This window comes from Rhinopithecus roxellana, chromosome 4, assembly GCF_007565055.1.
Source record: "Rhinopithecus roxellana isolate Shanxi Qingling chromosome 4, ASM756505v1, whole genome shotgun sequence".
NCBI classification, from domain to species: Eukaryota; Metazoa; Chordata; class Mammalia; order Primates; family Cercopithecidae; genus Rhinopithecus; species Rhinopithecus roxellana.
Genome location: NC_044552.1, coordinates 174,758,100 through 174,830,188, shown reverse-complemented (window position 1 = coordinate 174,830,188; position 72,089 = coordinate 174,758,100).

Sequence of the window (72,089 nt, the reverse complement as noted above, 5' to 3'; positions counted from 1 at the left end):
AAATATTTGATGTAAGCTCTTATTATTAAACCATTTAATTAAAGCTCTTTTATACTACACACACAACATATATAAATACATAGATAAAATAAGATAAAGGATTCATTCCCTAAGCCAGGAATTGAACCCTGATCCTGGGCTGCCACTGCCACTGTGAAAAGAGAAAGCATCACCACACGGTTACAAGGTCAGGCTCCCCAAGACATACAAGACAAGAGGGATATCTCATGCAATTTTGTGTTTAGGGACCTGCAGCAAACTTTACCCCTGACTAGTTTGCTGGGCCATTTTGAACAGTGGGCTTACAAGGTGTCCTGAGCCCATGTTCCATCCTATGATACCCCTCTTTATGGGAGAACAATACAGAAAGACATGCAAAGCACACCAGATTCACTATAGCTTAGAACTGGCCTCACAAATCCTTTTTTCCATTAATCTAAATTTTACAGAGGAGATAAACAATGGTTTTTACCATTCATTCAACCAGTTTGCACACACACACAAAGAGAGAGAGAGAGAGAGAGGGAGAGAGACAGAGAGAGATGGAGAGAGGGGAAGCATTGCTTGAGGCAGGGTGGGGAAGGCAGGGTGCTCAGGGAGGCCAGAGAAAGACCCACCTATGGCAGTGACACTGAAAAGTTCAGGTGGCTGCTTGTCAGTTGGAAAGGGATATTTTCCAGCAGTCTCATCAGCTCTTGAGTTTCCCCTTTCAGGGAGGAAAAAGCTCCCCATGTCCCACGATCCTATATGTGCCTGATCCTGTCACCCATAGCCCTCAGGAAAGAATTCAAGGCAGATTAATTCACAGAGAATAGCAGTTAACATTTCATAATACCAAACCCATTATTAGCCAAAAGGTACTTTACTGAAAGGGGCTTCTAACCCCCTTAAAAGGGACTCGAATCCTTCTAAGTTGGGCCTTTAACCAAAGGTGGGTCAAGTGTCCTTGACTTTCATCAAGAGCTGCCTCTAATCCACTCTGTCTTAGGATAGACTCTAACTCCCCTAAATTGGGCCTTTAACCCAATTCCATCCTTTACCTGGGTACCCCACTGCTTACCCAAAGTTGGCCAATCAGTGCTGCAGTCTGTTTCCTTTGGGTTGGGGGTTTCTTCAGTATTGTCCCTTCAGAATTCACCAGAAAGATGTTACTGGCCCCCACCACTTACCGAAAGCCTTTGGGTTGGGGTTTTCTGCACTATAGCCCCTTCAGTGGTCACCAGAAAGATGCTAGAGGAAAGGAGTCCCAATTCCAACCCCAAGAGAGGGTTCTTGGATCTCATGCAAGAAGTAATTCAGGCTGAGTCTGTGGAGTAAAGTGAAAGCAAATTTATTAGGAAAGTAAAGGAATAAAAAATGCCTACTTCATAGACAGAGCAGTCCCGAGGGCTGCTGGTTGCCCATTTTTATGGTTATTTATTGATAATATTTTAACAAGGGGTAGATTATTCTTGTCTCCCCTTTTTACACCATATAGGGTAACTTCTGATGTTGCCATGGCATTTGTAAACTGTCATGGTGCTAATGGGAGTGTAGCAGTGAGGACAACCAGAGATCACTTTCATCACCATCTTGGTTTTCGTGGATCTTAGCCAGCTTCTTTACTGCAACCTGTTTTATCAACAACGTCTTTAAGACCTGTATCTCGTGCCACCCTCCTCTTTCACCCTGTGACTGAGAATGCCTTAACTTTCTGGGAATGAAGCCCAGTAGGTCTTAGGCTCATTTTACCAAGCCCTTATTCAAGATGGAGTTGCTCAGGTTCAAACACCTCTGACAGTAGTTTTTAACTCTTAGTAACCCTTGTTTCTAGTTGAAACTCTAGAAAGTAATTTTGAACTGCTTTATATCAGTTATTTATAGCTAAAACCATTTTATAATTTTTTAGCTAGTTCTTCAAATTGTTCTTTATTATCAGATCTAAATATATTTACTTTTCTATACTATATAGAAATAATATGTCAAGGTATATAGACTTAAATGCATATTTAATAATGAAGATTTCAGTATCTTAACTTGAACATGACTCATTTTGTGATTTTTTTATTACTTAATTTAATATAACATGACTCTTGGATTTTAAATTACTGAAAAGAATTTTGAAGCTATAACACAGGCAGCCTCCCTAATGTCTCCTCCCAGTCATTCTAGGTCCCAAGTAGCTATGTGCCACCCATGAGGACTACGAAAGTCAGGGCATGTTTGAGTCCATCAGGACAGAAGCCAGAGCTGTGAAGACTATTCTTGGAGGATTCAACTACTACCACAATAGCCAGGAGGCAAAATAGGGAAAGCAGAGGAAGAAGGGGACATTATTGGGCTTATAGTAGCTGGTGGTCTAGGCACTAAGAACGTGTCTCCAGATGTCGTCTTGACCACTTATCCAGACCCCTGAATCCAGAGACTCTAAACCAAAGACTTAAGCTCACAGTCAAATCAAGCAAGTATCTAATTATATTTAACTGATAATTTTCAAGCCATTTCTATTTTAGCAACAAATTAAAAACTAGCTTTATTGACCAAAGATCACGTACACATAACACATACAGACATACAAACAAACAGAAGCAGATCTTACTGCTTTTTCAAGGTTTTAAATAGTTTTTCTTCTCTCTATTTGGTGTATCAGTCTTTCAATTACCTGTTTTATTCCCCTAAGCAATTGTTAACTAGGCAACAAATTTGCATTTCTAAAGGGACAACTCTTAGGTGAAACAAAAAACATGTATATTTCATAAGCACAGAGCTAAGATTCTCAGCCTAAGTATTGATTCATCATTTGCTCAAACCAAGGGGAAAAAAAAACTGCTCAAGTAAAAGTTCACTTAAGAGAGCCAGAAAAGTTCGTTAAACAAAGGCATCACTTATTATTTAAATTTAAAAGAATGGTTAGAGTTTCTATTGTACATAGGCAGACATCCTTAAAAATTGAGATTTCTTTTATAGATGTAAATTTCTTTAACGAAAGACTTTCAAAGTAGTCAATTAAATTCCGGAAAGGTGCATTTTATTTCAACAGGGTGTTCTTTTTAACATAGCCACTGTTTTCTTAGTTAAAATTACTGAGTTCAGGGTGGAACCCATTAGGGGATAGAGCCAAGAAAGCGTCCTTTATGCCTGGCCTCCTGCATGGATAGGTCTGAACAAGAAGCAAGCCTATTTTACCTGAGGGCCTAACTTTTATAAATACCTTATCTATTTATCTTATAGCTTTCTTTCCACCTTTAGGGTGGAATAGTGACTAAGCAAAGGTTAGCAGATTTAATTTTTCTTATCTATTAGTTTCTTAAGCTTTTTATTTGCCTTTTGTAAAATCTTTAAATACAAATATTGAAATCTTTTTAGAAGCTTCTTCATATCAATAGGCATCCATAGATGAGTCTAATTCGGGAGCCCTCACTTTCAAATGCATTTCTTCAGTGCAGTGTTCTTTATTTGGAACCTTCCATAGTAACTTTTCTTTAGTAAGATTTCACCAGTTCTGTAAGACTTCGCGGCTTCTGAGGTCTAATACTTATGTACTGTGAAAGGAAAATAAATATTGCCTCCCACTCCCCACTCCGGCCAGTCACTAAGCTAAAGGGAAGAGTCAAGTTGGGAATTGCTTAGGGCAAATCTGCCTCCCATTCTATTCAAAGTCACTCGAAGCTCAATGAGATAAAGCATATCTGATTTCCTCCTTTGGAGAGGCTCATCAGAAACTCAAAAGAATGCAACCATTTGTTTCTTATCTACCTATGACCTGGAAGCCACCTCCTGACTTTGAGTTGTCCCGTCTTTCCAGAGCCAGTGCTCATCTTACATATGTTAATTGATGTCTCCTGTCTCCCTAAAATGTATAAAAACAAACTGTGTTCTGACCACCTTGGGCACACGTCGTCAGGACCTCCTGAGGCTGTCTCACGGGTGTGCATTCTCAACCTTGGCAACATTAACTTTTTCTAAATTAACTGAGACCTGTCTCAGATATTGTAGGTTCACAGCATGTATAAGCCAGAAGATACTCAGTTCTTCCAAAACTAAGGATTCCATCTTTATCTGATATGTTGGCTTTGGATATCAGCTTCCCTTAATCAACTTGGCTAATGATTTTTTTCCTATCTAAGCATGCAATAGAAAAATCCTCATGAATTTTCAAAAGTCATATTTTACACCCCCTGCAATATTACCATTTATGACTGATTTCTTTCTGACCGAGTCAGACATAAGAGGCCTATAACTGGATCCAAGCCAGTTAATTATCAGATTCAATCCAATCCTGGACCTAGTCAGTTTCTATTGTGACTTCCAAACCCAGTTTGGGTCAGAAATTTGCTTAAAGACATTGGAGACCCCAAAACACAAATCCGTGGAACTTCAGAATCTAAAAGAGAATTGCCATGATCCTCAGTTGCTATGAGAGGGAAATGGCCACAATGGAGTGGACAAAAAGAGTCAAACTCCAAAATATTATAAAAGGTTTATTCTGAGCCAAATGTGAGTGACCATGGCCCATGACATGGCCCTCAGGAGGTCCTGAGAACATATGCCCAAGGTGGTCAGGGTACAGCTTGGTTTTACATACTTTAGGGAGGCAAGAGACATCAATTAAATACATTTAAGAAATACATTGGTTTGGTTCAGAAAGGTGGGACAACTCAAAGCAGGGAGCTTCCAGGCTGTAGGTAAATTTAAACATTTTCTGGTTGACGGTTGAGTTTATCTGAAGACCCGGGATCAATAGAAAGGAAATGTTTAGGTTAAGTTAAAGGATTGTGTGGCCAGGTGTGGTGGCTCATGCCTGTAATCCCAGCACTTTGGGAGGCTGAGGTGGGTGGATCATCTGAGGTCAGGAGTTTGAGACCAGCCCGACCAACATGGTGAAACCCCATCTCTACTAAAAATACAAAATTAGCTGGGCCTGGTGGCACATGCCTGTAATCCCAGCTACTCAGGAGGCTGAGGAAGGAGAATTGCTTGAACCTGGGAGGCAGAGGTTGCAGTGAGCCAAGATCGCACCATTGCACTTTAGCCTGGACATCAAGAGCAAAACTCCATCTCAAAAAAAAAAAAAAAAAAAAAAAAGGTAAAGGATTGTGGAGACCAAGTTTTAATATGCAGTGGGAGTGGGAGCTCTAGGATAGCCGACTTCAGAGACAGCAGGTTGTAAAATGTTTCTTATCGGATCTAAAAGGATGCCTGGCTCTTAGTGGATTATCTCCTGGATCTGGAAAGGAAGGAAGGAAAAAAAGGCAAGGGGTGGGGAAGGGGATTCTCTGCAGAATGTGGATTTTTCCCACAAGGGATAGCTTTGCAGGGCCATTTCAAGATATGGCAGAGAAACATGTTTTGGAGTAAAATATTTTGATTTTCTTCCTTGTTATGCTAGAGTCAGACTAGAAAGTAAGTCAAGATATACAGAGTTGAATAAACCCCATCTGATGAGAATTTATGATTTGTAGGGCCTGACTCCCCAGATCCCTTAGAAAGGAATTTGAGCAACATAAAAATAATCAGAGGTTAGTCGTTGATGGTGGGTACCTCGTTTAGTCACTCAGCCCCCATGGGGGTCATTAGATGCTCTACTTTGGATTCCACTTCCGATGCCATCTATTAAATGAAAAAACTTCAGGTGAATTAAATTTAAGAGTTTTATTTAACAAGGAATGATTTGCGAATCAGGCAGACTTCTGAGCCAGTGTAGAAGATTTACGGACAGAAAAAGGAAAGTGATGTTCAGAAAACAGATGTGAGGTACAGAAACAACCAAATTGGTTGCAGCTTGGCAGGTGTTTGCCTTATTTGAACATGGTTTGAACAGTTAGCCCTTGATTGGTCAAAATTTGGTGGTTGGCACAAAAGTAGGCTTCAGTCTGTTTACATTTTCATTTAGGTTACCGTTCACTATGTACAGAGAAACCTTTAGGCTGAACATAAAATATGTAAAAGGGCAGCTTTAGGCTAAACTTGATTTAACAACATAAAGACTTGAGGCAAAGAGAGTCCCACAACTTGCTCAAGATCACAGAAATATGAGAAACTCAGAATAACCCTCAAGTACTCGGGCTCCAGACTAGATGCTGTTAACCTTCCCCAGACTCTCACGTCTATATTGCTTTTGGCCTATAACTTTTTTATGTGTGTGCATGAAATCGTGAACGTTTCAGTGATAGTCTTGTACTCTTATTTTATTACACTTTTTAGTTCCTTAGGAATAGCTGTTGAGTATGGCCATACCACCCTGAACGTGGCTGATCTTGTCTGATCTCAGAAGCTAAGCAGTGTCGGGCCTGGTTAGTACTTGGATGGGAGGAATAGATCTTGAATTTTATAAACAGGACTCAGGCATCTATTGAATTTTATAAACAGGACTCAGGCATCTATTGAATTTTATAAACAGGACTCAGGCATCTATTGAATTTTATAAACAGGACTCAGGCATCTATTGAATTTTATAAACAGGACTCAGACATCTATTTTTATGCTTATTTTTAAATGTCTTGATAAAATGTTTGACTACTATTACATTCTTGGGAAAAATCTCACTTGGTGTTTTTTTGTGTTACACTTTTAATAATCACTAGGTTTTGTTTGCTAAAATGTTATTTAGAATTTTGCATGTATTTTTCATTGGCCTGTGATTTTTCTTTTTATATAATATCTTTTTAAAGGGTCTTTATTAATATTACACTCAAGTTTTCATCTGTTTTCTATGCTCTGAATCCAAGCAGTTAAAATCCATGGGAAATATTTTTCCTTGACATTTTCTAAGAACTATGCATGTAATAGTATATTGACTGTTCACCCAGGCCCTTTCCCTAAAGCCTGGTAACACGATTAACTCATGATTCCCCGATAAATGCTATTTTCTCATTCCTCCATTTTTATCAATAGGTAAGGCTCTTGGCTTTGAATTTGGTTTCTATCTCTTTGTTTGGTTAAGTTCATCTTGGTAAAACAGTAACTCTCTCAGCATTTGTTCTCAGTTCTGTGAGGTAGAGTTGATATTCTCAGTAGGACAGATACATATTTTGCCCAATGTGTGTTCTCCATAAATGCAAATGAGGAAGGAGGGATAATTCAAGGAAACAGAACAAGGATCTCAACCATTTGAGCCCTTACACAATTCTATGATAAACTACAATTCATACGATATTTTCTGAGTCATGTAGATTTATCATAAAATCTATTACTTCTTAATTCACAAAAGTTACTTGTTTTGTTTAATAATAAAAGAGGAAGTTTAAAATACTCATCTTTTTATAGAGTCATGTGTATGTGGTGTATATGTCTTTATAAGAAGCATGAACAAAATATAACACAATAGTCTCGATATCTGGGGACTTGTAATATAAGCGACTTTTTAAATTATAGGAATGTAACAAATTTATAAACAAAGTTATTTCAAAACAAGCTTAAAAATCTAGTGATCCTATTAATTTACTGAAAGAAACTAGTACCATTCATCCGCAAGACTCACATAGATACATATGTTCATTTTGATGGTTACATACTTAAATATGGAATTGTGAGGCTTCATTAGAAATTATCAAATTATAGTCCAAAGTAGTTGTAGCATTTTTCACTTGCTTCAGCAACAGTTCCCCCTGCTTGGTATTCTTATGATACTGACAGGCTGGGGGAGATTCCTGAATGCCAATGGGACCTTGAACCCAGGGTCCTGGAGGCTCTTGACACCGTCATGAGAATGAATTCAAGGGCAAGTCAGGAAATAGTGAAAGTACAGGCGGGGAGCGGTGGCTCATGCCTGTAATCTCAGCACTGTGGGAGGCCGAGGTGGGTGGATCATGAGGTCAGGAGTTTGAGACCAGCCTGGTCAAGATGGTGAAAGCCCGTCTCTACTAAAAAATTCAAAAATTAGCCAAGCGCGGTGGCGGGCGCCTGTAATCCCAGCTACTCGGGAGACTGAGGCAGGAGAATCCCTTGAACCCAGGAGGCGGAGTCTTCAGTGAGTAGAGATTACGCCACTACACTCTAGCCTGGGCGACAGAGCAAGACTCCATCTCAAAAAAAAGAAAAAAAAAAGAAAGTATAGAGATTTATTGTAAAGGGAAAAGTAGACATTTAAGAAAAGAGAGTGCAGTTGTACTTGAGAGAGACATGCACAAGCGGGTTTTACCTTTCTGGGCTCCTTCAACCAAGGAATTGAATATTGATGAAAATTCCTGGCAAAGGTGGAGATTTCTCAGGTCTGTGGTGCCACCCATTCTTAACCAAATATGAGTGTCTCAGAACTGTCATGGCACTAGCGGGTGTGTAATGAGCATATAAGGTCCTAGGTGAAACCGAGGTCAAATCCAGCACCATGTTGGGTCAGTTGGTCTTAGACAGCTTGGTTCACACCCTGTTTTTGAGGGTCTTATTTGCCCTTAGACTCTGCAGATATTTGAAAGGTTTCCCTTTGCTAGTCATCTGAAACTGCTACTCGGAATTTTCGGCTCTCCTGTGACCACTCTGATTTATTCCTGTCTCAGTCTTTGTAATTTTTGCTATTCCAGTGGGTGGCAAAAAATACTTCATTTTTGCTTTCATTTGTGCTTCTTTGCTGATGAAAGATGTTGAATACCTTTTCATGTACTTATTGGGCATTTATATATGCTATCTTAAGAACTGTCTTTTAAAACTTTTTGCTATTCTTATTGAATTACTTGTGTTTCATATTTGTAGTTCTTTAAGTATTCTTGATACAAGTCCTTAGTAAGATTTAAGTATTGTGATTGTATTCTCCCAGTCTGTGGATTAACTTTTCATTTCCTAAATGGTAATTTTGCATAAGCAAAAAATTTAATTTTAATGAAATTCATTTTATTACTTTGTTTCTTTAAGATGGAAGTTTTGATGCATCAGTTTGACCTGCTAACAGTTTTTAATTTTTCAAACACTAATCTAAGTATCATTGTGACAGCAGTTTGCCAATGTGCAGATATAAGTAAGGGAGATTATTCTGGAAAATCTGGTGGGCCTTCTAATCAATGAGGAGGCCTTAAAAACTGGGCTCAGGTAGGAGAGAGGGAGTGAAAGTGAGAGAGAAAGTAGGGGAGATAGACAGAGAGAAAGAGCGCAGAAGAAATTCAGATTGTGAACAACAGCTTCCTATATGCATGGAGTTCATCCTCATCATCTTCCTTTCTTACTGAAAGCTTTATGGATTTTGGATTGTTTAGCCATCCATTACAATTGTGTAAGTTAATTCCTCATAATAAATCATCTATCTATCATCTATCTATCTATCTATCTATCTATCTATCTATCTATCTATCTATCTATCTATCTATCCATCCATCCATCCATATATCCTGCTAGTTCTGCTTCTCTGTTTGAACCCAGCTTGGTTCATTAATGTCTTCTCTAAGAAATTATTCTCTACCTCCGTATTATAAAGTCATTCTCCTATATTTTTTTCTAGAAACATTATGACCTCAGCTTATACATTTAAGCTTATGACCCATCTTGAATATTTTTCTGTGAACATTGTAGTGTAATTTTTTCCCTATTTAGGTATTCCGTTTTCCAGTACTGTTTATTGAAAAGTCTTTGTTATCAATACTTAATTGCCTTGTCATCACTATCAAAAATTAATTTATCAAACACATGTGAGTCTACCTCTGGAGACAGTAATTTGTTTTTTTTTAGTTTTTAAACTTTATTTCTATTTATATCATCATAATTACTGTAGCCTTATAGTGTATCTTCAAACCATGTTGTTGAAGTCCTCCAATCTTGTTGGTTGTTTTTTTAAGTTATTGACCATTCTAGGTGTTTTGCATTTGCATATAAACTGTAGAAACAGCATGTCGAATTGTACAAATGAACAATTGCATTTAAATTATTCCTATATAAATTTATAAAAGTAATATAATATTCTTATTAATAGTTTTATATCTTTATCCTAAAATATTTCATTACAAATCTTTGATTTTTACAATAAGCCCTATCAACTTTCAGTGACTTGATATATATTTTGCTAAGCTTCAAAAACTAATTTATAGGTTGCTGAATCACAAACTTCATACATATAAATGCCTTTGTAGCTTTTCTCCTATAAAAATTCAAGTAAATTAGCTAAGAGTGAATGGAGTGAATTGAGAGTTTCTTTTTTTAACGTTGGGAACCACCTTAGAACCAGCTTTCTCCATGTGCTTCTCCATTCAATTTTTTAAAACTAATTTTCCTACTGCAGTTTATAATTTAAATTAAATTGACTAAGTATGAATTTTCCTGCTGTGCCCCTCTAGTAATTTCTTTGATGTTAAAATTATGTTTGCCTTGCCACTTGGATGTCTTCAGGGGATTGCTCTGAAAAGAATTAATTGGTGGTAATGGCCGAGGTAGCATCTACGATTTTTGCTCCAGCTAATTTTATTCTACTGGGAAGACAATCGTCTTTACAACTGCGTACAAATTAGAAAGTAATAATTTCAAATGTCTATCATCACCTTTTTATCTTAAGCAAGTCAAGTAAATTGTAGGCACTAATGTAAGCTCCATATAAGATAGGATTTTTGAGTGTTTCATCTACTCCTATATAAGTAACATTTAGTTCAGTGCCTGGCACACTGGACAATACATATTTATAAAATAAATGAGTAAATTGCACCCTAATATATTTTAAATGTTCAATATTTAGGTAATTTCATATATTAATATTTCAACAAAATAAAAATTACTTAAAATTTCATGGAACAGAATGCAGAAACCAATTGGCAATAATTTTGTTTACCTTTCTTTCTGAAGCTCATACCTAGACTTCCATTCTCATCCTCTCTTAGATTAATAATTAGATATGCTAATATGACTCGTCTCTGTCCAATGAAATGCAAGAGAACTAATAAAATCACTCTGAGTTATAGAGAATGAAGCAAGGAAAGGAAGAAAAAAAACAACTTAGACTTGATCATTATTCCTAGGGAAAAAAGCAAAACACCTTTAAGTTTGATTTTGGCAAATGAAACTGATTTAAAATATACACATCAGAAGTATTAAGCAATTAACGAAATGAAACAATTTTTTGAAAAACTTTACCCATTCAATTCTAAGACAAATTTTGAATGGTGAAGTATGCACCAGTAGGAAGTAGGCCACGAAAGCTGTAAAACTCATAAGCAGGGAAAGTTGCCAAAACCAACTTCAGATGTGTCCACGGAGGAAAACGAATGCAAAGAATCTCACAGAAGGTGAATCCATGGGCCACAAGAGACGTGGAATCTTATTCCTTTCAGAGACCAGGAATACAGTCATCTAAATGAACTGTGCCTGTATCCAGGGTAGGGGACTTTCATAAGGCTTGCTGAAAGATTTCCAAATTATGATGTCCAGAGAATATTGTGTGTTTCTGATGCTTCCTCTTGATTATGAGTTTTTATTGCTCTCTTTGTTTTTGCTCCAACATTGTACCTTGAGTGTATGAAAGGATAGTAGTGGGTGGTTTTCTTGTTTTTGATTTCTAGATTGCCATCACTCGGGGGCATATTTGGGGCCAAAGGGAGGTCAGTTCTAGGCCTGTACACCTCAGAAGATGAAGCTTAAGGTTTGGGAAATAAGTTGGGCTGCATTTTATCAGAAGAGGAACAAAATAAGTATGTGGTTACCAGAAAAGAATGTCCAGGGCAGTGTCTGTTTAGTTGTTCAACTACCTCTTTCCTCCTGGGAACGCAGCTACAGTTCATTTCCCAGCCTCATTTGCAGTTTGGTATGTCCAGATGACTAAATTCTGACCAGTGTCACATCTGGACAATAAAAATGACTTGCATGATGTTCGGCTCTTTTGTTCATCTGCTTGTTGGATGTTGGTGCTGAGGACACCTTTGAAAGTTACACACTGAATATTGTTCAAACCTCCATCAATCTGGTTTCTTGAATTGTTAGTGTTAACGCCCACCCCCTCATGCTAGTTAGTCTTACATAAGTGAGAATTAAACTTTTGTTTAGTGACTGAGGTATGGAAGACTATCAATTACAGTAGTAAAAGCTATTTTAATAAACACAAATATCTTTTTGAAGTTGTCTTAGGTTGAGTTATCTGTGAAGTGGAACCCTGAAAAAGAACTTGAATGCAAACAGTTTATTTGGGAGGTTATTGCAGGGTGCAAGTGATAGGGTAGGGGGGTATGAGACTATGGGTGGAAAAAAGACAATTGAGTGTACATTAATGAAAGTATAGAGTGTAAATCTATACTTTTATACTTTATACTTTATTATGAATAGTTAAAAGCCATATACAGAAATAAACACATGCATATGTAATCATACTTAGAGAGACTTGACAACGCACATGTCCACCAGCAGGTTCCTTAAGAAAAATGCCACCTTGGCTAAATGTCAATGCATTTATATATCAGGTAATATTGTAAGCAACTCCCTGACTTTCTGAGAAATAGTGCACAACTTCTTAAAATACCTCATACATGCCTTCATATTCGTTTATTCAAAAATTGTCAAAGATAAATTGCAAAAGAATTGTATTTTTTGAAATAGATATGGGGAATTACTGCTTTACAAAATACAGTTTGGGAAATATTCATCCAATGTAAAGCCTGTTGGCTGGTAATAAAAATATTGTAGACCCTATTTGCTCTTTGTTTGTATTTTTTCATACATAAGAGAGTTATTTAACTTTGTTTCCTTAGCAGGAGTTGGGAATAATTGCATCAAATCTATTTACTTTATTCAGTTTTTTTTTAAATGGTAAAATAATAGCAAGGAAAGAAAATTGAATAAAATCTAAATAATCCCAACAGACTATTGTATTTAACGAAGAGAATTTTTATTGATTTTGTTGTATTTTTATTCCCCAAAATCTATCACTGGCTTAAAACAATTATTTAGTTATGCTGAAAAATATTTTTAAATTGATTATGTATAAATACAGATTTGATTATAGTTTCTGCTGTTATTTTTTGTGAACTTAGAAATAATAAAAATAAAAACCATGGGATTTCTGACCATCTTCATTAAGTTGTAATTTACATAAAATAAAACACACCGATTTAGAGTTTGATGATTGTGACACCTGTGTAAACCCCTCCCTCAATCAAGAATACTTTTTCCCCATGACTGTCATTACCCACTCACACCACAGCACACCCTCCTACCCAGGAAGCCACTGTTATCATTTTTATCATGTTGAAACACATGGGTATGTGTTTGTATCTGGTTTCTTTCACTCCATACAATGTCAATAAGATTCCTCCATATTGTTATATATATCTGCAACACACTCATTTTTCTTGTTAAGTAATGTTCCATTGTAATAATATAACCAAATTTTGCACCCATTCACTGTTGATGGACATATGGATTTCAGTTTTTGGCCATGATTTCCACTTTTTCATTTTTGTTGTCAATAATGCCATCATAAACATTTGCTACTGGAGTCCCCTGTGGATATTTATTTTATGTTATAAGAAACTGAAAAAACAATTGTTCAAAGAGGATGTACTATTCTACACTCTTACTCTCAATATATGAGGGTCTCAAGTGTTCTATATCCTTGTAAATACTGTTTTGTCAGTATTTTTAAGTTTGGCTATTCTGAAGGGTATAATTGGCACCTGATATGGTCTGGATGCTTGTCCCCTCCAAATCTCATGTGGAAATGTGATCCCCAGTGTTGGAGGTGGGGCCTGGTAGGAAGTGTTTGAATAATGAGAATGAATCCCTCATGAGTGATTTAGTGCCCTCTTTTCTGTAATGAATGGGCTCTTGCTCTGAATTTGAGAGTGGTTAACTCTGGTTATTTAAGAGTATGATTTTCCCCCCATCCCCAACTCTCTTGCTCCCTCTCCCTTGCTCCTTCCCTTGTCATGTGATGTCTGTCCTGCTCACACTTGGCCTTCTGCCATGAGTAAAAGCTCCCTGAGGCCTCACCAGAACTGAAACAGATGCTGGTGCTGTACTTTCAATATAGCCTGCAGAATTGTGAACAAATGAAGCCCCTTTTCTTTCTTTCTTTCTTTTTTTTTTTTTTTTTTTTTTTTTTTTTTTTTTTTTTGAGATGGAGTCTTGCTCTGTTGGCAGGCTGGGGTGCAGTGGCATGATCTCGGCTCACTGCAACCTCCGCCTCCCAGATTCAAGCAATTCTACTGTCTCAGCCTCCCGAGTAGCTGGGACTACAGGTGAGTGCCACCACTCTGTAATTTTTGTATTTTTAGTAGAGACGGGGTTTCACCATGTTGGTCAGGATGGTCTTGATCTCTTGACCTCGTGATCCGCCTGCCTCGGCCTCCTAAAATGCTGGGATTACAGGGGTGAGCCACCGCGCCTGGCCAGTCCCTTTTCTTTACAAATCACCCAGCCTCAGGTATTCCATTAAAGTAATTCAAAAGGGGCTAACAACAGCATCTCTCTATGGTTTTAGTTTGCCTAAGGATATTGTCATCCTTAGAAGATTTTGGCCCTGGGAGTGTTATTCTAAATGTGTGTCTGTGTATGTGTGTGTGCGCGTTTTCATGAACAACGTTTTACGTTTAAAAAAATAAAAAATAAGTTGGAATCAGGAACTGTGAAGTAGATATGTTAAAAAACAAAAAACAAAAAACAAAACAAAACAAAACAAAAAAAACAACAACCAGCAGCAAGGAACATTTAAATAATGATGAGATGTTTATTCATCCAAAGTAATGTGTTTATAATAAAACAAGAAAGTGAACAAAAGCTATAGGAAGAAAAAAGGGAAAATGAGTAAGAAGAAAAGTTATGAAACCAGAATAGGAAGAGTTTGGTAATATACAAGCTGACGATATAATTTATTGTCCTATTAAGGTACTCTAGAGAGTGAAAGCAGTCTTTAAAGAACAGTTAAAATTATATAATTTAAACAACATTTATTTTTTGATCAAAAAATTAGTTTTATTATATTGGTGGGCCTATAAAATATTTTTATGAAAACCAAATTTTAAAAATACTTTTTCAAAAAATTAACAAATCCATATACATTAAGCAACATTTTAGAAAACATGTAATATTAAGTATAATAATGATGTACAAATTTCAATATTGAAATTCATACTTGTGCAATATCTTAACTTGTGAGAATAATCATTTGATAGTGTTCTTATGTTTAATTAAATCAATTTATATCCTATATCAAAATTGAAGGGACATAAGAAATCTTTGAATTTTGTCACACCTACATTTGGCAAAATAATCAGAGTATAAATTATTGTTTGGTGAGCTGTCTGATACACATGTTTGCTAAAGACAGAGTCTGTGAAACAAGACCAAAAGACAGATACTCTGGAAAACTTTAAGCTGTAATATTTATATATTTACATGACAAGTTTATAACTGACATATTCTCTAATAGTAGCTGTTCTACACATTGCAATTCTAACATATATAGTGACAATATTTTTTTAAAGCATATTTGGGTCCATACAGATGAATTTATTAAAGTTGATAATTCCAACTTTGGTAACCACAAAACGTGACTTTGAAGAAAGGTATATATACTTTTGTGAGCAACTAAGAAATAATAAGAGCATGGTACAAAATAACTTCAGAAATAACCAGGGATATATTAAAAGCAGATAAGAATAACAAATATTGACATATGTGTGTACATTTCATCATAATCAGTTTCTTTACATAATATGTAATTCTCAAATTTTCAATATAAAATGGTTATTAAATATTTTGAACCAAGCTACTTATTATTATGTTTTAAAAAGGATTTCTTTTTCAAAATTGTTTTAGAATAGCATTTTAAAACATCCATATTTAGATTGTCAGGCAATAATAATTTTTTTTTTGAGATGAGTTCTTGCTATATTACCCAGGCTGGACTCGAACTCTTAGGTTCGAGCAGTTCTACCACCTCAGCCTCCTGAGTTGCTGGGAATACAGGATCAAGCCACTGTGTCTGGCTAAATAACACAATTTTGTGCAACTCTTCAATATATCCTTTGGTATGATTTGGACCTTCGTCCCCACCGAAATCTCATGTTGAATGGTAATTCCCAATGTTGGAGATGGTGTCTGGTGGGAGGTGACTGGATAATGGGGGCAGATTTCCCCATTGGTGCTGTTCTCATGACAGTGAGTGAGTTCTCAGGAGATCTGGTTGTTTAAAAGTGTGTAGCACTTCCCCCCTCTCTTCCATCTGCTCCAGCTATGTGAAGATGTGCCTGCTTCCCCTTTGCCTTGCACCATGATTGTAAGTTTCTTGAGGCCTCCCCAGTCATGCTTCCTGTACAGCATGTGGTAGCATAAACCAATTAAACCTCTTTTCTTTATAAATTACCCAGTCTCAGGTATTTCTTTATGATATTGTGAGAATGGACTAATACATCCTTGTTGGGCAATAGAATTATGGCTGTTAAATGATGTCAGTTTTTCCGAAATAAATATAATTCAATACAATTCTGATCAGAATTCCTATAGGAACTTTTGTGAAACTTAAACTGCTTTTAAAATTTATATATAATGCTAAAAATGCATTACTATATATTATTATAGCTCTAACATGATTTAACTCTAGGTGACATTGGTTCATGAATAGAAGAATAGATGAATGGAACACAGTCAAGAACTTAGCAACAGAAATATGAATCCATGGAAATATGGTCTATTATGTCCCTGGCATTGCACCCCAGTGGGAAAAATGGGTCAGACAATAAATATTTCTGAAACATGGGAAACAAATATTATCCTTATTTCACACCATACAAAAAAATTCCATGTGAGTCAGAGACTTGAATTTGCTGGGGTTAGTTCTATGATTTCAGAATAAGAAGATAATTCCTAAGCTATATATTTCTATTCACAGACCATAAAGGAAAAGATGAATGCATTTTTCCTGAAGGAAAATATTAATAAAAGTTTCCATGTATCAAAGAACAGCATAAAAGATTAAAAAGAGCAAAGAGTGGGAGAAAGTACTTACAGCACAGCTTCTGAATATTAAAAGTAGAGAATCATCCCACTCTTCAATTAGAAAACTTCATTGTTATGAATAGGTAATTTCCAGACCGGGGATATGCAGGGCATACTAAAAGCACATGACAAAAAAATCTGACAAATCTGAAAATGCTCAAAAAGCTGGGGAATGAACAATTGTCCTGCACTGATGAGGAAGTGTAAACTGATAGAGTGATTCTGAAGAGAAATCTGTCATTGCTTAGTGAGATTGATTGTATGTATACCAGATGATGCAGCTATCCTATTTTATGACATATAACTCAGAAAAACTATCACAAATCCCCAGAGGGACAGACATGGGTATATATTTATCAGATCATTAGTTAGTGGGCTTAGCAGACAGTCTAAGTGTCTACCTGTATCCATTTGCTAGGGCTGCAATAATAGGGGGTCGTAAACTACATGGGTTCAACTACAGTTTATTGTCTCCCCATTCTAGAGGCTAGAACTCTGAAATTGAAGTGTCAGTGGGGTTGATTCCTTCTGGGGTCTGTGAAGGAGAATCTGTTCCATGCCTCTTTTCCAGCTTTGCTGATTTTCCAGCAATCTTCTGCATTTGGCTTATAGATGTGTCACCCCGATCTCTGCCTTCATCTTCCTGTGGTGTTCTCCTCCGTCTTTGTGTTCAAATTTCCCCCTTTTATAAAAGATATCAAATATATTGGATTAGGGTCCACCTTAATGATCTTGCCTTAATTTAATTTAGTCTATAATAACCCTACTTCCAAATAAAGTCACATTCAAAGGTTCTGGAGGGTAAAATTTCAACACATATTTTTGGGAGGACACAAGTTGGCCCATGACAGTACCAGTGGAAATATAAGTGGTTAAGACATATAGGATTCTTCAAAGGGGTACTAATGTAGATTAAAAATATAATGTTGACTTTGCTAAAGATTATTAATAGCTCATTACCATTTAAAGTAAATTTGAAAAAATACACAAAAGTACATTGCCTATTTGATAAATATTCATGAATTTTATAACAATGTACATCACAGCTCTATATCCAAAACACTAGAGAAGTACATAAGGAGTAGAAAGGTATATGTACCTAGTGGAGGATGAAGGGACAAATAAAATGAAATAATTAAATTATATTAAAATGAAATCTAATAAAATATGAATATGAAATTTACAAATAAGAACTGGATCTTACAGAATGGATTAGAATTGTTCATCCTATACTGAGTAATATTACTAAATTGAGTTTGTGTTCCTGAATTCCCAAGTAAAACCAAATACATTAAAAAATTAGGAGATTCAAGAAAAACATTTTTTTTCCTATATTTTCTTAAAAAACTCAAAACCTAGGCCACTAGGTCTTTACTCCTTTATGGCAACAAAAACACTGTTTCTGAGTAGGAGCTGTATCCTTGAAAAGGGACTTATGATCTTGCAATAGCATCCAGTTTGGTTTCACTCATCTGTAATCAGCTTGGCACGTGTAAAAATGTGTTTGTTACTATTTCGAAGGGTCTAGCAGAACAGGTGAGGCGATATAGATCAATGAGAATTTTGATCCTGACTAGAATGTATCATGTTTAAAGTATGTTTGTACAGTCAAAGTCAGTAAATTATCTTGATTTACTGTCTAAGCCCTGTTGCCTACAATCTTATTTTCCCCCTTAATACTGTTTCCAATTCAGAGTCTATAAGAGAGTCTCCTTCTTGGCTTCCAATGTTATTTATTTTACTTGCATACACTTATTCCTACTATAGTGTTATGTATATAAAGAGTGTCTATTGTAACTGGAGCTATTGGAAATAATACTCTTTTTTTAGAATATAATAATTTTGCTCATTTGATATAATGCATTTTAGCCTGGTCAGTAAAATCCAACCTTCTCTAAACTGCATGCATTTTTAAATTTTTAAACTCTTTATTCAGGTAAAAAGCGATTCATACTAATATTCACTAAGCATTGCTATATTTTTCCCTGGAATGTTTGCACTCATTGAAATGTCTAGTAATAGTACAGGAAAGTGTCCAGTTTCCTTCATCTCCTCTTCTGACTTGTCCTTTCTGTACATTATTACTTTTTAAAAGATGTCAAACTGTCTATCAAACTCCAACAATTATCTATGCCAATGCAGTACACACACATCCACACGCACACACACCATCTGGAATTCCCAACATCCTGTCTTGTGATAGCACTTTTTATTTTGTAATGCCATTGAATTTCATTTACTGGCAACACTCATAAGACACCCAGGGATTGTTACACAAATGGCATTTCATTAGCAGGTCAGCTCTCTCTAGGCTTCCTGAAAGCCAGAAAAGAAGACTTCAAGCTTATTACTTTGGGAGTGATTTAACCAAAACTGCGTATCTTCTGCTAGAGATGAGTGGTGAGTCATAGAGGTGATACAATTCTAAATCTTACAGAAGTAAAACTGCGTACTTTTATATTTAGAGACAAATGTGGAGGAAAAGGAGAGATAATACACTGGGAAAAGAAAGAACAGAACTCAGATTTGCTTCTTTGTTCAGTGAGGACAAAATTCAAACTATCTCCTTCTAAAATAACTTTATGCATTGCATTTGATTTAGAAATAGGATTATTGAAATTATAAATATTAACGTGATAGAGTTGTTAAATGCATATATGAATACATGAATCTGCGTTTTTTGTTTTTGTTTTTTTAATGGCAGAGAACATAGGCATTCCCTTCTAGTTACAAATAAGACTCAATTTTGTTTTTTTAACTAGAGTTTCTATGAGAAATGGCAGCTCTCACTGACTTCACTGGATAGTGCTAATACATATATAAAATGTCCTTGAAAGAGCTCAGCTATGTGGGTAAAATGTTAAGAATTGGGGTGCAAGCAGGGACTCATATGCTTGCTTGTTTTGACCTGTCCTTTGTCTTTTCACTATTGCTATGAGAAGGACTGTTTGAGGAGGCTGCTGCCCTTCAGTCTGGGTCTCAGAATGAGACGTGGAGCACACCTGAGAAGGCTATGCCTGTGGAGTGAAGCAGAGCTACTCTGCTAAGCCCAGACAGATGAGTGAACCCAGCTGCGATCACAGAACTTTACTGGTGGATGTGTAGATCTGGAGAAAAAAAAATTCATATTGTCGTACGCCGCTGGTATTTGGGGACTGTATATTTTGAAGCGATAGCTATCAGTTACATCCTGCAACAGAAGACTTGAATATTTTTGTTTTCCACTTGTACAGTATAGTCCTTTATTATGTAAAGACCTGATTTAAAAAACCGTTTTATGTGAACATACCATTATGTAAATCTGCTGTTTTTTCTTCATCTCAGAAAAACACTCTTCTGTTATTTCTTTGATTATTGCTTCTAAAACATTGCTTTGGCTTTCCTGTTAAGGAAACTCAAATGTATTTACGTGGACTTTTTATTCTTTCTTTTTTGTTCTCTGTTATCTCAGCATTGGTCACATTTTAACCTGCATTCTGAGTGGAATTGCTATTTCCTCCACATCACTGATTCAATTTTCTATAGCCCAGGTTATTTTATTTTATTTTTATTTTTTTGCTCACAGCAGAGTTTTAAGCCCTCAAATGTAGCTTTCCTTTTTAATGATACATTTATGCTTTCCTTTTCTTAATATATTCTTTTAACTTTTGAATTTATTTCTCATTATTATGTTCCCATAATTTGGACTGAGAACACAAACGATTTTATTTCTAGAACATTCTTCTGTTTTTCAAAACAAATTCCTATTGGTGTGCCCTGCTGTTCTAATGAGTGCTCTGGAATTCCTTGTTTTCAGAGTTTAAGCTAAGAGTGAGTTTCTAGTCAGCTCTCTCCTAGTTAAATGTGTGATGTTTAGTCCTCCGTGTGTATCTGCTATCCTAAGGAGGAAACTCCTAGTTTGTATTCTGTTATTCTTTCTCGTGACTTTTGTGTCCCAAATATAGAAAAGACATTTAAAGGGGGGAGGGTTGGGGTTAAATTTCAGTACAAGAATTCTCAATAATAGCCTATTAATAAAGTATTTAATTAGTTTTTCCCTAAAATGCACTTGTCTGTTATAGATATTCTATATTCCTGAAATATAGTAGTTATTTAACAAATACTGCTTTTAAATAAACAAACAATAAATATATCAGTGTTTTCCATTTGAGTGATGGAATAAAAAGCCATTTTTATTTTTTAAAGTTTCTTTGACTTTTAGCAGTCAGTTTTCTAGAAAACCTGTGGTATTTACCCTGTACCCACTACTGCAAATTGTTTGAGAACAGTCTATCAATATCTCCACGTAGTACTGAAGTGACTTTCTTAGTCCTTATTATCTTTAAGCTGGAAAAAAATGCGTTTAACAGAATGGAGCAAATCATTCATGAAACTTTTCTATTAAAGCTCTGCTCCAGATGAAGCAAGACTTATTCTGTTTTAGTTGTGTGATATATTCCCATCTAAAATGAACTATAACAAAAAGGTATTAAACTGAAAGTCCTAGCCTGGAAAAAAATGTAAATGCCCTCAGTGTTCACCTCTATATCTGTTCTTAACCCTTCCTCATCCTGCCTACTGTTCTAGGAGACAGACCAGAAACAAGAAGGAAGGGAAGACTGGGGAAAATTGAGTCTGAGGGAGCTATAAGTGAATGGACCTTTAAGAATGGTTAGAGCCTGTAATCCCAGCACTTTGGGAGGCTGAGGCAGGCAAATCATGAGGTCAGGAGTTTGAGACCAGCCTGGCCAGCAAGGTGAAGCCCTGTCTCCACTAAAAATACAAAAAATTAGCTGGACATGGTGGTGGGCACCTGTAATCCCAGCTACCTGGGAGGCTGAGGCAGGAGAATTGCTTGAACCCGGGAGGTGGAGGTTGCAGGGAGCCGAGATGGTGCCACTACACTCCAGCCTGGGTGACAGAACGAGACTCCGTCTCAAAAAAAAGGGAGAGTATGAAGATATTTATGTTTTCTTAAACAATTGGCAATAAGAAAACCAGGGGAAGAACTTTAATTATCTTTCTCAAATCCACATAATGGAATGGAATGCATTATAAATTTGTACATGTAGAAGAAACACCTTTAATGTTTGACTCAATATTGAAATAACTGTAAATCCCTTCAGGATGGAACAAATTATAGACAGTTGGAAATACATATTGAGACTGTACAAAAGAGAGAACCTATGACAAGAAATCTATGTCTAGGAGTCATTTAAGATGAATCCTTAAGCCACCCAATGAGACTGGCCAGAAAGACATGGGGACATTTGTATCAACAGCATGCAAGTAAATAGAACAGCACAGACACTAAAAAAGTATAACCAAATATGGGAATTCACATTCCAGAGTGAAAATCATGAGCAGGAGCCACATTCTGAACAATCAGGGGATAAAGTGGCCACAGAATACAGGAGGCAGAAACGATGAAGGTGTGAATTATCTGGTTTAATTCTGGAAAACTAAGTCTTACTATTATAGAGTTCTTTTTCATGAGAGAGTTTTAAAGAAATAAAAATTTTAATCAGTGCTACTTATCTTAAATGCTGAAACTTATTGTTACTACCTTTCAAGTGCTATAGCAAACCCACAAAGGTAGAAGATTAAGAAGATACCATCAGATTATAATTGTAAAATATTTGAGATCAGTACATCAGCTCATATGCAGTGGGTGGAGTGAAAGTCAGGTATCAGCGGATTGAGGAGTGAGGGATATAATGATCACTCTGATAACGTCTTTAGCAATTTATTATCATTTAATGATAATCCTGTATTCCTACAGTATAGTCATTCAAGGAATGCAATCCTGTATTCCTACAGTATAGTCAATGCAATCCTGTATTCCTACAGTGTAGTTTAATGCAATCCTGTATTCCTACAGTATAGTCATTGAGGAATTTTGGTTTTCTGAATGTTGAATAACAGTGGAAGTAAACAGTATAAAAATCTACTTTTCATGCATCTTTCATGAAAGAAAGGGGTAGAGTTAGGGCCAACTCTGAGGAAGGGGTAGGATCTTTGTCCTTAAATTCTTAAAAATCAAAATTAAAAAAAAAAGATGTTTTCTAGTGAAAAAGACATTCTACATCAGATTTTTTTCTGCCCATCAGAAATAGAGAATTTCCAAATGAAGTTTAAAAAGCTTTAAAAATGTAGTATTAACAATAACTGAAATAAAACAATTTTTTTCTTGATTTGCCTTTGAAATGTACACATTAGAATAATAATGGTTCTGTTACATAAACTCTTACCTTTCAGGAATCAATCAATTCTGTAAGCTATTGTGGGAATCCAAAAGACAAAATAATATTACAATTAAAACTATGTCAAGAGTGGTGTGTGATCATTGTATTTATGTGACTACTAACAAATTACTGCTTTGAACACAGGTGAACTATCATTGTGATGTTTTATGATTTAATACAAGAGCTTTGATTCCAAAGAGTTTGATTTTTTAGAGCATTTAATTATGAGAAGTATTTAATCATTTCAAGAAAGTATTGTGCCATTTCCTGGACTGTGAATAATATAAGATTATAAATCAAATTTCCTTCAAAATCCTCACATTAACATTTTTCCATTGAAAACAAGAATAGAACAGAAAATATTACATCAATAGATTAAGTTTTAGAGAATTTAGATGGAATTATAAGATACTCCTCTTCCTCTCTGCTCCAAAATATGGGGCAGACAGCCTCCTGTGGCTCACACAACAGTATGGCTTTTTATCCCATGATTTTCCTTACTATATGCTTTCTCTTTTTGGGAATACTGTGTGGTTTTTTTTTTTTTTTTGTCTTTTCTTGACCCAGGTCTCTCACCTCTCATAATGTCTTAGTCATTAGGCCCCAAATGTTTGGAAAGCTTCCACATGGAGTTGTTTTCTCCGTTTTCCATGTGCCTGGAACATTTTGGATTATAAGAAGTTGGGAAAACGCAGCCATAAATGACTGCTGACAAGTAAGAGCTCTTCTGTCCTGACTGAAATCCAGTATAACCAGAACTTCCTGACATTGGTACAGCTTAGCTTAACCCCTTCGCCATGCCTTGCCACTGAGAACGCTGGGGAAGGTTCTGACTTTCCTTCCACTTAGTGAGCACTCTGCTCATGTGTCTTCGCCCTCCTAGTAAACCTCTTTTAACATCAATTTGTGGTTTAAAATTGTCAGGAAACCAAAAGGCAAGAAAAGGGACAAGGGAGGAGTGAATAAAGTTATATCGCTTTATATTTTAAAAATGTGGTCCATTATCAGGGGAAACCCCACCCCCGATATTTAATGTGGGTTCTTTTCTATTTCCCTATAAAGCGTCGGCTGGTCTGAGAAATAAAGGGAAAGAGTGCAAGAGAGAGAAATTTTAAAGCTGGGTGTTCGGGGGAGACATCACATGTCGGCAGGTTCCGTGATACTGCGAGCTGTAAAATCAGCAAGTTTTTATTAGTGATTTTCAAAAGGGGAGGGAGTGTACGAATAGGGTGTGGGTCACAGGGATCACATGTTTCACAAGGTAATAAAATATCACAAAGCAAATGGAGGCAGGGTGAGATCACAGGACCACAGGATGGGGCAAAATTAAAATTGCTAATGAAGTTTCGGGCACGCATTGTCATTGATAAAATCTTATCAGGAGACAGGATTTGAGAGCAGACAACCTGACTGACCAAAATTTATTAGGCGGGAATTTCCTCATCCTAATAAGCCTGGGAGCACTGCAGGAGACAGGGGCTTATTTCATCCCTTCAGCTTCGACCATAAAAGAAAGCGGCCTCCAAGGGGGCCATTCATAGACCTATCCTCAGGGGTGCATTCTCTTCCTCAGGGATGTTCCTTGCTGAGAAAAAGAATTCAGTGATATTTCTCCTATTTGCTTTTGAAAGAAGAGAAATATGGCTCTGCTCCGTCCAACTCACCGGCAGTCAGAGTTCAAGGTTATCTCTCTTGTTCCCTGAACATTGCTGTTATCCTGTTCTTTTTTCAAGGTGCCCAGATTTCATATTGTTCAAACACACATGCTCTACAAACAATTTGTGTAGTTAAAGCAATCATCACAGGGTCCTGAGGCAACATACATCCTCCTCATCTTACAAAGATGACGGGATTAAGAGATTAAAGACAGGCATAGGAAATCACAAGGGCATTGATTGGGGAAGTGATAAGTGTCCATGAAATCTTCACAATTTATATTAAGATATTGCAGTAAAGACAGGCGTAAGAAATTATAAAAGTATTAATTTGGGGAACTAATAAATGTCTGTGAAATATTCACAATTCATGTTCTTCTGCCATGGTTTCAGCCAGTCCCTCTGTTCGGGGTCCCTGACTTCCTTCAACAGTCCATAAATAACAAATTACTTGCTGAAGTGAGGCAGAGCAAAGAAAAGCCTTGAAAACACATGTGGAAATTACTGTTTGTCATAGACTCAAATGGTTCACATACAGCATCATGATTAAAGGCAGAAGCGATTTATTTCAGTAGAATCACAATAGAGGATCTATTAGATGCCAGAAGGTAACTATCTCTCTGAAGTTCAAAGACTGCAGACATGGATAATACATAACTTTGTATCCTGAAAGATTCCATGTTTAGATAGAGCTCTCATTATCTGAGGAATGGTAGACTAAAACAAACAAAATAAAAATAAAACCACTGTAAGCCAAATAATTGTAAAAAACAGAAGATGCATATACCATAGCATGCTTTAGTTGCATACAACAAAGCAAAATTTAAACAATTAACAAATAGAAGGAAGGTGTTAGTATGTACCCAAGTTGCAGACATTTTTTTTTCCACTTGTCAAGTATTTGTGTATACCTTTCCTTTCTAGGACTATCCAGAGACTAAAATAGACATGTTCATTGACTGTAGATGTCATGAGATGTACAAGGCCAGATATAATCAGATCCATGCATGTTTGTATCTTTTTATAAGGTCAGGCTTTTACTGATGCTTATTTATTCATATAAGGCACAAGCTACATGGAGTTCCCAAGGAGGCAACTTTCCTTAGTATTATCTGTTCACTTGGCAGTCACAGCCAAGAGCACACAGGCTCAAACTGATCTACAAGTTAGTCAATATGGCAAACCATACATAGTAGTATAATGAATATATACATGTGATAGATTAAAATTTCCACATCAGAATAACATTTAACATTGTAAGAAAACCGTGTAGTATAGGGAAAGATGTTAATGAACTAGTCCAAGGATAGCAACATGGACAAGGGGAGTGTCTTGGACTACCATCCTTCCATCCTCTGGTGAGGGCGGTCTTACACCTCTGTCTTGTTGGGTATAGACTCTATTGATTAGACAAACATCTGGTCCCACTGATATGATGCCATTTGAAATATAAGATGAGGTCTTTTTCTAAAATGGAGTTACTTATGTCAATGGTGCTCTATACAGTGGATATTGTGATTTAGAAGAAAACAAATAACTTTTATAGATATACTTCTGGATACTGTGAACCCCCAAAATTTGAGACAGGTATTATCAGTTAATTTAGAAAGTTTATTTTGCCAAGGTTGAGGAATCAGCCCCATGACACAGCCTCAGGAAGCCCTGATGACATGTGCCCAAGGTGGTCGGGGCACAGCTTAGTTTTATACATTTTAGAGAGACATGAAACATCAATCAAGATATGTAAGAAGTACATTGGTATGGTGTGGAAAGGCAGGACAACTTGAAGCAAAGGCAGGAAGAATGGAAGCAGGGAGGGGGCTTCCAGGTCACAGATAGGTAAGAGACAACAAACAGTTGCATTCTTTCCAGTTTCTGATTAGCCTTTCCAAAGGAGTTAATCAGATATGCTTGTATCTCAGTGAGCAGAGGGATGACTTTGAATAGAGTGGGAGGCAGATTTGCCCTGAGCAATTCCCAGCTTGAAAGGGACTAAGACATTTTCCTTTCACATTTTCCTTTTCTTCTTAAAAATCTTTTGGAGAAAGCATTTTAGAAGAAAATGAGTCTCTGGTCTCAGGTTTCACCTGATCTCTTATTGCTAGGATGGTTTATTCCTAGATGGGTAGGTCCCAAAAGCTCATTTTTAGCAAGTTGTGAAGTCTCACATCCTATAAAGAGAAATTAGGGAGAAGCGGGGAAAAAAACAACAACAAACAAAAGAACAATCCTGGAAAATTAATATAAACCACATTACTCTGAAGTCTACACATCAGTACAGGTATGAAAGTGACTTATGTATGTAAATAGGTTGCGGCTATTTTCTTTTGAAGTTTAAGTTGTCTAGTTTCAGTTTGCAGGGCTATAAGAAAGCACAAGTTAGTTTTCAGTGACTCACAATTAGGATAAATGGAAAACAAGAAGGAAATAAAATAAAACATTATTTCGAAGACTTGTAGCCAAGAAAAAATTAGAATTCAGCCCTAACTGTAGAAATAATAAAAATGGAGAAAGCATTAGGGCAAGATTAGATCCTAACAACAGGTGTACTATAGTTTCTGAAACATAATTTTTCTCTCTCCAGTTTCCCATTTTACTAAAGATAAATCATGGTAGGACTGATTTTCTTTATTATACTTGGCCTAATTATTTGTATGCATTACAGCAAAAATAATTGTTTTTACATAGGCTTTTAAATTGGCTTTAATGAAACTTTGTTCCATAGAAGGAATCTCAGATAAGACTTTTTAAAAGCTAAGCAGAGCCACGGATTTGTGCCATCAAATATCTATGAGTTGGGTGAATTTCCTCTCCTCTTGAGGTTCCAAGATAAACCCGGGTCTTCTGAGTCTGTCAGAAGGTGACATTCTTTACTTAGCACAGGTCAGAAACCCTGTAGAGGGACTACATACACAGAATATGAGGCCAAGGGTTTTATTAGCTCCATAATTCAATTTTGATTCCTTAAAGGAGAGCACACCATTCCAGTTAAATGGAAAATAACAAGTTTGGTAAAATAACTTGGTAAAATAACAAGTTTCTCCAATTGTGTCCTGTTACAAATGAAAACAGATTCTTTGTTGTTGTTGTTGTTGTTTGTTGTTTTGAGATGGATTTCACACTTGTCTCCCAGGCTGGAATGCAATGGCATGATCACGGTTCACTGCAACTTCCGCCTCCTAGGTTCAAGCAATTCTCCTACTTCCACCTCCCGAGTAGCTGGGATTATAGGTGCCCACCACCACACCCAGCTAATTTTTGTATTTTAGTAGAGATGGGGTTTCACCATGTTGGACAGGCTGGTCTCGAACTCCTGACCTCAGGTGACCCACCTGCCTTGGTCTCCCAAAGTGCTGGGATTGCAGGCATTAACCACCAATCCTGGCCTGAAAACAGATTTTTATTGCACTTATGCAAATAACTATTTTGCCCTAAGTTGAGAATACTCACAAATACATTCCAAATTCTGGATAAATCAGGTAGAGAGAAACAAATAAGCTCCAAATTGTACTCAGAGGACTATACTAAATTTTTTAAAGCTGTGAGTAGCTCAAAAGAAAAATGTTAAGACTCTGAAAAGCAAAACAAAGGATCAGCAAAGATTTTAAGCAAAAATTACAAAGATTAGTTCAGTCCATGCAGTTAATTTCTGTTCTGCTTGATATTCATGAACATTTTAACTCTCCATGAGTCCTGAACATTTTTTCTCTATTCCAATGTTACAATCTTTGAAGTTATCAGAAACCTGCATTCATGAGCACCTATTAAAGTTTTATAGCTGATTATAAAATCACCTTCTAAAGAGGACCAAAACAAGACAACAATTGTCCAGGGATGCAAAAAGATTTTAGGGCACCCATAGTCAAAGACATAATTGACAAAGAAATGTATTACCTCTGTGGTACACAATAACTTTAACATAACAATTATGTTTATTACTGATAATGTACACTAAATCATATCAAAATAACAGGAGTTTTCCATAATTTTGGAATACATACCAATAACATATTTTACAAATACAGCCCAAAGAAAATCAAGCACCATTTAATATTTGACAATTCTTCTGGTATAATTTTTATACCAAATAAGCCAAATAATGTCATTTTTGGACTTTAGGGAAATTAATATCTTAAAGGATTAATTAGGTCAGAAAAAGACACAATTAGTAGTTTGATTTTGGAAACTTGTCAAATGTAAAAGGTTTAAAACACTTGATACCACAAAATAGAATTACAGGTTATTGTGAAGTCATTCATGTAACCAAAGTGGTAACTCAAGCATTTCAAAAAAGTGAAAACCTTCCTTCTTTGAGAGAGGAGACTTAATTTTCCAAATAAGAAGTCCTAATAAAATTGGGAGGCCAAGGCAGGCGGATCATGAGGTCAGGAGGTCGAGACCATCCTGACTAACATGGTGAAACCTGTCTCTACTAAAAACATAAAAAATTAGCTGGGCGTGGTGGCGGGCATCTGTAGTCCCAGCTACTCAGGAGGCTGAGGCAGGAGAATGGCGTGAACCCGGCAGGCGAGGTTGCAGTGAGCTGAGATCATGCCACTGCACTCCAGCCTAGGCGACAGAGTGAGACTCCTTCTCAAAAAAAAAAAAAAAAAAAAATGAAATCCTAATAAAAAGAGTATGAAGCCAATTAAATTTGCTTTTTCAAAATTTTGTAACAATCTATGAAATTTAATCTTGATAATAAGATATAACTTTTAAGCCTTTTATAACCTTTATTAAGGAGTTGGTTAGTTCTTCAAGAAAACCTTGCTAATCTGACACAGGGGTCCATATGCTGGTCTTGCATCAGTGTGTCTTTGACATTAATAATTTATTTATAGAGAAATTTAACTTATTTTATCTTTCAAAATCGGCCCTTACAATCTTATGCACTCTGTGATAGTTCCTGGGCCTTGAAAAGTTGAAATGGCTTTAATTTCTGGCTCTGTGTCTCAGGAATGCAGTTTATTTTGATTGACATCTTCTACAGGGCCTGAAGATGAGACTTTAATTGCTGTCAGTGTTTAAGATTTAGCAGGACTTGGTGTCCTTTTTAGATCCAGGAGCCGAAGCTCTGTAACTCAATGTCGCAAGAAATTTAAAAGCACATACATGAAGACACATGGATGTAATAACCTTAATTTAAAAAATTATCTCAGTTTTTTTTCTAAGCAAACTAAAATTTAATAATAATACGACAGCTTGATCATATTAAAGATTTATTTTTTTTCCAAAATAAATCCTCTTATTGTGACTTACACCAACTGTTCATAACATGCTTGGGACTTTCTGGTTTTTCCTGAATATCCCTCCTTCTTAAACAACCAGTCATTTTATCTAAGACTAAATCTGCCATACAAGATGCTTTCTCATATAAAATTGTTTCTCTTTAAGGTTTCTTACCACACACAAAATCTCTTTATTTTTGTAATTTTCCTTACATCTCTTTTTTATTTCCTGGTTCTTTTTACCTTGCTTTATATATAATCTTTAAATAAGTTTTGAATTAGACAATACTTGTTCACCTTTTTTTTTTTTTTAAAGAAAAAGGACACACTTTTATTTTTCTTGCAAGAATGTTCTTCTACAATATAGATTGGAAAATATCCAAATAATGAAATATCTATTTAATTTAATACAACTTTAGATTATGAATTATGACATTTGTCTACGAGTATTTATCTTATGACACTTACCTAATTATTTTATTTTAATGGTTTACCTAGATTATTTATGAAAACTGTGATAGTTGTGATTTAAAGTTATAGATTACCATTGCAAAAATATAACTGAGGCAGTGAAAGTCATATGACCTAACAGACTCCATCTTGCTTCTAGCTTCCAAGCTGTCCTTGCTCATTTTTGGACTTTGGGAGGAACTTGGTTTATGGTTTAGCTTTGAAACAAAAGCAGTAACAGTCTTTTCCCAAAACAAACCTCCTTACTGCCTATGAACTAGACTCCCTAAAGCCACAAGATTAGAAGTTATGGTAATCTTACTAAATTTAAGAAGTAGCTGTTTTCATTAAACCAATATCAATATCTTATTTATTAAAAATTACACAAGCAAAGGTCACTCTGTTTTGGACTGGGTTTACAGTTTTGTAACCCCCATGCCAAATTTTGATACCTTATACTATTTGGCAGGGATAAGTATGAAATTGCCTGATTAATAAATGCCAAAAAAAGTATGCTGGCAATTCCTCAGACATTTCTGATATTACTTTACTACTAATTTTTAAAGCTAGCTTATTTATTAAAGATTTTACTTAAGTTACATAAACTTGAAAAAGCATTTGACTAGTTTTTTCTTTTTTCCTAATAAAGTATTTGATTTAAATGCTTTCATTTTTCTTTAAGCCAATTAATTAGACCCCTTTATATATTTTCAGTAGTGAGACATTGTATACATAATACATAAATATATAGAGGTATTGGGCATGTCAGTGGAAATACATTTTATAGATTCATAAAGACCATTTATTTTTCCTATCTGAGACTTTTAGATCCTTGATAACCTGTTTTACAACCCTAGGCAGTTGGTAGCTAAATAGCCTTAAATTTGTGTATGAAAGGAAACAACTCAGGTGAAAATTATATAGCAAAATTTACATCATAAGTTACAGAGAGAAGAAGTCTGGTGGTGCTGGAGGAAGACGCCTTTACAGTGCGCTTAAAAAACTTTTTTTAAACAAAGATATTTCTGAGTGTCTAAACTACATTATTCCTTAAAAACCCAAGTGTAGCCTCTGTTGTAATAACTATGTTAGCCAATAAATCAGGTGAAAACAGAATTCAGTCAACCGATAAGAAAAATAAAAGCTTTTGCTCAAATAAAGCAAGATCTTAGAAGAGAAAAACAAATACTCAAACAAACAAAACCAAAACCATGAAGGCCTTTTAAATACAAATATGCACACATACACATGCACATCTTGGATGTTATCCTTTTAGTTAAGTTGACTTTTAACCATTAAACTTTTTAAAAACATCTTTTTAAATCTCATTACCATATATCAGCTAGGACAAAATATGCTGCTATTTCAGCAGTACTACCATTGCTCTTTCAGTTTGGTTTGACTGCAAAAACGTGGCCTCGTTATGTAAGTAAAGCCCCTTTAATAGTCAAAATCAAAAATCTTTTCTCTTTTTCTTTTTCCCCTTTGCTGACCATTTTCCTCCCACTTGAAAGGCTTTGTTCCCCAAGGAACTCTTCGGATTTAACCAAGCTGGGATGTGTGTCGGACCCAAAATGTGCTGCTCGCAGACCTAGCTCTTCAGGGTCATGACCCTCTGAACCTGTTTGGTTCACCCATGTCTCAGCTACCTGGCACAGTGTGTCAGGGCCTCAAGGTGCAGGAGGGGTCAGCTCCTCATATGTACCTGCCATCTGAGATTAAACACACCAAGTATGTTCTTCTGCAGGGGAACCTATTTAGAGCCATGGCTTGTCTGAGGGAGTGTTTCTCCCAGACACCCTCACATGATTCTCAGTCACCTGAGAATGCCACGAAAGGCTGAGGGGAGCAAGGTGCTCTTATTTCTTTGGAGTGGAAGATTTCCACGTTAATGAGCTAGAAGGTTTGGAGTTGGTCAGATCCGATAAGCAAAAGCAATGAAACACACACACAAAAACCCAGCAAGACCAGAAACAAACAACAAAACAGTTTAGGAAAACTAATAATGATCACACAAATTACATGATTTCTGAGTGCTCTAAATGTAAGCAGAAATTAACACCAGCTGCTTGTTAATGCTAACTTTAGTTGCTTAAAAAGAATTTGCAAGACAGAATCCCAAACCAGTTACTTACCTTGTGATGGGTCTCAGGCTATAGACTGGTCTCTCTCATTCTAGAAGCGGGGAAAAATAAAACTCCTCTTCCATGTTGGAAGTGAGCTCAGACTCCATAAAGGAGTTACCTGACTTCCATTGTCATGAAAGTAGGAAGACATGCCTTCCTTGTTGGAAGCAAGTAGGTCTCCAAAAAAAGAGGAGTTATACAGCAAAACAAACTTTAGATCTCGGCCAAATTTTGAGAGATTAGGGATTCATTGGAGGAGGTGCTCAAAGACCTCCGCAAATTATTCTATTGGTTTGAGCCATAGAGTTAGCTGATGCGGGTCCCAAGCACTCATAGGAGAGTCACAGGTCAGTGGCATCTTCACGCAGAATCCTCCTGTGGTTACCAAAATGTGAACCCCCAAAATCTGAGACAGGTCTCAGTTAATTTAGCAAGTTTCTTTTGCCAAGGTCAAGGATGCATGCCTGTGACACAGCCTCAGGAAGTCCTGACGATATGTGCTACAGTGGTCCGGGAACAGCTTAGTTGTATACGTTTTAGGGAGACAGGAGACATCAGTCAAAATATGTAAGAAGTACATTGGTTCAGTTTGGGAAGGCGGGACAACTTGAAGCAAAGGCAAGAAGACTGGAAGCCAGAAGAGGGCTTCCAGGTCACAGATAGGTGAGAGACAATGAACTGTTGCCTCCTTTTGACTTTCTGATTAGCCTTTCCAAAGGAGCTAATCAGATATGCATCTATCGGCCGGGCGCGGTGGCTCAAGCCTGTAATCCCAGCACTTTGGGAGGCCGAGACGGGCGGATTACGAGGTCAGGAGATCGAGACCATCCTGGCTAACACGGTGAAACCCCGTCTCTACTAAAAAAATACAAATAACGAGCCGGGCGAGGTGGCGGGCGCCTGTAGTCCCAGCTACTTGGGAGGCTGAGGCAGGAGAATGGCGTAAACCCGGGAGGCGGAGCTTGCAGTGAGCTGAGATCCGGCCACTGCAATCCAGCCCGGGCGACAGAGCGAGACTCCAGCTCAAAAAAAAAAAAAAAAAAAAGATATGCATCTATCTCAGTGAGCATAGGAATAACTTTGAATAGAATGGGAGGCAGATTTGCCCTGAGCAGTTCCCAGCTTGAAAGGGCCCAAGATATTTTCCTTTCACAATCTGTATGTGACTCATTACTAGCAGTAATTTACAGTCAGGGTTACAGGACTATGAAAGTCAGAGCTGCCATCTGCACCCTTCTTGCATGAATTTTTTTCCATGTGGTGAGAAAGAACTCTTTGCCACCTCTGGGATAACAGTCCTATAGCACTGGGATCCGAGGGGGAAAAATAAATAACTTTATAGTTCACTTTGGAAAAAAATCTCAGGAAAAATATTTGATGGTCGTGTCTGAGGGCATATGCAAACAAGATTCAGATTTTTTTAAATTTGCTATGCCTCATTCTCTAAGTTTTTAGTCAAAATCTAAAAAACTGAAAATATTTTACTAGAAATATTTATCTAGAAAAATGTAGGTGCAAAATGAGCAAGTTTGTGATTTCTGGAACTAGCTAAGCATAGCAGTAATTAGAAAAAGAATCACAAAGGGAAATACAGATAACGTTTCTAAACCTTTAAAATTAACAATAAAAGACCAAAAACCAAATTAAATGCAATTGCAAACATAGGAATATAGAGAAAAGGATAAAGAATGTTCTTGCACATTAAGAAGAAAAACATGAATTATCCAAAATAATACACATAAAATCTTTTTTAAAAAAACAAAACAAACAAAAAAAAGGGACATACAAAGAGCCTAGAACCATATGGGAAAATGTGGAGAAATAATCAGCATCATAAACATAAAAATAGTTTTCTGTTGTAATCAAGGCAATTTAGGATTGGCATAAGAACAAAGCAGCGAACAGAATACAGAGCAACAAACAGAATGAAGTCCATAAATAGACCCACACATATATGATCTTAACTTTAAATTTTCACTTCTCTGGATTAGGCCAAGAAGTTTTAGATAGCCCACAGAAGGCCTGGGCTGTGAAAAAATATATATATAAGTTTGCACTTGATCAAAATATTATATTATTTATTCCATTATTTGATGTCTGTTTCTCCTCTTTTCTCCAGCAAGAATCCTCATCAAATATATGTTGACAACTTGTATACATCTAAACTTTGTCTCTCAATTTCTCCTCGCCCCCTTTCCTTTCTTGTGTAATTTATTTGCCCGTGACACTTTCTTATATACCTAAGTATATTTCTGAGAATATTAAATACTTGTATCTTAATGTCAATTTCTGTTTTTAATAATTTTTGTGTGTGTAAATGCTCACATGTGATGATGGTTTTTATTTTTCTTTATTCTGCTGTTTTCTTCAAACATTTGTTAGCTATTACTTGGTTTTTACCATCTGTGGCAGAATTGATTCTGCTCTTCTTCATGGGGCCAGAGTAGCAGAATGCCTGCAGGTCCTTGGTGGCTTCCCTTGTGTTACAAGCAGGTTTGTGCCTTAACCTTAAATTAGCATTTGCCAGGAACTCAGCCAAGCTGGAAGAGAGAGCTGAACTTCCAGATCTTGGAGTAGCTCATGAAAGCAAAAACACAGGTCTTATTTTAGGGAATGTCAACAAATTACCTTGTCCATTAAGATTATTTCTCATTTGTTCTTTTATGTTTTATAAAAGCCATGTCTTCGTTAACTTATTTTGAACACTTTTAACATTTCTATTGACTTGGTGCATTTGAATGTGTGTAAACACATATCTCAAAGTTCATAGACTTTGTCCATGTGCACTGCTTACTATAGTTATATACAGTGAGTGGGAAGAATAAGATGATGTTTCCTGATTGCTAGTTCAGACACTTTAACATTATTTGAATTGTTTTCAATTTTGATGTTAATATTGTAATTTTTTAAAAAGTCTAAGAACCATCAACAAAGTAAAATTCTGCTGAAAAGTAAAATAGGATTGTGATTTTTCTTATACACTTTTTATTTAGCAAAAGAAACTAGGCCATTAGTAACCTTGAGAATAGTTTTATTGATCAAGTTTCGTAACATCAGAGAAAACTTTTAAAAACATTGTTAGGGAGTTAAGTCTGATTTATTCAAACTATTTTAACATTGATTAAAACAATTTTTAAGAAAAGACAGAATCCCAAACAAGCAAAATTTTAAGGCACTTAATAAAGAGACATGATTGCCTCACATATCTTTTTTGTTTTGTTTTGTTTTGTTTTGTTTTGTTTTGTTTTATTATACTTTAAGTTCTAGGGTACATGTGCATAACGTGCAGGTTTGTTACATATGTATACTTATGCCATGTTGGTGTGCTGCACCCATCAACTCGTCAGCACCCATCAATTCATCATTTATATCATGTATAACTCCCCAATGCAATCCCTCCCTCCTCCCCCCTCCCCCCTCCCCATGATAGGCCCCAGTGCGTGATGTTCCCCTTCCAGAGTCCAAGTGATCTCATTGTTCAGTTCCCACCTATGAGTGAGAACATGCGGTGTTTGGTTTTCTGTTCTTGTGATAGTTTGCTAAGAATGATGGTTTCCAGCTGCATCCATGTCCCTACAAAGGATGCAAACTCATCCTTTTTTATGGCTGCATAGTATTCCATGGTGTATATGTGCCACATTTTCTTAATCCAGTCTGTCACAGATGGACATTTGGGTTGATTCCAAGTCTTTGCTATTGTGAATAGTGCTGCAATAAACATATGTGTACATGTGTCTTTGTAGTAGAATAATTTATAATCCTTTGGGTATATACCCAGTAGTGGGATGGCTGGGTCATATGGTACATCTAGTTCTAGATCCTTGAGGAATTGCCATACTGTTTTCCATAATGGTTGAACTAGTTTACAATCGCACCAACAGTGTAAAAGTGTTCCTATTTCTCCACATCCTCTCCAACACCTGTTGTTTCCTGACTTCTTAATGATTGCCATTCTAACTGGTGTGAGATGGTATCTCATTGTGGTTTTGATTTGCATTTCTCTGATGGCCAGTGACGATGAGCATTTTTTCATGTGTCTGTTGGCTGTATGAATATCTTCTTTTGAGAAATGTCTGTTCATATCCTTTCCCCACTTTTTGATGGGGTTGTTTGTTTTTTTCTTGTATATTTGTTTGAGTTCTTTGTAGATTCTGGATATTAGCCTTTTGTCAGATGAGTAGGTTGCAAAAATTTTCTCCCATTCTGTAGGTTGCCTGTTCACTCTGATGGTAGTTTCTTTTGCTGTGCAAAAGCTCTTTAGTTTAATTAGATCCCATTTGTCAATTTTGGCTTTTGCTGCCGTTGCTTTTGGTGTTTTAGACATGAAGTCCTTGCCCATGCCTATGTCCTGAATGGTACTACCTAGATTTTCTTCTAGGGTTTTTATGGTATTAGGTCTAACATTTAAGTCTCTAATCCATCTTGAATTAATCTTCGTATAAGGGGTAAGAAAAGGATCCAGTTTCAGCTTTCTACTTATGGCTAGCCAATTTTCCCAGCACCATTTATTAAATAGGGAATCCTTTCCCCATTTCTTGTTTCTCTCAGGTTTGTCAAAGATCAGATGGCTGTAGATGTGCGGTATTATTTCTGAGGACTCTGTTCTGTTCCATTGGTCTATATCTCTGTTTTGGTACCAGTACCATGCTGTTTTGGTTACTGTAGCCTTGTAGTATAGTTTGAAGTCAGGTAGCGTGACGCCTCCAGCTTTGTCCTTTTGACTTAGGATTGTCTTGGCAATGCGGACTCTTTTTTGGTTCCATATGAACTTTAAAGCAGTTTTTTCCAATTCTGTGAAGAAAATCATTGGTAGCTTGATGGGGATGGCATTGAATCTATAAATAACCTTGGGCAATATGGCCATTTTCACGATATTCATTCTTCCTATCCATGAGCATGGTATGTTCTTCCATTTGTTTGTGTCCTCTTTGATTTCACTGAGCAGTGGTTTGTAGTTCTCCTTGAAGAGGTCCTTTACATCCCTTGTAAGCTGGATTCCTAGGTATTTTATTCTCTTTGAAGCAATTGTGAATGGAAGTTCATTCCTGATTTGGCTCTCTGCTTGTCTGTTACTGGTGTATAAGAATGCTTGTGATTTTTGCACATTAATTTTGTATCCTGAGACTTTGCTGACGTTGCTTATCAGCTTAAGGAGATTTTGGGCTGAGACGATGGGGTTTTCTAAATATACAATCATGTCATCTGCAAACAGGGACAATTTGACTTCTTCTTTTCCTAACTGAATACCCTTGATTTCTTTCTCTTGCCTGATTGCCCTAGCCAGAACTTCCAACACTATGTTGAATAAGAGTGGTGAGAGAGGGCATCCCTGTCTTGTGCCAGTTTTCAAAGGGAATTTTTCCAGTTTTTGCCCATTCTGTATGATATTAGCTGTGGGTTTGTCATAAATAGCTCTTATTATTTTGAGGTACGTTCCATCAATACCGAATTTATTGAGCGTTTTTAGCATGAAGGGCTGTTGAATTTTGTCAAAAGCCTTTTCTGCATCTATTGAGACAATCATGTGGTTCTTGTCTTTGGTTCTGTTTATATGCTGGATTACGTTTATTGATTTGCGAATGTTGAACCAGCCTTGCATCCCAGGGATGAAGCCCACTTGATCATGGTGGATAAGCTTTTTGATGTGCTGCTGAATCCGGTTTGCCAGTATTTTATTGAGAATTTTTGCATCAATGTTCATCAGGGATATTGGTCTAAAATTCTCTTTTTTTGTTGTGTCTCTGCCAGGCTTTGGTATCAGGATGATGTTGGCCTCATCAAATGAGTTAGGGAGGATTCCCTCTTTTTCTATTGATTGGAATAGTTTCAGAAGGAATGGTACCAGCTCCTCCTTGTACCTCTGGTAGAATTCAGCTGTGAATCCATCTGGTCCTGGACTTTTTTTGGTGGGTAGGCTATTAATTGTTGCCTCAATTTCAGAGCCTGCTATTGGTCTATTCAGGGATTCAACTTCTTCCTGGTTTAGCCTTGGGAGACTGTAAGTGTCCAGGAAATTATCCATTTCTTCTAGATTTTCTAGTTGATTTGCGTAGAGGCGTTTATAGTATTCTCTGATGGTAGTTTGTATTTCTGTGGGGTCAGTGGTGATATCCCCTTTATCATTTTTTATTGCATCTATTTGATTCCTCTCTCTTTTCTTCTTTATTAGCTTTGCTAGCAGTCTGTCAATTTTGTTGATCTTTTCAAAAAACCAACTCCTGGATTCATTGATTTTTTGGAGGGTTTTTTGTGTCTCTATCTCCTTCAGTTTGGCTCTGATCTTAGTTATTTCTTGCCTTCTGCTAGCTTTTGAATGTGTTTGCTCTTGCCTCTCTAGTTCTTTTAATTGTGATGTTAGAGTGTCAATTTTAGATCTTTCCTGCTTTCTCTTGTGGGCATTTAGTGCTATAAATTTCCCTCTACACACTGCTTTAAATGTGTCCCAGAGATTCTGGTATGTTGTATCTTTGTTCTCATTGGTTTCAAGGAACATCTTTATTTCTGCTTTCATTTCGTTATGTACCCGGTAGTCATTCAGGAGCAGGTTGTTCAGTTTCCATGTAGTTGAGCGGTTTTGATTGAGTTTCTTAGTCCTGAGTTCTAGTTTGATTGCACTGTGGTCTGAGAGACAGTTTGTTATAATTTCTGTTCTTTTACATTTGCTGAGGAGTGCTTTACTTCCAATTGTGTGGTCAATTTTGGAATAAGTGCGATGTGGTGCTGAGAAGAATGTATATTCTGTTGATTTGGGGTGGAGAGTTCTATAGATGTCTATTAGGTCCGCTTGGTGCAGAGATGAGTTCAATTCCTGGATATCCTTGTTAACTTTCTGTCTCGTTGATCTGTCTAATGTTGACAGTGGAGTGTTGAAGTCTTCCATTATTATTGTGTGGGAGTCTAAGTCTCTTTGTAAGTCTCTAAGGACTTGCTTTATGAATCCGGGTGCTCCTGTATTGGGTGCATATATATTTAGGAGAGTTAGCTCTTCCTGTTGAATTGATCCCTTTACCATTATGTAATGGCCTTCTTTGTCTCTTTTGATCTTTGATGGTTTAAAGTCTGTTTTATCAGAGACAAGGATTGCAACCCCTGCTTTTTTTTGTTCTCCATTTGCTTGGTAGATCTTCCTCCATCCCTTTATTTTGAGCCTATGTATGTCTCTGCATGTGAGATGGGTCTCCTGAATACAGCAGACTGATGGGTCTTGACTCTTTATCCAGTTTGCCAGTCTGTGTCTTTTAATTGGAGCATTTAGTCCATTTACATTTAAGGTTAATATTGTTATGTGTGAACTTGATCCTGCCATTATGATATTAACTGGTTATTTTGCTCGTTAGTGGATGCAGTTTCTTCCTAGCCTCGATGGTCTTTACAGTTTGGCATGTTTTTGCGATGGCTGGTACCGGTTGGTCCTTTCCATGTTTAGGGCTTCCTTCAGGGTCTCTTGTAAGGCAGGCCTGGTGGTGACAAAATCTCTAAGCATTTGCTTATCTGTAAAGGATTTTATTTCTCCTTCACTTATGAAACTTAGTTTGGCTGGATATGAAATTCTGGGTTGAAAATTCTTTTCTTTAAGAACGTTGAATATTGGCCCCCACTCTCTTCTGGCTTGTAGAGTTTCTGCCGAGAGGTCTGCTGTTAGTCTGATGGGCTTCCCTTTGTGGGTAACCCGACCTTTCTCTCTGGCTGCCCTTAAGATTTTTTCCTTCATTTCAACTTTGGTGAATCTGGCAATGATGTGTCTTGGAGTTGCTCTTCTGGAGGAGTATCTTTGTGGCGTTCTCTGTATTTCCTGAATTTGAATGTTGGCCTGCCCTACTAGGTTGGGGAAGTTCTCCTGGATGATTTCCTGAAGAGTGTTTTCCAACTTGGTTCCATTTTCCCACTCACTTTCAGGCACCCCAATGAGACGTAGATTTGGTTTTTTTACGTAATCCCATACTTCTTGCAGGCTTTGCTCATTTCTTTTTCTTCTTTTTTCTTTTGGTTTCTCTTCTCACTTCATTTCATTCATTTGATCCTCAATCGCTGATACTCTTTCTTCCAGTTGATCGAGTCGGTTACTGAAGCTTGTGCATTTGTCACGTATTTCTCGTGTCATGGTTTTCATCTCTGTCATTTCGTTTATAATCTTCTCTGCATTAATGAGTCTAGCTGTCAATTCTTCCACTCTTTTTTCAAGATTTTTAGTTTCTTTGCGCTGGGTACGTAATTCCTCCTTTAGCTCTGAGAAGTTTGATGGACTGAAGCCTTCTTCTCTCCTCTCGTCCAAGTCATTCTCTGACCAGCTTTGATCCGTTGCTGGCGATGGGCTGCGCTCCTTTGCAGGGGGAGATGCGCTCTTATTTTTTGAATTTCCAGCTTTTCTGCCCTGCTTCTTCCCCATCTTTGTGGTTTTATCTGTCTCTGGTCTTTGATGGTGGTGACGTACTGATGGAGTTTTGGTATAGGTGTCCTTCCTGTTTGATAGTTTTCCTTCTGACAGTCAGAAGGACTGTCTGTTGGTCTGTTGGAGATTGCTTGAGTTCCACTCCAGACCCTGTTTGCCTGGGTATCAGCAGCAGAGGTTGCCGAAGACCGAATATTGCTGAACAGCGAGTGTACCTGTCTGATTCTTCCTTTGGAAGTTTCCTCTCAGGGGTGTACTCCACCCTGTGAGGTGTGGGGTGTCAGACTGCCCCTAGTGGGGGATTTCTCCCAGCTAGGCTACTCAGGGGTCAGGGACACACCTGAGCAGGCAGTCTGTCCGTTCTCAGATCTCAACCTCCACGTTGGGAGATCCACGGCTCTCCCCAAAGCTGTCAGACAGAGTCGTTCGCGCGTCTGCACCGGCTCCCGCTACTTCCCCTGTTGGTCTTCAGCTGTGCGCTGTCCCCAGAGGTGGAGACTACAGAGACAGGCAGGCTTCCTTGAGCTGCTGTGAGCTCCACCCAGTTCGAGCTTCCCAGCGGCTTTGTTTACCTACTTAAGCCTCAGCAATGGCGGGCGCCCCTCCCCCAGCCTCGCTGCTGCCTTGCGGATAGATCGCGGCAGACTGCTGTGTTAGCAGTGAGGGAGGCTTCGTGGGCGTGGGACCCTCCCGGCCAGGTGTGGGATATATTTTCCTGGTGTGCCTGTATGCTTACAGCACAGTATTGGGGTGGGAGTTACCCGATTTTCCAGGTGTTGTGTGTCTCAGTTCCCCTGGCTAGGAAAACGGATCCCCTTCCCCCTTGCGCTTCCAGGTGAGGCGATGCCTCGCCCTGCTTCAGCTCTCGCTGGTCAGGCTGCAGCAGCTGACCAGCACCGATTGTCCGGCACTCCCTAGTGAGATGACCCCAGTACCTCAGTTGAAAATGCAGAAATCACCGGTCTTCTGTGTCGCTCGTGCTGGGAGTTGGAGACTGGAGCTGTTCCTATCTGCCTCACATATCTTATGCTTCTCTTTTGAGAGTACATACTAATATATAAAGAAAATTTCTGACAAGAAATTATATGTTAAACTTTAACCACATTTAATATTTAATTATTACATTTAACATTAAAACTATCACATGTAAAAGTATTTTATGAAACTTTAAGTGTGTATATACATTCTTTTTGATATATGTATATTTTAATTTCAACTTTTATTTTAGATATGGGGGTACATTTATAGGTTTGTTACCGTGGGAATACTGTGTAATGCTGAGTTTTGGGGTATGGCCCCTGGTATGGTTTGGCTCTGTGTTCCCAACCAAATCTCACCTCGAATTGTAATCCCCACATAGAGGGAGGGACCTTGTGGGAGGTGATTGGATAATGGGGGTGGATTCCCCCATGCTGTTCTCGTGATAGTGAGTGAGTTCTCATGAGTTATGACGGTTTAAAGGTGTGTGGTTTCCTTCACTTTAAATCTCTCTCTCTCTCTCCTGCCACCTTGTGAAGAAGATGCTTCCTTCCCTTTTACCTTCCACCATGATTCTAAGTTTCCTGAGGCCTCCCCAGCAATGTGGAACTGTAAGTCAATTAGACCTTTATAAATTTTCCAGTATCAGGTAGTTCTTTATAAGAGTGTGAAAATGGACTAATACAGATCCTATCACTCAGATAGTGAGCAGAGTATCAGATAGGTGATTTTCCAACCTATGACCCACTCCTGCTCTCTCTGTCGAGTATTCTGCAGTGTCTATTATTCTTGTATTAATGTCCATGTATGCTCAATGCTCTCTCTCTCACTTATAAGTGAGAACATGTAGTATTTGGTTTTTCTATTCCTAAGTTAGTTCACTTAGGATTATGGCCCACAACTATATCCATGTTGCTGCAGAGGGTATGAGTTCATTTTTGTTATGGCTGTATAGTATTCCATAGTGTCTATGTACCACATTTTCTTTATTCAATCTATGTTGATGGGCACGTCAGTTGATTTCAAGTATTAGCTATTGTGAATAGTGCAACAATGAACATATGAGTATATGTGCCTTTTTGGTAGAATAATTTATTTTCCTTTGGGTACATACCCAGTAGTGAAATGGTAGGTGTCTTTAAGTTCTTTGTAAAATCTCCAGACTGTTTTCTACAGTGGCTGGACTAGTTTACATTCTCATCAACAGTATATAATATTTCCTTTTCTCTGAAGCCTCACCAGCATCTGTTATTCCTTGACTTTTTAATAATAGCCATTTTGACTGATGTGAGATGGTATATCATTGTATTAATTTGCATTTCTGTGATGATTAGTAATGATGAGCATTTTTTCCTATGTTCAGTGGTCACTTGTATACCTTCTTTTGAGAAGTATCTCTTCATGTGATTTGCACATTTTTAATAGGCTAAATGTTTTTTGCTTGTTAATTTGTTTAATTCTCTATAGATGCTTGTATTAGCCCATTCACACACTGCTGTAAACAACTACCCGAGACTGGGTAATTTAGAAAGAAAAAAGTTTTAATTAAATCACAGTTCTGCATTGCTGGAGAGGCTTCAGGAAACTTACAATCATGGCAGAAATTGAAGGGGAAGTAAGCCCCTTCTTCACAAAGTGGCAGGGGAGAGAGAGAGAGAGAGAGAGAGAGAGAGAGAGCGCAAAGAAAGCCACACACATTTTTTTGAGATGGAGTCTTGCTCGGTCACCCAGGCTGAAGTGCAATGGTGTGATCTTGGCTCACTGCAACCTCTGCCTCCTGGGTTCAGTTGATTCTCCCACCTCAGCCTTCTGGGTAGCTGGGATTACAGGCACTTGCTAACATGACTGGCTAATTTTTGTAAAGATGGGGGTTTCATCATGTTGGCCAGGCTAGTCTTGAACTCCTGACCTCAGGTGATCTGCCTGCCTCGGCCTCCCAAAGTGCTGGGATTACAGACGTGGTGTAAGCCACCACACTGTCAGTCACACACTTCTAAACCATGATATCTCGTGAGAACTCACTATTATGAAAACAGTCATTGAGGAGCTGCTCCTGGGATCCAGTCACTTCCCACTAAGTCCTTCCTTCGACATATGGGGATTACAAGATATGGGTGGGGACACAGAGCTAAACTATATCAATACTGGATATTAGACTTTTGTTGAAAGAATGGTTTGTGAATAACTTCTCCTATTCTGCAGGTTGTTTGCTCTGCTACAAGTTTCTTTTGCTGTACAGAAGCTCTTTGGCTTAAGTCCCACGTGTCTACTTTTGGTTATGTTACAATTGCTTTTCAAGACTTAGTCATAAATTCTTTACTAAGGCCACTGTTGAGAAGAGTATTTCCTAGGTTATCTTCTAGGATTTTTATAGTGGGAAGTCTTACATTTAAATAGTTGATTTGTTTTGAGTTAATTTTTGTATATGGTGAAAAGTAGGGGTCCAGTTTTACTCTTTGACGTATGGCTAGCCAGATATTCTAGCATCAAATATTTAATAGAGAGTCCTTTCCCCATTGCTTGTTTCTGTCAGACTTGTCAAGGGTTGTGGGTTTGTGACTTCACTTCTGTGTTCTCTATTCTGCTCCATTGGTTTATGCATCTGCTTTTGTACGGTGCCCTGCTGTTTTGGTCACTCTACCCTTATAGTGTAATTTGAAGTCAGGTTGTGTGATGCGTCCAGCTTTGTTCTTTTTGCTTAGGATTCCTCTAGCTATTTGGGCTCTTTTTTGGTTCCATGTGAATGTTATAATAGTGTTTCTAATGATCTGAAGAATAACATTAGTAGTTTGATAGGAATAGTATTCAATCTGTAAATTGCTTCAGGCAGTATGGCCATTTTAACAATAGTGTTTTTTCCAATCCATGAGCATGAAATGCGTTTCTATTGATTTGAGTTATCTTTCACTTATTTCAGTAGTGTTTTGTGTTCTTCTTGTAGAGATCTTTCACCTCCTTGGTTAAATGTATTCCTAAATATTTCATTTTCCTTTTGACTATTGTAAATGGGAATATGTTCTTGATTTGATGCTCAGCCTAAACATTATTGGTGTACAGAAATTCTACTAATTATTGTACATTGATTTTGTATCTTCAAATTTTATTAAAGTCATTCATCAGTCTTAGGTATCGTTTGGCAGAATCTTCAGGATTTTCTAGGTATAGAATCATATCATCAGCAAAGAGAGATAGTTTGACTTCTTCTTTTCCTATTTGGATTCCCTTTATTTCTTTCTCTTTCCTGAATGCTTGAACTAGGACTTCCAGGACTAGATTGAACAGGAGTGCTGACAGTGGGCATCCTTGTTTTACTGTTCTCAAGGAAAATTGTTAGAGCTTTTGCCAGTTGAGTAAGATATTGTCCATGGGTTTGTCATAGATGGATCTTATTATTTTGTGGTATGTTCCTTTGATGCTGAGTCTGTTGAGGGTTTTTACCATGAAGGGATTTATCAAAGGCTTTCTCTATGTCTATTGAGATGATTATGTGGTTTTTGCTTTTAATTCTGTTTATGTGGTGAAACACATTTATTGATTTGCATATGTTGAAACAGCCGTGTATCCCAGGAATAAAGCCTTCCTAATTGTGATATATTAACTTTTTTATGTGCTGCTGGATTTGGTTTGCTAGTATTTTTTCTTTTTTGAAGATGTTTCTGTCTACGTTCATCAGGAATATTGGGCTGAAGGTTTCTTTTTTTAAATCCAGGTGTGCATATCTGGCTGATACTAGCTTCAAAGAATGGTTAGGAAGAAGCCCTTCCTCCTTGATTTTTTGGAATAGTTTTGTGCAGGGTCGCTTTCAGTGTAGTAGAATTCAGCTGGGAAACCAACTGGTCCAGAGCGTTTTTTGGTTGGTAGGTTTTTCATTACTGATTCCATTTCAGAAGTTGACATTGGTCTATTCAGGGTAACAGTCCCTTCTTGATTCAATCTTGGAAAATTGTGTGCTTACAGAAAGTATCCATTTCCTCTAGATTTTCTAATTTGTGTGCTTAGAGTTATTCATAATAGTTTCTGAGGATATTTTGTATTTCTGTGGGATCAGTTGTGATATTGATAAAAAACAGCTTTTTCATTTCCAGTTGTGCTTTCCTGGGTCTTTCTTTTTCTTTGTTAAAATACTGGCCTATCAATCTTATTTGTTTTTTTGAAAACCAAGTCTTGGTTTTATCAATCTTTTGTATGGATTTTTACACATTGATTTCATTAAGTTCTTCTCCAGTTCCAGTGATTTATTATTCTTTTGCTAGCTTTGGGATTTTTCTCCCCCCTAGTTCCTTCCCCTTAGTTGCCCTGGTTTCTTCCTTTCCAAAGTTAGATTGTTAATTTGAGATTCTTCTAACTTCTTGATGAAGACATTTAGGGCTACAGACTTTCCTCTTAACACTGCCTTGGCTGTATCCAGAGATTTTGGTAAGTTTTGTCCCTATTTTCATTAATTTCAAATAATTTTTTTTATTTCTGCCTTAATTTTGATGGTGGCCCAGGAGTTATTTGGGAGTAAGTTATTTAATTTCATGTATTTGTATAGTTTGGGGAGATGTTGATATTGATTTCTGCTATTATTGTACTGTGATTCAAGAATGTGCTTGGTATGACTTCAATCATTTTGAATTTATTGAGACTTTTTATGATCAAGCATGTGGTTGATCTTAGAATATATTCTGTGTGCAGATGAGAAAAATGTGTATTTTTTGGTTGCTGGGTGGAGTGTTCTGTAGCTGTCTGAGGTCCAGTTAGTGAAGTGTCAAGTTTAAATCCAGAGTTTCTTTGTTAACTTTCTGCCCTGATGATTTAACACTGTCGGTAGGATGTTCAAGCCTCTCACTGTTATTTTGTGGTTGTCTAAGTTTTTTCATTGAACAAGAAGAAGTTGTTTTATGAATGTGTGTGCTCCAGTGCTGGGTGCATATATATTTAGAATAGTTAAGGCTTCTTGTTGTTTTGTACCCTTTATCATTATGTAATGCCGTTTACTCTCCTTCTTAATTATTGATTTAAAGTCTGTTTTATTTGATACAAGTATAGTGACTCCTGCTCTTTTTTCCTTTCAGTTTGCATGGTAGAATTTTCTCCATTCTTTTACTTTGAGCCTGTTGGTGTTATTATATGTGAGACGGGTTTCTTAAAGAAATCTGACATTTGGGGCTTGTCTTTTTATTAGGCTTTCTACTCTGTGTCTTTTAAGTGTGCCTTAATCCCGTTTATATTCAAGGTTACTATTGATATGAGTGATTTTCATTTTGTCATCATTTTTTTAGCTGGCCGTTATGTAGACTTAATAATGCAGTTGCTTTATAGTACTTGTGGACTATGTGCTGAGGGGTGTTTTGTGGTAGCAGGCTCTTTCAATTCTATGTTTAGCACTACCTCAATATGTCCCCCTCACCAGGGACCTGAGGACCTTAGGATCCCCCCACCAGGTCCACTTCTGGGGATCGCTTGTAAGTCTGGTCTAGTTTAAATATATTCCCTCAGAATTTGCTTTCTGAGTAGGATTTTATTTCATCTTCACTTAAGAAGCTTAGTTTGGCAGCATATGAAATTCTTGGTTGGAATTTTTTTTCTTTAAGTTGCTAAAAATAGGCCCCCAATTCTTCTGGCTTATAAGGTTTCTGCTGAAAGTTCTGCTGTAAGCCTGATGGATTCCCTTTGTAAGTTATCTGCCCCATCTTTCTGGCTGCCTTTAAGATTTTTTTCTTTTGTGTTGACTTTAGTGAATCTGATGACCATGTGACTTGGGCATGGTTGTCTTGTATAGTATCTGGCTAGGGTCCCCTATATTTCTTGGATTTGCAGGTCAACCTCTCTAGTGAAATTAGGGAAATTTTCATGGACTATGTCCTCAAATATATTTTCCAAGTTGTTTATTATTTCTCTCTCTCAAGAATGCCAATGAGTCATAGATTTGGTCTCTGCATAATTGCATATTTCTCAGAGGTTTTGTTCATTTTTCTTGATTCTTTTCTCTTTATTTTTGTCTGAATGAGTTAACTCAATTACCTGTCTTCAAGCTCTGAGATTTTTTTTTCTCTCCTTGGTCTATTCTGCTCTTAATACTTTTGATTGTATTTTGAAATTCTCATAGTGACTTTTTCAGCTCAAGAAGCTCAATTTGGGTCTCTCTTAAAATGGCTTCTTAGTCTTTCAACTCTTGAATCATTTTACTGAATTGCTTTGCTTCCTTGGATTGAGTTTCAGCTTTCTCCTGGTCTTGATAAGCTTCCTAGCCATCCAGATTCTGAATTCCATGTCTCTCATTTCAGACATTTCAGACTGATTAACCATTGCTGGGAACCTAGTGGGCCTATTTGGAGGCAAGGGGACACTCTGGCTTTCTGAACTACCAGAGTTCTTATGCTGATATTTTCCCATCTGGGAAGGCTGGTATTCCTTTAACTGTGATGGAAATCCAGTATAGTCAGTTGGCTTTGTTTCTGGAGGTTTTCAGAGGGCTAAGGCTCTGTTCAGGGTCTTTGTTGAATTCTTGCCCTTGGTTTATCCACAGGGAGAATTAGCAGAGTGACTTTTTCGTTGTTGTAGTTTGGGCTCTGATTGGTAGATAGTGCTTGAGAGCAATGGATGGTAGACAGGCTCTTATTTAGCAGCATGGCTCCTTTGTGGATCCTTGGATTTGCAGCTATGCGAAGGGGGAGAGAGGTGACCTCCTCACCAGGTCCACTCCTGGGAGTTGGGGGCGCCACCTCTTATCACTGGCACTTGGCCACCAATTCCATTTATTTATTTATTTTTAATTTGATGTTTCAGCCTCACAGCTCCCTTGAACAGAGGTCCAGCAGGGAAATAGACCGCATCCTTAATGGACCTGCCCTGTGGAGGGAGGCACATCTAGGTTCTAGGTCAACCTGTGAACCTGTGCAATTCACTTTTCTCGGTTTTCTGATAGTGTGGGCTCCTCCCCAACTTGAGTGCAGGGCACAGATCCTGGCTAGATAATCCTGAGCCATGGGCCATGGCCCTGGTGTACCAGAACCTGTTTGCAGCTCCCTTCTCCAGATCCTTGGGACTGGGTCCCAGGTGTGCTATAGGATCTGAAGGGCTCCCAGGCTTCCAGAATGCACTTAGGTGGCACAAAGCACCCAGGCTGGGAGTGGAGCTATGCTGTGGACAGGCTTCTGCAGGGTGGCCAGGTCGGAGCCCTGGGAGGGGCTGACAGGCAGGTGTCCTGTGGGACAGATGTGCCTCAGTCCCACAAGGAAGGTGGCCCTGCTTTCTCCCCAGTGGTTAGCTAGGGGAGCCTGTCAAAGGGAGACAGGCAGCCCTTGGTGGGTTAGGCTCCGCCAAAGCTGTCCCTAACACAAAGATTCCTGGTGCCATGCCTGCTGCAGCTCTGTCTCTGTCAAATCTCTGAAGACATCCACCTACCAACTCAAATGTCCATGGCAGGTGTGAGGTCCCCAGGCTCCAAGACTCTTCACTTACCCCTTCCTCAGACACTGTTTGAGGCCAGGAAGCAGCCCTAGCATTCAGTTACCCCACACAGAGTTTCCAGCTTCCTCCCTCTTCAGCCTCACTGTCCGCATCTTCTTTACATCCACAGTTGGTATCTTCCTTACAAAGATCTGTTCAAATTATGTTGATTTAGTCAAAATCTTGGCCTGTTTCCATGGGAGCAGCACTTCCCACCTGCGTTGAATTGGCCATCTTAAGACCCCAGTTGATGTATAATTTTTAAATATTTAATAGAAACTTTAAAATATTTGAAAAATTTATCTTACATTATCACACTGCTCATTCTGAATTGTCAGCTTCCATGAGTTTAATCATTAACTGTCTGAACTATGTATTCTTCAAATTAAAACAAATGACATAATTATTTGGAATAATTTTTCTAAAGGTGGACAACATGATATTTCTGTAGTATTATTCAATTACTAATATTTGGGCAGCACCCAGCAAGTTAGATAACTGACTTGATAGTTTGTAAGGTTAATCTCATTTACACTTCTTTTAGTCCAGGTATTATTTTCTCCCATAAACAACTATTGTTTATAAAATCACTGTCAAGGAAAGATTAAAACAGTTTGATTTAATGAACTAAAAGAAGTGGAAAGTTTGTTTATTAAATGAAAGAATTCAGAGATCTGAGCTCAATATAAGATGAGTATACATCTTAAATGAAATAAAGGGAATAATAGGAAAGAAATAAGTCAGATGAATATCTCAACATTTTTCATCAAGGAAAATATAGGAAAAAATATTTGCCTATATTTTCATAAAGGCAAAATGTAGATATCTAATTGAAGTGAAGATGTAAAGAAGGACAGGCAACACAGCTTTATTTTTATTTTTATTTTATTTTATTTTTTCTTTTTTTTTTGAGACGGAGTCTTGCCCTGTCACCCGGGCTGGAGTGCAGTGGCCGGATCTCAGCTCACTGCAAGCTCCGCCTCCCGGGTTCACACCATTCTCCTGCCTCAGCCTCCGGAGTAGCTGGGACTACAGGCGCCCGCCACCTCGCCCGGCTAGTTTTTTTTTTGTATTTTTAGTAGAGACGGGGTTTCACCGGGTTAGCCAGGATGGTCTCGATCTCCTGACCTCGTGATCCGCCCGTCTCGGCCTCCCAAAGTGCTGGGATTACAGGATTGAGCCACCGCGCCCGGCCGCAACACAGCTTTATTAACCTACAGCTGCTTTTTATTGACTGTCCGACATCCTTGATGAAGATTCGATTTTATCACCCACCGTCTCCTCAGGATCCACCCGGGAGATGGTAGGTTTTGACAGTTGACAAACATAGCTGAACTTTATCTCTTATTAACAGTCAGTTTTCTGTATGAATTTCTGTGAATAAAGTTTTCTATTACTAAATTTTTAATAGTAAAATTGAGAATGTTTTTTTATTGCCATTTTTTCTTTTATTTTTATACAATTACATTCTTTTACAGCATCTTTTAATGTTGTCAACCTATAGAAAATAGTCAGAATTTTGTTGTATTTCCTTACAAGTTCCACAACTCCACTTTTTTTTATGACTTGCTTATATATATCATTTATCATCTTCCATTGATCCATTTATTTATCTGTATACTGGTATCACAACATTTTGATACTTTTAACTTCAAAATATGCCTTCATATCTGATGAGGCAATTAAAAACTAACCCTGTGTCTGTTAAAACACAACCAGACAGGAAGAACTGAGATATATATATATATATATATATATATACACACACACATATATATATATAGAGAGAGAGAGAGAGATATTTATTTTAAGGAATTGATTAATGTGATTACGTAGGCTGGCTAGGCAGGTATGAAACATATAAAGCAAGTCTTTAGGAAGAACAGGCTGGCAATCTTGAGCTGTTATTCATGAGGAGAACAATTTCATCAGGAATCCTAGGCTGTGTTCTTAAAGTCTTTCAACCAATTGAACCAGGCCCACTCAGATTATCTATAATTGCTTATCTGTGATAACCTCTCTTATGTAAAGTGAATTGATTATGTACTTTCATCTCTTCAGAAAAAAATACCTTTACCTCTTTGAATAGATTAATGTTCGAATAAATGACAGGGGACTGTAGTTTAAACAAGTTGGCATAAGGAAAGGTAATCACAACTCTCATTACTTTTACTTTTCAATACCATTTACTAGCCACTCACTGTCTTACTCCAAATAAATACCAAAGTTGCTGAAATATAATAATATAAAATTAATTAGTGTTTATTATTGTTCAAATTGCTGTATCTTTTGCCTAAGAAACGGAAAATAGTCATTATAAAATGCAAGACAGTTTAAGCAAATAGAAATTGAATAACAGTGATTAAAGCAGTTAAAATCATTTTGATAATAAATTAATTCCTAAAGTGTAAATTTGTCTGCCAAATTGCAGGTCACAGAATGTCAATAGGTTTGTCTATTCATTAACACTCTTTTGGAAGCCTTCTAATGTATCAACTATCTCTTGAGTACAAAACAATGTGACAAGATAAAACATTTTATATCTGAAATGTATCAGTTAATTAGATATTAAGAATTCCTATCAGTTACTAATCTTTTTTTAAATTAGGAAAAATAGTAGATTATCATCAAACTTTTGGAGAAAAGAAGCACTGCTGACCATTGTATGAATTAATGCAACTGCAAAGATTGTTTTATATATGTGTGTATATATATGATGTTTTATATGCGTTTATGTAAAAACATATCATATATATATATACACACACACATATATAAAACAATACCAAATCATCTCTTGGTATTCACAGGACATTGGTTTCAGGAGCCCCATGGATACCAAAAATCTGTGGATGTTCAAGCCCTTTATAGAAAATGGCATAGTATTTGCATGTATCCTATGCACATCCTCCTGTATACTTTAAATTATCTCTAGGTTACTTGTAATACGTAATGTAATTTAAACGTGGTGTAAATAGTTGTTATATTGTATTATTTAGAAAACAATGACAAGAAAACAATCTGTATGTGGTCAGTACAGACGCAACCTTCCCAACCATTCATTTTTTTAAAAAAACATTTTTGGTCTGTGGTTTGTTGAATCCATGAATGTGGAACCCAAAGAATATGGAAGGATGATTATAGATGTTCAACTATGTGTGTGTGTGTGTGTGTGCACTGTGTGTAAGTATGTGTGTATGTGTGTGTAGGTTAATTTTTTATTATATATATAGTTATACATACACAAACCATTGTTGATTTATCTTACCTTTTAATAATGGGATCTCAAATAATAATGTTAATTTTAATGTGGACATGTCAAAAGTGTTTAATTAATGGAATTTAAATTCTGATATCCAAGACTCAGAGCTACATTTCTTAGCTTGTTTTATTTGCTGTCCTAAATTAATGATTATGATTCACATCAAGAATAATCAATTGGTATCTGCTGGTAATAATGACCCTCAGACATATTTTGTTTTGTTGTGTTGTTTGGCTTAGCCCAGTATTTTAGAATGCAGTGTAATTAAGAGCACAATACCAGCATCTTGTTATCATATACACACTACACTTCTCATGTTTTATGATCATTGTATCTCCTCTACCAGCATTTTAAGTTTCTGAACTCTTCTCTAAAAGAAAAGCATGATGTTCATTATTAATAAAAATAGTGGGAAAATAACCACTACCTGTGCTTTTACTATGTAACAAATAATCTTCTAAATGATTTCATGTGTTAATTAAAACTCTCTGATTAAGTACTATTATTATGTCTGCTTTCAGATGAGGAAGGGAATGCACAGAGAGTTTAAATAACCTGCAGAAGGACACACAGTTTGCAAGTGAAGGAGCTCAGATTCAAAGACTGGCAGTCTACATCCAGAGTTGATCATCTTAAATACCAAACTGAACTGGTTGTTCCCAAAGACTGAACAGCATTTTTTACAATACGATATTCATTTGTAGGTCAACAAATAGTTTCTAATTCTTTGTAAAATAAAATACAATGAACTGAATAAAATGTAATACATCAGGGTAAATTTTACATAGAAGAGTATGTATTATTTTCTTTCAGCTATGCAATTCCACTTATATGGGGTATCTAGTGTAGTCAAACTCACAGAAACAGAAAGTAAAATAGTGGGCTGTGGGGAGAGGGGCAGGGGAGGGGAATGGGAATGTTTGATTTTGTAGGTTGAAAATGTTCTGGAGATTGGTTAAACAACAATGTGAGTATACTTAATACTATTGAACTACACACTTAAAAAGGTTAAGATGCTAATTTTGTGTTATGTATTTTACCAAAGCTAAAAATTAGTAAAATTAGTCAGATAACTAGAAATTCTATTATACTTCTCAAATAAATCATATTCTCTGTAAAAAAAAAAAAAAATTAAAAAAATAAAGAAGAAAATAACGCAGAACAGTTCAGTGTTCAGGGCCTGTTCAGTGTTCAGGTCTCAGTTTTATGTCACTCTATCTTACCTCATTCTGCTCCAATCACACTGACTTCTATGTTGTTTCCTGATCATTTCAGGTACTTTTCTGGTTCAATGCATTGATACTTGCTCCCCTTTCACCTACCCATACATGAGACCCAAGTTTATTTAAGAACGCAGAAGAGTAGGGAAAAAAAGAACAGCAACAATATCAAATTGGGAATCATAAGTTATATATTCTAACAGAAAGCCAACATACTAGTCCTCTGTAAAATGCGAGTCTTTGTATATTGTGTATTTATATTATTCTGGTTGTACCCAGCTGCAAAGCAGATTGGGACAGGCACTTCTTATTCTACGCAACCATGTGCTACACCAAAATCTGAATAAATAAATAAATAAAAGAACAGATACTGAGTGATAACTAGCATTCCATACCACTGCCATAGAATATTAAAGGCAATGGCTAACATTTTGTCCCAGTATGTCATGCTTACAAAATTTTATCTTATATGCTTAATTATCACCTACTACATCCAGAGAGTGGTATATCCTATATAAAAACTCATAATGGTGAATGTTTACCTATTTATTAGATTTTTCACACTATACTATCTACTATTTTGGGGGAAATTTTTCCATATTTATTCAGTAAGTTTGTGTATTATCTGTAAACATGGATCCATACTATAACCTTTCAAAAACAATGGCTCTACTATTTGAATGGAACATACATTTAGTTTTAAAAATTGCACTTCCTTGTGGAATCTTTGCGAAATATCCTTTAATATTTGCCTTTATGTTTCTAAGCTGAGTTATTGCGCTACTTTCACCTCTTATATTCACTTTTCACTTCAAAACTATAAAACAAAAAGAGTAGAATTCGAATCATTTCTAGTCCCCAAATTTCTTTTAATGGTACTATTAATGCCTAGTGGTTAGCAGACCAGCAACAAAGATTTATTCTCTTAAGAATGATGTACAAGAATCATATTTTTAGTTATGTACTAGTTCAGCAATGACAATTGTGTTACATTCATTCAACTGATAGACCCTATTTAAAATTCTAAAGTAGAAAATAGTGGATTGGTTTCAAATACATCCTGAGGGACATAAGGCTTTTCAAAATGTATTTAGTAAAAGCCACTGTTTCACACAAAGGAAAAAAGAAGATGGAGATATATGGTGTATATACACAAAAAAATTTAGTGGTCTCACATCTTTTTTTCTGTTCCACTGCCTACAGAACCGGAATTTGAAGGCTTACCTGTTATAATGAGATTCTTACATTTCTAGCCAACATATGCTAATTAACTCTTAAATTTAATGCCTCTTGGTACAGTTTTATTGTATGGGATGAGCATTACTTCTAAACCCATGAGTCAACTATATTAAATACGATTCAGAATTTTACCCTGATAAAAAAATGACGTGAAAACCTTATGTTATTATGAAAACCAAGGGAACATTTTAAAAAATTATGCTGTGTTAAATACATGTTTAAAGTTAAGATGTCTTCTACAAAATTAGAATATTATCATATCTTAAGCTATGAATGTTAACTATTTCAGACCAAAATCTTAAAAATGTGTTGCTCATGAAAATGTAGCTTAAGAAAAAAAGCCTCCATTCAGATACACAAAAAGACATACAAATTGCTCTATTGTACAATATACAAGACAAGTCACTTTAGCAAGCAAAAGCGATATTTTATAAAATTAAATAAACATTATTTAGAAAAATTTCCTATTATAATCCAAAATCTTACCTTTTTGTACATGTACACAGTTTCATATGAAACTGCTAGTGTGACATTTAATTCAGAAATAAACCTACCTACTCAGACAAATACAAAGATACAGATTGACCCTTTTCATCCTGTCTTCTCCTATTCCTAGGCCTTTAAAAATTATGAGATAACCAGAACAAACATTTTGAATACCAGTGTTATGATATCTAGTATATATGAAGGTACTACTTTATAAAGTAAGAAGATGACAATTTTACACACAGACACACAGAATATCTTGCTTATAAGGAGAAATAGCAGTATTTAAAAACATTTCCACCAACAGGAAAATAATGAACACCCATGGTGCAGTGGTACAGTGCGGTACTATAAACCTCTGATAAAATGAATGGACTACAGTTAAGTAGGCAAATCTTATGAACCGTTTATTGAGTGAAAGAAAAGCTTAATCTTTCAAAACAAATAATGTTGCAGGCCTAGAATACATATGGAATTTTTACTACAACTTTAAAGTTGTATTTGTAATTTAAAAAGATCTGGATCAATATTTGAAGTGTCTTCATTATATTATTTTTATATTTTAGACCTAGTTAATCTAGACTGAAAAAGAATCAGATGTCTAAATATTAGTTATTAAGATTTAGTTAATATTATAAAACAATGTTCAGAGAGTTATTAACATTTCAATAAGGATTACATGGAGACCAAAAATTAACAAAGTAAGTAAAAAAGGATAATAGTAAAATGACAGGGTACAAAGTTGGTTGTTGAATTTTTAATTTAAAAATCAGATGAATATGAAATAGTAACTTTTTGTTTAAATTTGCATTCTCTTGATTGCTAATGAGGTTAAATATTTTTTATCTGATTTTTGTTAAGCATCTATTCATATATTTTCTCTATATTTTCAATGGGGATTTTCTGTCTTTTGCTCTTTGACTTGAGAAGGCTCTTTGAAATCTTCTATGTGAATGTTTTACCTGTTTTATGGGTTATAGATAAATTCTCCCAATTAGTGGCTCTTTTTTTAACTTTGTGATGTTCTTGGTTGTGATTCTTTTGGTTTTCTCGTTGTTGGTATATTGATACATGTGCATATCTTTGCCACAATATTAACGTTGTTTTAACCATATTAGTTTGACAGAAAGTGTTGATGTCTATTAAAGAAAATACTTTCACCTCTTTTTCCCTGAATATTCTTTGCTGCTTTCGGTTAATCTTCTGTTGACCTTAAATTTTAAGATCATCTTTTGAAATCTCATTAAAAAACTGATATTTTGAATGGAATTGCATGAATGTATAAATTAATTTGGAAAATACTTGACATCTCCATGATAATAAATCTTTCCTTCCAGGTACATGGTGTAATTTTCAATATTAAATTTCAATTTTATATATTTTAATAATAATTTTAAGTTTTCCCACAAATGGCTTATCTCTGGTTTAATAGTTTCCTGGGCCGCTTAAGAGTATATTTTTAAATTGTGATTGAAAATTTTTGTTATGAAAATTGATTAGCAGTGATGCATAGGGATGTAATTGATTTTGTATGTTGACCTTGAATTTAGTGAAGTTGGTGAACTCTTTCATAAAGGCCAATATCTATTTATAAACATTGTAAGTATACAACATTTCATTAGTAGAGGTAATTATGTTTATTCTTTCCAAGTTGATGTCACTTTATTCTTTTTCTTATTGTATTTTATGCCACCTCCAATGAAATGTTGAATAAAAGTAGAACTAAGCAAGAGTTTTGTTTTTGTGTTTTTCTGTTTCTGGTTTAATGGGAATTGTTATGAATTCCACATTGTGAATCCTGTTTGCTGCTGATTTTTGAAAGTTATCTTTAACAGAGTAAGAATGTTACCTTCATGTCCCGGCTTAAGTGTGTTTTTTTCTTTTCCTTTCCTCTTTTTACTTAGAAGAGAGTGAGGAATAATATTTTTTTAATCATCCTATACTATTAAATGACTGTTTAAATAGCTATAGAAATTAACATAAAAAGTTGTTCAACATCATTAGTCACTAGGGAAATGCAAATTAAAATCACAATGGCATGTAACTGCACACCTATTAAAATAGGTATAATAAAAAAAATGAACCAGTAATCCCAGCACTTTGGGAGGCCGAAGTGGGTGGATCACGAGGTCAGGATATCGAGACTATCCTGGCTAACACGGTGAAACCCCATCTCTACTAAAAAATACAAAAAAATTAGCCAGGCGTGGTGGCCGGTTCCTATAGTCCCAGCTACTCAGGAGGCTGAGGCAGGAGAATGGCATGAACCCAGGAGGTGGAACTTGCAGTGAGCAGAGACTGCCCTACTGCACTCCAGCCTGGGCAACAAAGTACGACACTGCCTCAAAAAAAAAAAAAAAAAAAAAAAAGACAATAACAAGTGTTGAAAAAGAGGTGGAGCAATTGGAACCACTGTCCTTTGCTGATGTGAATATGATATATTATGGTCATTTTGAAAAACAGTTTGGTAATCCCTTATAAAACTAAATATACACTTACAATACAACACAACACTGGTACTTCTAGGATTTAACTTAGAGAAGTGAAAATAGGTTCACACAAATAGCTATATAGCAGCTTTATTCATAATCCCCCTAAACTGGTGAGATTCAAAACATCTTTTAACTGGTGAATGGATGAGCAACATATGATACATTCATACAATGAAACGCTACCCTGCAATTACAACTGGTAAGCTAATAATGTAGGCAAAAACGTGAATGAATCTCAAATGCATGTTACTAAGTAAAAGAAAGAGGCTATATAGTGACAGAGCCCATTTATATGCCATTCTAGAAAGAAACATCACTATAGAAATGAAGAACAAATTAGTGGTATTGGAAGTTAAGATCAGTTTGTCTAAAAAAGATAAAGCCAAGAAGATTGTTTGGGTAGAACTGTTGTATTTATGATTGTGGTACTAGATGAACAATTCTATGCACTATAAATCCCACAGAACAAAAAGCAGTAGGAGAAAGAATTGGGTTGTTTTCCTATGGCTACATTTTCAAAGTTCTTTATTATTTTCATATAAACTCTTTCACAGGCATGTATTTTGCAAATATTTTCTCTCAGACTGCAGCCTATCTTTTTATGTCTTAACAGCACTTTCACAGAGCAAAATTTTAATTATGATAAATGCCAATTTATTTTGTTATTGATAATGCTTTTGATAGTATGTCTAAAATCTTTTTACCTCAGCCAAATTAAAAAAGATTTCCCCCCATCATGCTATCTAATACAAGTTTTAGAGTTGTAAGCTTTACATTTAGTGTGTCTGGAGTTAGTTCCTGCTGGTGGGTTCATGGTCTCGCTGACTTCAAGAACGGAGCCGTGGCCCTTCATGGTGAGTGTTACAGCTCTTAAAGATGGCACGGACCCAAAGAATGAGTGGTAGCAAGGTTTATTGTGAAGAGTAAAAGGACAAAGCTTCCACAGCACGGAAGGGGACCTGACTGGTTTGCTCCTGCTGGCTGGGGTGGCCAGCTTTAATTCCCTTTTTGGGCCCTCCCATGTTCTGTTTCCATCCTATCAGAGTGCCCTTTTTTCAGTCCTCCGCATGATTGGCTACTTTTTGAATCCTGCTGATTGATAGGTGCATTTTTACAGAGCACTGATTGGTGCATTTATAATCCTCTTGCTAGCTGCAGTGCGCTGACTGGTACGTTTTTACAGAGCACTGATTGGTGCATTTTACAATCCTCTTTTAAGACAGGAAAGTTCCTGATTGGTGCATTTTACAATCCTCTTGTAAGACAGGAAATTTCCCCAAGTCCCCACTCAACCCAAAAAGTTCAGCTGGCCTCACCTCTCATTAGGGCTATGAACATTTTAGTTATCTTTACCGTAAAATATGAGTTATTAATCAAGGCCCTTTTTGTTTTCATGTGGATGCTCAGTTATTTCAACTCTATTTGTTGAAATGACTACATTTTCCTTGTTGAATTACTATTGTTAAGTATCAGTTGGTAATAATAATGTGTGTCTATTTCTGGATATCTTACTCTGTTTCATATATCTATGAATTTGTTGTTCTTTACCAAAGCCACACTTTCTTGATTACTACAGATTTAGAGTATACTATAGTACAGTATACTAAGTCTTACATTTCCATATGTGACTCCACTTTGATAATTTTTTTAGTCATTTTATATTATTATATATAATATATAATATATATTATTATATATCATTATATATTATTATATCTAAATATTTTATTTCTTAAAGCTAATGTAAATGACTTAATATTATATAATTTAATTATCAATATATTTGAATTTATATCACTTTGCTACTTTGTAATTTTTTTCCTATTTTTATGAGTTGTTTCTCTTTTCCTGCATCTTCTGCCTTATTTTGGACTTTTTTTGTGATTCCATTTTTGTTCGTACACTGGCTCCATTTAAATTTTTAAATTGTTCTGAGTTTTACAATACACATCTTTAACATCACAATTTACCTCAAATGATTTTAAACTGCTCAGCATATTATGCAAGCAATTTACTCCAATATACGTTTATCTCCATCTTCCTATCTTTTTTTTCTATTTTTCTTGTAGATTCTACTTCTACATATGTTATACATTCAAACAAAACATTGTTGCTAATGTTTAAGCTGTCACTTACTCTTAAAATAAATTGAAAAATAAGAAAACATACTGCATTCATCATTCCTTTGTTTCCATATATTTTTTAAAACTAACTTACTTTTATGGAAGTTTACAAATGATATATTCTTAGCTTTTGTGTGTCTAAGGTTACTTTGCCTTCATTTCTGAAATATAATTTTGATGATGAGATAATTTAAAGTGACACATTTTGTTCAGAACTTAAAACTTCATTCCATTGTTGTCTTGTTTGCAGTTTCTGATGGGATAGGTACTATAATTTTCTTTTTTGTTTCTCTCCGTGTAAGGCTTCTTTCTGTGCCACTTACAAAATTTTCTTTTACATTGGTTTTCAGCAATGACATTATATTGTGCTTTGGTTTAGGTTTCCTATATTTTTAACCCACTTGATGCTCACTGACCTTCATAAATCTGTGGGGTTTTAGTCTGCATCCATTTTGGAAGAATTCCAACTATTATTACTTTAAATATGCTTTCCATTTTGCCCCTTTTGAGGAGTCTATAAATGTGTGTGTTATATTGTTTGATATTGTATCACAGGAGAATAAGACATCTTTCTAACATTGTTCTTTATAATTATCTTCATATCTTTATGTTCACTAACTTTCTTTCACTGTGCCTAATCTGCTATTTTTCTTATCCATTGACTTTTTCATTAAATTTCATTTTGACATATTGTATTTTCTTCATGTTTTATTTTAAATACTTGAATATATTTATAACAGTTTAACACTTTTATTTGCTAATCTCATTATCTCTATTATTTCTTATTTATTTTTAATTTATTTGTTTCCTGAACATTTTTACATTTTCTTAATTCCTGATCTGTCTAGCAAGGTTTGATTACATATTATACATCACAATTTATATATATATAATATTTTTATAAGGATTTCATTGTCTTTTTTTTTTAAAGTCCATTGGTTTTTGTCCAACTAATCAGTAGAATTACTTTTTTTCTTTTGATGCTATTTTAATAACAATTTATTAGTGTGGGTCTAGAATAGCCTTAATTCTAGGGATAGTTTTAGCCAATACCAAGGTGTAGATCTTCCAGTGTCTCTACTGCTTGCCTAAAGTGAACATTGAAAGCTCTCTTCTCTTGATGATAGGAATTAGAAATAATTTTCAACCCTGTTTAAGCTTCGAGAACTGTTCAGCTCACATCTCCTCAGTCATTCTTTGACTAACCTCCTAGAGTTTCACCCAATGCAGTCACATCTTGGTAGTCATTAAAAATGTAAGAGGACCACTGTTTAGATTTTATTCTGCATAACTCCTTTCATTCTGGAACTCTGCCCTGTAATTTCCAGCAACCTCAGGCTTCCTGAGTGCCAACATGTGTTTCCTCAACTCAGTCTACCATATTCAAGCTTTTATTACCTTCCCTACTCTGTATTTCTAAGTGAAACTTGAGGCAAAAAGCAGGGCAACCTCAAGGCCATCTCGTTTGTTCCTCCCATTTTAGATATCACAGCCCTGTGCTGCCTATTGTCCAGTGTCTGAAATGTTTGTTTTATACAGTATGTCTATTTTTTAAAATTACTTAAAGCATTAGAGTAAATCCATCTCTATTACTCTAATAAGGTCAGAAACTATTCTGAAATTGTGTTCCTTTCTGACAGAAAACATGTTTCCAAAAATATCATATATTTTGGAGTCTATTGTTGGTTATGTTTCCAAACTTGGGGTATAAATTTACTTATGTCTGCTTATTGAGTACTTCGAAAGCAATATGTGAAGGGTAAGAATTTAAAGAATTTTAAGATTTCTGATTGCTTTGTTATTCAATTTGGCTTTATAATGTGTATATATATTTATTTTTTACATAAAATTAGTAGTTTGATAAGAGAAATTGGTGCTTTGGGCTTATGAAAGCAGTGTAATATGACAGCTAACTGAGTTTGAATTATTATTGATATGACTGGAGCCTGGCTCTTTCACTACTGTCTAAATCTATTTGGGTTGCTATAACAGAATACCTGAGACTGAGTAACTTATAAGAAATTAAAGTTAATTTTCTCATAGGTCTGGAGGCTGAGAAGTCAAAGACCAAGGCACTGGCAGGTTTAGTTTTCTGATGAGGGTCCAATCTCTGCATCTAAGATAGCACGTTAAATGCTGTATCCTCTGGAGGGGAGGAAGCCCATGTCTTCACATGGCAATAGGTTGAAGGGCACAAAGGGAACTCCCTTGGCAAAACCATTTTTTAAGGACACTTAATCTCATTTATGAGGGCTTTGCCTTCATGGCTCATTCACTTCCCAGAGGACACACCTTCCAATACTGTTACTTTGAGGACTGAATTTTAACATGAATTTTGGAGAGTACAAAAACATCAAGTCATAGCACTTATAAGCCATAAGCACTTGTATAATTTTGTGTAAAATTACACAAATTACTCATACTGTCCATCTCTCATATTGCTCAGCTGTAAAATGAGGATAATAAAAGTACCTGCTTTACAGTGTTTGAATTACTTAATCAAATTAAATATATGTGCTGCACTTGGTGTTTTATAGCCATCAGGGTTGCCTTGCTGCACAATCTCAGGGACATCATTCACATTGTATTTTATTTTTTAGCGCTCAGTTAATGTTATCTTTTGTTATTTTTCTTATTAACATTGTGTGTGGGAGACATATGTCTGTATAAAATAAAAACCTATATATATAAATTTGATTTCAGGCCATATCAAATATTTACTCTTCTCTGCCAATTATTTGTGCATTTTATTTTTTCAATTTACATTAAGATTAAAATATTTTTTTCTCCCAAAATCCTCTTTCATCATCTAAATTTTATCATCTTCAAGAAATGGTGGCCAGGCGCGGTGGCTCAAGCCTGTAATCCCAGCACTTTGGGAGGCCAAGACAGGTGGATCACGAGGTCAGGAGATCAAGACCATCCTGGCTAACACGGTGAAACCCCGTCTCTACTAAAAAATACAAAAAACTAGTCGGGGGAGGTGGTGGGCGCCTGTAATCCCAGCTACTCGGGAGGCTGAGGCAGGAGAATGGCGTGAACCTGGGAGGCGGAGTTTGCAGTGAGCTGAGATCCGGCCACTGCACTCCAGCCTGGGCGACAGAGCCAGACTCTGTATCAAAAAAAAAAAAAAAAAAAAAGAAGAAAAAGAAATGGTAATATTAGCACACAGTTTTCCTTCATTTTGTATATTATAAATAAGCTCCTATAAAGTTATATGTATACGTAATTCCTCCTTTAGCTCTGAGAAGTTTGATGGACTGAAGCCTTCTTCTCTCATCTCGTCAAAGTCATTCTCTGACCAGCTTTGATCCATTGCTGGTGATGGGCTGCGCTCCTTTGCAGGGGGAGATGCGCTCTTATTTTTTGAATTTCCAGCTTTTCTGCCCTGCTTTTTCCCCATCTTTGTGGTTTTATCTGTCTCTGGTCTTTGATGATGGTGACGTACTGATGGGGTTTTGGTATAGGTGTCCTTCCTGTTTGATAGTTTTCCTTCTGACAGTCAGGACCCTCAGCTGTAGGTCTGTTGGAGATTGCTTGAGGTCCACTCCAGACCCTGTTTGCCTGGGTATCAGCAGCAGAGGTTGCAGAAGATAGAATACTGCTGAACAGCGAGTGTACCTGTTTCTTCCTTTGGAAGCTTCCTCTCAGGGGTGTACTCCACCCTGTGAGGTGTGGGGTGTTAGACTGCCCCTAGTGGGGGATGTCTCCCAGTTAGGCTACTCAGGGGTCAGGGACCCACTTGAGCAGGCAGTCTGTCCGTTCTCAGATCTCAACCTCCGTGTTGGGAGATCCACTGCTCTCTTCAAAGCTGTTAGACAGAGTCGTTTGTGTCTGCAGAGGTTCTGCTGCTTTTTTGTTGTTGTTGTTTATCTGTGCCCTGTCCCCAGAGTTGGAGTCTACAGAGACAGGCAGGTTTCCTTGAGCTGCTGTGAGCTCCACCCAGTTCGAGCTTCCCAGCGGCTTTGTTTACCTACTTAAGCCTCAGCAATGGCGGGCGCCCCTCCCCCAGCCTCGCGGCTGCCTTGCGGTTAGATCACCGCAGACTGCTGTGTTAGCAATGAGGGAGGCTCCGTGGGCGTGGGACCCTCCCGGCCAGGTGTGGGATATATTCTCCTGGTGTGCCTGTTTGCTTATAGCGCAGTATTGGGGTGGGAGTTACCCGATTTTCCAGGTGTTGTGTGTCTCAGTTCCCCTGGCTAGGAAAAGGGATTCCCTTCCCCCTTGTGCTTCCCAGGTGAGGCCATGCCTCGCCCTACTTCAGCTCTGGCTGGTCAGGCTGCAGCAGCTGACCAGCACCGATTGTCCGGCACTCCCTAGTGAGATAACCCCAGTACCTCAGTTGAAAATGCAGAAATCACCGGTCTTCTGTGTTGCTCACGCTGGGAGTTGGAGACTGGAGCTGTTCCTATTCGGCCATCTTGCTCCGCCCCCTAAAGTTATATGTAAATCAAATATTAGAAACAAACCCTTGAAAGGCTTACTAGTTAAAACAAAAGTATATTATTTAGTTACTCAAGTAAAATTTTTCTATAACTTACATTGATGCCCAATTAAAATGTTTGTTTTTCTCCCTCTTTGATACTGACAGTAGTCACAGAGAATAAAAACAATTACTCATAGGGAAAAGTCAGTTAGATATATAACAAGTCTGTCAACAGCTACACTGAGGCTAGAGCACAGAATGATACATGTTCAGGGAAAGAAAAGTCAAAATAAAACTGTAAATCCCAGAAGAAGGAATATTTCAAAAAAGATGTGACCACTTGTGTCAAATATTGGGTTTTTGTTAAAATCGATCATTGCATTTAGTAATGTAGAGTCAAAGATGGCCTCGACAAACAATTTTGATAAAGTGTTTAGAAAAATATCTGGTTATTTCCAAATAGAATTAGAAAAGGGAAATTGGAAGTAAATATCACATATGTAAATTTTTATGGTTTTACTTTAAGAAATTAAGAAATACGAGTTTTTAGCTATAATGTAAAGTGAACAGAGGATTTACATGCATGTGTGTCTTCTCCGTGACAGAAGTAATAGTATTTCTCCAGACTTATAATATTGATCTAGTAAAGAGAGAAAAATTGTTTTTGCAGAATAGTTAGAAAAAAAAAATAACCTGGAGAAATGTTCTTGATGAGTTTATTGTAAAGCTGTTGGTATTAGACTGTGGAAATGTTATTCTGAAGAATAAGAACGGGGAAGTGATGTTGGGGTTTAATGAGAAAAGATAAAGTATGAGAAAAGTTATCTGTTATAGTGAAAGAATGAAATGCCCAGGAAAATACAGTAGACTCATAGGGCATCCTTAAAAAGTCGCTTGAAGCTAGTGATCAGGAATTTCAAGTGACACTAGGCAGCATTGTTGAAAGTTTTCTTTCCAGCCATGTGCTTCTAAATGAAGTGAGCCACAGATATCTGGCTGTGAAGATTATATAGAGAGATGGCTTAAAGAGAAACACATTTTTAACAATTAAGTGCAAAAATGGGTAAAATAGGTTAAGGATACATGAAAGGGAGCAAGTATAATGACTGACTATGCTAAGAAAGAAGGCAAGAACAGACATTAGAGGTATGAAAGGGAGGGAAAATATGGTAAGTTCAATTGATTCAAGATAATTGTGAGGTTACTGCAGTCCACAGATGGGTTGATCACTATGAGTGCGTTGCATATGTTTGTAATGATAAAGTCAAGGGTACGACCACAGCAGGAAATGGTTGACATAAGAAGGAAGACATGACCATTGGAGGAGACATGGGATGAAGATACCAGAGTATTGGAAAGAATCAGCAAAATAGAGCCAAGTGCCATGGTTCATGCCTGTAATCCTAGTTACTCAGGAGGCTGAGATGGGAGGATCCCTGCAGCCCACAAGTTCAAGGCTGCAGTGAGCTATGATCACACCACTGCACTCCATCATGGGTAACAGAACAACACTCTATCTCTTAAAAAAAAAATTCATCAAAATAGATAGACATTGTTGAAATAATTTTTAAGAACTATGACAATAGTTTTTCTGGAAAGACTGATAGTGATCTAAGAGGAGTAAGGTAGAATGAATGGTAGGTGATTGGGTGTGGTAGTCTGGTGACATTATATACAAAGATTAGTGTTTCTATAGGAGAGAAAGAGAAAGAGTAGACAGTAATAAGTGATTATTAGCAAAGAGGACACCAACCTCACCTGCAGACCTCACCCCTGACATGGGGTGTAAGGGGTTTGAGAATGATGACATTCAACACTTGAGATTAACACAAAAAATGATTATTCATTAAAGTGCGTGCACACATACACACATACGTACACACACAATCATGTTTTTGGATACAAAAAATTCTTAACAAATTCCAAAAAACTCAAGTTATACATACTACAAGCTGTGCTCTCTGACTATAATTCAATAAAATTTTTAAAAATTGTATAATCAAAGTTAGACTCAATTTTCCCATGTACTTAGAAACTAGAAATCACATTTTAATTTTGAGGGTTAAAGCAGAAATTATTATTACAACTATGCAATATTTGGAGCTTATCTAAATGAAATCATCATATTCAAAGGCACGTGTTATAGAAGAAAAATTATACTTGCAAGAAAAATGTGAACCCATAATGTGTGTATTAAAATTAAAAACAACAATGAGTAACATTACTTTCTAAAACATAACTGCCCTCTTACAGGCACTTTATAATTCTTAAAGAAATGTCACATTATAGATATTCAGCTCATTTTATTAAACAGCCAAGGGCTCAGAGAGACTTAGTAACTCAGTCACGAAGCTACTTAGAAGTAAAGGTTGGATTTGATTTTATATCTGTTTTATAATCTGCCAACCACACTGCAGGGAAATGAATACATTGTCTTAGCATGTTGAACTAACCTACTAATAGAGTCATGCATCACTTAACAAAGAGATACATTCTGAGAAATGTGTGGTTGGGCAATTGTATCATAGTGTGACCATCATAGAATGTACCTATGCAAACCTAGATTATAGAGCCTACCATACCAAGACTATACGGCATAACCTGTTGCTCCCAGGCTGCAAACCTGTACAGAACATTACTGTAATGAATGCTGTACATAGTTGTAGCGAAATGTTAAGTATTTGTGTATCTCAACATAGAAAAGCTACAGAGAAAATAATATATTATGATCTAATGGTACTATTGTTGCATGTGGTTCTTCATTGACAGAAACAAGCAGCACATGACTGTACTTGTTTTTTTGTTTGTTTTTGAGACACAGTCTTGCTCTCTCACCCAGGCTGGAATGCAGTGGAGTGATCGCGGCTCACTGCAACCTCCACCTTCTGAGTTCAAGTGATTCTTGTGCCTCAGCCTCCCCAGTAGCTAGGATTACAGGCATGCACCACCACACCCGGCTAATTTTTGTATTTTTAGTAGAAACAGGGTTTCACCATGTTGGCCAGGCTGGTCTCCAACTCCAGATCTCAAGTGGTCTGGCTGCCTCAGCCTCCCAAAGTGCTGGGATTACAGGTATGAGCCACCGTGCCCAGCCACAAGACTGTACTTCTTTCCACAAAACCATAGTCTTTCTTTTCCTCTGAGAACGACTTGTTCTCCATCCTAACGTCCAACCAGAGGAAAATCGCTCTCCCAGTATTTAGACATGGATTCTAATGACTTCTATATGTGTATCTATATTTAGATATGATGTTAGTCTCCCATTTCCTCCCTGATAAAGCTCTGTCGTGTGATGGGAAATGAATGACTCCAATTGAATTAGATGACTTTTGCTTGCCTAAAGTGCAAGGATTATATTATGCTGCAAGTGCCTCAAAGAAAGTTCATAGAACTCCTTGTTTCTGACCATTTTGAGATGTTATTTTCTGAAAGTTCACATTTCTGTGTCTCCTGTTGACTAGAATAATACACAATCTGGAATAATTTGCTACTTTCTTATCGAAAGTGTTTTGTTGCTGCTTCCCTAGCGGCCTTGTTCCCTGCAGAGCACTCGGAATTGCATGATGCATTTTGCTTTTAGAGAAACAATATTTTCATGGTTTAAAATCATTACTTGGTAAGGAAGAACTTAATGTTTGTTGCATAATGCATTTGGCTCAGAAAACTTAAATTTCTTTTTCCATATTTTTCTTTCTCTATAAAATTCCAGTTATAATTAGGAAAGGTGTTTCTCCACAACCACCTTATTTCTTTCTCTTGCTGTTGTTGAACCTAATCAATAATATGTAAAAGCAAAACAAAAACAACAATGACACAATAATTTAAATAAAAAGGAAAAGGAGCAAGTTTAAAATTTTCTTTTCAAAAATTTAGAGGCTTCAAAATGGGACTGTTCTCTTCCTGCCTGTATCTTATTTGGTATTAGCATTTAAACATATCCATTAAAACAATGCATTTGCGTTATTACATTTCTATTCAGGAAGCAAATAAACATGAATTTCTTTGTGGAAAAATATGCATATTTTAGAACTATAGATACTACAGTGAAATAATTAAACCCAAGTTAATGAAGGTTGAGAATTACTTTACATAATTACTAAATATAAAAATTAGAAACCTAAATGATGGTATTTCCAATATTTTCAGCTTCCCAAATATTTGGAATATTTCAGACCAAGTGAATTTCCCTGTTTCATCTATGTTGAGAAATGTTTTACTTCATTCCTTCCTGCTTTATGTTCAAATATTTATTTTCATGTAAAGTATAATGAGTCATGATCTTACAACATTGGATACAATAACTATTTTTAGTATAAACTGCAATATGCATCTCCCACTTACTACTGAGCTCTATACTTTTTAAGCTCAAAAAATTCATTATTTATATATTAAAAGCAATATTTAACATAAGTATTTTCTGAGTCTGACAATTTCTCACTTTGAAATGTAAAAACAAAATTTGGCATTCTATGATTTGACAACTTATTATTTATGATCCTCTTCCAGACCATTATGTATTTGCTTTCTCTGCCCTTCAGGGAGATAAAAATATCAATCTTTTCTCTGGGGTAGTCTGCATTTCATCTGCATGTGTCTGTGTCTTGAACGGTTCATTACACAGACCTGAATTGGCTCAATAAATGTGTCAGTATAAAAAGATTCTATTGTACTCTTTTGATATTTTAGAAGCTTTTCTTCCTTCCTTTTTCTTTTTCGGCAAAGGATAAAATGTAGGGAAACCACACAAAAATAATTTTACTTTGTTTTCGATATTAAAAAGAGCAAATTGGAAAACTAGTGAATAAATTCTGGAATACACTTGCTTTGATTTTGCCTTTGGTTAGCTTTAGAAACTGCTTTAGATTACCTTTGGAAACAGGAAAGACAAATAAAACAAAAAATGTCACTAAATAGGAAATCTTCCTTTTGCTTTCAACTAGTTCATATTTATATCTAAAAAGTCAAAGTGAATCACATTTACATTCTTCTCAAATACTAAAATGAATTTGTAGAAGCTTGAATATATTATTAATTTCATGTTATTTGAAAGCCAATTGCTTTTTCATTCCTATTCTGTCCTTTGAAAACATATTTTTTTATTTCTTTTGACATTATAAAGCCTCTAGAGATCTCTTTAATAAAACATCAAGGAAAGTATTTATCCAAAGACTAATAGGTAAGCATCCTTTCACAACTTAAATAGTAAATCTTATTGTATAGTATTAATAAATTTGTATTTGATATTGAAAATAAATCTTACACTTACTTTAAGTATATGTTACTATACAAGCATAATTAGTACTTTATAAATAATTAATGGTATCATTCATATACCAGATATACACCAAATGCAGTAAATCTCCATAACTATTTCATAATTTAAAAGTAGTTTCTGTATATATTAGTATTATGATTGCATATTCACAATCTCTTAAAGTTTGAATTAAAATGCTATTCAGAAAAAACTTTAAATGAAAATATATTTTCTAAATGCAAATGTAAAAAATGTTTCAAATATAAATGGTTTGAAAAAAACTTAACTCCATTTTTGTTAGGAAAATCATTAGACTTACGATGTGTATATATTAAAGTCTTCCCATAATGATAATGTTTTTTAGAGTTCAGAGAAAATCTCCAGGCCCTTCAACCAGGACTGCCCTTTGAATGTACAGGGCCCTCCACAAATATTTTGTGAAACAAGAATTTGTCTATATAAACAATTGGAATAAAAGTTGTATTACAAAAGGCCGGGTGCGGTGGCTCAAGCATATAATCCCAGCACTTTGGGAGGCCAGGGCAGGCCGATCACGAGATCAAGAAATTGAGACCATCCTGGCCAACATGGTGAAACCCCGTCTCTACTAAAAATACAAAAATTACCCTGGCATGGTGGCATGTGCCTGTAGTCCCAGCTACTGGGGAGGCTGAGGCAGGAGAATCGCTTGAACTCAGAAGGCAGAGGTTGCAGTGAGCCAAGATTGCACCACTGTACTCCAGCCTGGCAACAGAGCAAGACTCCATCTCGGCAAAAAAAAAAAGGTTGTATTACAAAATTCCTGGCCCCGTGTAAGAGTCAATGATTTATCATTGATTAATTGATTATTTAGAAAAATGGGTAGAGAAGAGTCACCTAATTGTTCCTTTTCCAATAAGTACATGGATAGATTTTTTTATAGGGTCTGGATACCACCTCTTCCTGTTCACTTTCAGCAGACAACTTTTCCTCCTCTGTTTCAAATGCATCATTCTTGGCTAAGTTTATACCTTTTGCCACAAATGAAAGGTAATAACATTATTATAACTGACAATGCCTTGGCTCTTTGGAACCTGTTTGTGTTAAACAACATAAAACTTTTTGCCCCTGCATTTCCTTAATACTATTTATTAAATGCTAAATGCTCGGTGCATCATTACTCAAGACAGCGCATTATCCACCTGAAGCTCTTGGATACTGTCTTCCAGTGATTCTTGCAAAGGTTAATACTGAACTTCAATTATCACAAACAAAAATGCAAGTTTTAACCAGAGTATGAAGAAAAATGTAAATAAAAATTAATTTTCTGGGCATGAAAAGAAGGAAGGAAGGAAGGAAGGAAAAAAGAAAAATTGTCTTAGTTGTTAAGGCATAAATAAATTACAACAAATAATCCTTGAGAACAAATATTAATATTGCTAATTAACCACTAGTCAGTTTTAGAAACTGAGTTACTTGTTCAAATTTCCCACCCTCCTATCCACATATTTATTTTAGAAAATTGGGTGATAGTGCAGTATGACCTCAGCCACTGGTATCATTTCTTTGGTCCAAGTTCATTAGCACCTAATTCAAACAAGACCAATAAATACATTCATTAGCGCATTCAAAATTGGGTCACAAATATTTTAATATATTTTTCTCTCATAGCTAGATTTTTTCTCTCATAGATTTTTTCTCTCATAGTAATATGTAATACTTAGAATGTAGTAATGGTTATTTTTTTCCCCCACAATGGAAAAAAGTCATTTTGGACTTGGAGAAATGGAAGCCAACCTAAAGAGATATGCACAGAAAAAGTGAAACAGAGGCCCTGGCAGCATGTGATAATTATAAATCCAATGATTTCCAAGATTCAGAATTATCCCAGTCATTCTTTACTTAGTCACTCATACTTTCCTTGAATTTCACGAGCCTATACAATCTTTTGCTTAAGTTAGAATTCTGTCACTTAAAAATATCAAATACCAGTGTTAAACACGAATTTAAAAAAAACATAAACTATATAGGTCTGCTTTAACTACAGTGCTAAGAATCAATTACAAATAAATCAAATAAAATGCTTTCAAATTTGGAATATATATAAGATCTTTTTCCAATTAAGCAATGGATTGGTAGATACTTAAATGGTTAAAAATTAATAAAAACGATCCTATCAATATCTTTTCAATTTGATGGTACAATGTCAATGAAACAGAAAGGGGTTTTAAACCTAAATGCATTTATTGGGA